This window comes from Juglans microcarpa x Juglans regia, chromosome 6S, assembly GCF_004785595.1.
Source record: "Juglans microcarpa x Juglans regia isolate MS1-56 chromosome 6S, Jm3101_v1.0, whole genome shotgun sequence".
NCBI lineage: Eukaryota > Viridiplantae > Streptophyta > Magnoliopsida > Fagales > Juglandaceae > Juglans > Juglans microcarpa x Juglans regia.
The window spans coordinates 5,229,358-5,301,446 of record NC_054605.1 but is presented as its reverse complement, the minus strand read 5'-3'; the positions used below and the strand labels follow the sequence as shown (position 1 = coordinate 5,301,446).

At 38.8% G+C, this 72,089-nt stretch overlaps 2 protein-coding genes across 3 annotated transcripts; both read right to left on the bottom strand.

Annotated features, from left to right (window-relative positions):
- Window positions 1-25,871: 25,871 nt before the first annotated feature.
- On the bottom strand, window positions 25,872-26,681 carry LOC121236552. The gene has a single exon (XM_041133003.1). It carries the CDS (start codon window positions 26,679-26,681, stop codon window positions 25,872-25,874), a length of 810 nt encoding a protein of 269 aa, XP_040988937.1.
- Window positions 26,682-38,599: 11,918 nt separating this feature from the next.
- LOC121236853 (probable sugar phosphate/phosphate translocator At3g14410) lies at window positions 38,600-50,495 on the bottom strand. Of its 2 annotated transcripts, none has more exons than XM_041133334.1 (9): window positions 50,373-50,495; window positions 50,065-50,168; window positions 48,893-49,000; window positions 48,766-48,800; window positions 46,168-46,280; window positions 40,715-40,976; window positions 40,301-40,569; window positions 39,492-39,654; window positions 38,600-39,206 (listed from the first exon to the last, which is right to left on the bottom strand). In XM_041133334.1, exons 2-8 carry the CDS (start codon window positions 50,164-50,166, stop codon window positions 39,530-39,532), a joined length of 1,014 nt encoding a protein of 337 aa, XP_040989268.1. In that variant the 5' UTR covers window positions 50,167-50,168; window positions 50,373-50,495; the 3' UTR covers window positions 38,600-39,206; window positions 39,492-39,529. The 2 variants fall into 2 exon arrangements, with proteins under 2 accessions (XP_040989268.1, XP_040989267.1); XM_041133333.1 differs by having other exon boundaries at window positions 39,523-39,654.
- Window positions 50,496-72,089: the final 21,594 nt, after the last annotated feature.

The following is a 72,089-nucleotide window of genomic DNA, read 5'->3' as shown; positions in this document are numbered from 1 at the left end:
CACTTTTACTCCCTCTTTTTTTTATCAATCTCACTTTTCAGCTCTGGCTGGTCCTCATGGACCTATGTTGGAGTTAAAGGAGCAAGTTTGATTGATTTTCCTTCCTTTTTAAAATTGTAAATGTTCCTTAACCAATCGTGGATCACTTTCCTATCATACTGCCACGGCTTCCTCAACAAAATATGGCCAGCATGCATAGGCACTACATCACAAAGTACCACATCTTGGTATTTTCCAATTGAAAAAAAAACTAGCACTTGCTTATTTACGCTAACCTCCCCACAATCCCTCAACCACTGCAACTTGTATGGTCTAGGGTGTTTCAAGGTACGTAAATTCAATTTCTCAACCAAAGTAGTGTTAGCCAAATTAATACAACTCCTCTCATCAATGATCATACTACATACCTTATTGTTGATGTGGCATCTAGTATGAAAAATGTTCTCGTTCTGTTGCTCTGTATCATCCATCTTAATTTGTGTATTGAGAGCACGCCCGACAACAAGAGACTCACCATACTCTTCATTCTTACACTTATGTTCAATACTAGGCTCACGCCTCCTCCTATCTCTTCCACCTTGTAAATTTCTAATCACTGCTTCTTGATGATCCATCCTATCCCTCACTTCACCCAACACCAAGTTCAATAGCTCAAACTATTGTTGCATGGCTACCAACACAAATGATGAGTTATCTGCCATCCCTTTGGTGATGAGTCACTCGTATGAGACATCGTAATGTGCTGCATAAAAAGAATATTAGTGGAAAACCTCACACACTCTCTTGCATGTTTACACTCGAAAAATAACACTCCACTCATGTTTCACTCTTAATTGGCTTTTTTCCGATAATAGTCTCAATCTCTCTTGCCTTTTACCTCAAGAGTTTTCTCGCTCAAATTCTTTAGAACTAGTAAAACTAAATCAAGACAATACAACTTTGTTTTAATCCAACTAATAATTAAGTTCAAGAAACAATAACAAGAAACAAGGAAGGAATAAAATGACACAAGACTTAAGGAATTTATATAAGGGAAAGAGTAATTATAAAACAAGATACCAACTATAATGATGTATTCAGCCCCTTTGAAGACAAGGCTCGATCAACAAATTTCTTTCTTTCTCTTTCTATTTTCAAATTTTCTTTTCTTTTCTTTTCTATTCTTCTCTCTAATTCAATCACAAATAGCAATATTCAATTGTGATAATCAAGTAATTGAATTCAAACACACATTTAATTGACAATGAAGTAGAAGAGAATCAATTGAACGGCACTCCAAGCAATTGACAAACTTAGAGATGCAAGGAACCCTAGAATTTTGAAACCCTATGTGATACAAATTTTAGCCAAACCAAAAACCCTAAGAATTTTGGCAGCCTACATTTTGTTTCATTTTTTTTTCCGCAACCCTAGAACAATGAAGCCCTATAATTAAATTTAAAGATGCAAGAATTGAAAGATAGAATTAGACATGATTGGAAACCTTGTTTTAAATACCAAATGATATGAACCCACAGGAATGGAATCTCTTGAACCCATAATCAATTTGAAAACTCACCCAAGAAAGCCAAAACAAGTCAATGGATGGAGAATCTAGACTCGTTGAAAACTCATTTCAAGAACCTAGATTATATAAAATCTAGACCCGTTGAAGAACCTGTCTCAAGAACCTAAATTATAAGGAAGAACACCACAAAGGTTGTGATTTGCCTTTAATAAGTTCAAAAGTTCATTCAAGAACAAGAGGAGATAAACCCAACTCACAATGAATAAATTCATCAAATTTCATAAACTTCTTAACATGAGGCTACAAAAAGTATTTAAATCAAAAACTAATTAAAACCCTAGCTAAAATGAAGCTCGTTCTTCCAAACATACCCCTGGCTGAATAGTGTCACGGCTACAGTACTTCTTTAAATCCTAGTTCCTAAAAAGTAACTTTCCAAATAAGCCCTTGGCCAAAATACAAGGCCTTCTCAAAAATCCTAGTTCATAAGAAATAAGACATGTAGGTCAAACATCCGCAAGCCCAATTATTCTAGACTAATTCCTATAACTAATAAAATAAGCCTCTTTATTGAAATAATCAAGTCCAACGCCTTCAATCACATAATCATAATAATAGGCCCTAATTTACGTTGCACTCTTCCATAGCTTGTATCATGTGGATGATCACTAGATCTCTTTCTCTCAACCTAGCACGAAGTTCGGCAAGTCAAAGGACTTAAGTTCCGATTGGCTGTTGTCCGGGTAGAGCTCGGAGCTCTGGGCCTTAACCAATGCATCGTGGCCAGCAAAGGGACTGAGCTTGTGCCCCGCGAAGGTCGGCAAGTCTTGCCATGGGACTGGGGTTGTGTTGCAACTGGCTATTGTTTAAGGTAGAGCTTAAGGGCTCTAATCCATAGCCAATGCATCACAGGCAGCAACCTGACATGAAGGTCGGCAAGTCAAGGGACTTATGTTCCGATTGGTTATTGTTTGGGTAGAGCTTGGGGCTTTGGACCTTAGCCAATGCATCGTGGCCAGCCAAGAGCTCTGGTCCTTAGCCAATGCATCGCAAGCAGCAACCTGGCACGAAGGTTGGCAAGTCAAGGGACTTGTGTTCCGATTGATTGTTGTTTGGGCAGAGCTCGGGGGTCTAGTCCTTAGGCATTGCATCGTGGCCAGCCAAGGGACTGGGCTTGTTCGATTTAAGCTTTTAGACAAGAGAATGGAACAAGTTCACAGGTCTTTTATTGACAATTTGTTATCTACATTGCTAGGCTGCATCATGGCCTCTATACAAAATATTTTCTCAAGTGCTCAGCTGGGTGGGGTAATTTGCGGCCTTCTTGGTCCTTGAGTCGATAAGAGCCAGGCCTTTTGCTCATTTTTACCACGAATGGTCCCTCCCATCGAGGCCCCAGTTTTCCTTCCTCCTGGGGGGTGACGCCCGTTAGCTTTAGGACCATGTTCCCTACTTTGGAGGTTCCAAACTGGACTCGTTTGTTAAAGTATCGTTCAACATTTCATTTGTTGGTGGTTGTTTGGCTTTCCGCTTCTTCTCGCCATTCTTGTAATAAATCCAAGTTCTCTTTTAACCTTTCATCATTGCGCTCTAGGTTGAAGTGTTGTACTGCCACCTCTGCTGGGATCACGGCTTTAGTTCCTTAGACGAGGGCGAAGGGCGTTTCTCAAGTGGGGGTTCTTGATAAGTGTTATTTTTATATGATTTTTATTCACTCTTTTATTTATGAGAATTGTCATTTTCCCTTCAATACTATTGATTTTATTTTATATACACATATTTTTATTTATTTTCTTAGATTTGAAGGAATGAGAAGATTTAGTGCAAAATGAGAGTATTTTGGTACAAAAGAAAAGACTATGGATTCAGACCGATGAGAGGTAGCGAGATTTGAAGAAAGTCGATGAGATTTGGGTGAGAAGCCTTCTCCCATGGGAAGCAAAGAGATATCTCTCGCTCAAAGGCAAGAAGACTTACCTCTCGGTAGGTAAGGAAACTTGCAACCAGAAGGCGCGAAGATTTGGCGACAAGGCTCTAGGTGGTAAGATTGGGTGACTAGTCTAAACGACCAACTTAAGAGACCAACCTAAATGACATCGTGGGCATCAACTAGGAAAGGCAAAATGAGTCTTTCATCCCGGTTGTGAGTCTTTCCACTCGGTAGGTAAGGAGAGGATCATGTGGTCTTTGTGACCTCCACGCCCATTCATTTGTGATCTCCACGCCAGTTATATTCAGTGCATATAACATCTACTCGGTGGGATAATCCCTCCCGACCAGGATCAATCTGTTGCTGACCATCAAATTCGAGTTCTACAATCAATCTGTTGATGACAAAATCCTTCTGAACCCTGCAATTCAAGCTGCATATCACTGAATCTTCCATTTTAGATAATTTCGTTATACTTGGGATAATTCCTTTTATGTTAATATTTATCTTTAGAAACTATTTTCCAGATCTTGAGACGAGATTATCCACAGTTATCTTGTTTCCAGATTTGAATTTTGACATCTATTTCATCCCATCTTGTGGGATGAATAGGGGGAGTTCTTGTAATGCCCGTCCTTGTGGTGGCACATTTTTATAAAATGATTTTAGAAAAGGACGACGGGAATTACCGTTCGATTTAAAACTTTTTACTTCGATATCCAGGGTGCAAGACTCTACATTATAAAATAAAAAGTGCTTTGAGATTAAAAGAGGTTTACAGTGGAAAACATTAATTTTAACAATAAAAAGGCCTCTCATACATTTAAACACGCATGACTAGACTTTTGTGCTCTTCCCCTTAGGCCGTGTCTGTCTTGACGCATGCTGCTCATTCAATCCCTATGGGGGAGGGGCATGCATAAAAACTAAAATGAGTCGATGGCTTGTAAACATTACTTCGTACAGTTAAAATATAATTACATAGATTTTCATTCATGCATTCATCATACCATACATACTATACATACATGTATGCTTGTGTTCATTTGAAAACATCACTGGATGGGATTTTTCTTTAAAAAAAAAAGGCTTTCTCTTTGCAAGACGTTTCTCCTGTCAGTGCCTTAATTTCTTAAAGAATGTCGTGCATTCATGCATTCATACGTTCATGCATTCATACATTCTCTCTTATCACTTTCATTGGCCGGTACACACTGTTACGCCTCGTGTATTGGGATTAGCGATCTTCCTTTGGACCCAGACTCTGCCCTAGGCCATGGGTTGGGAATCCCTTTTTAGTCAAGGGGTAGCACTGGGTGCACTACCAACACTACTTACCCGGCATTGCAATCTACCCATTCATTCCATACCGTTTTCATTCATTTATGTGGCCGTTATGTATTTTCATACATTAAACGTTTAGTCCTTTCTTTCAGTTCATTTCAGCTCTATCTTTCATTTAACAGTTCGTTTATGGAAAACGTCATTTAAAAGCATGGGCTTAAACATTAGGCATCAGTCTCGACGTTTCTTTTCATGGAAAATACATACAATAGATATAGCGTATAGTCATCCATTCACATGCGTACAATCAATACTTTTGGGTGCGTAAAAATGGGCTGCCAAGAAGAGCCATTACATACGTATACATTTAAAACTTGGCATGTTTTTCATAAAACATCGTTTCCTTTCGTTTCGTAAAGCATCGTAAAGGAAAATCATTTCGTTTTCCTTTTCATATATTTTAGAAAACTCTAGAAGAGTATGAACGCAATACTTACCTGGATTCCATGCTTCTTTCATATCATGCAATCCATACATGTGCGTGTCAGATGGCAACCTACATGCATACACATAGCTTTAACGTCATTCTCTATCTAATGCATAAGTAACTTAAACTAGAAATAGAGCTACACATCACTTGGAACACTCTCCTTCTATTCCATGCTCTTACGTGCCCTTTACTATGCTAAAACCTTTGGGATCTACTTACGATCACTACCTTTTCCAAACTCAATGTTCTACTTCGAGTGCTCATCCCCTAAGGTGAACACATAATTCACCTTAGGATTAAGACACTAAGGCCTTCGTCTTACTCTTCCTGTTAACCACATTCCGGCGCATGATTCTGACCGACAGAATCATGCATCCCAATCCTAGACAATACAACCGTCACTGCCTCCATACATCCTTGCTCACACTAAATCCTCATTTCCATCCATACACGCCACAAGGCTCTAAGCCAACTCTGAGGCTTAAGCACCGTGTAACCCTGCTTATGACAGATTACCCATTACATATGGTGAATCCATTCGGCACATGTGTCTCACCAGACCACACATGTACCTAACCCCTTCATCACCTAAGATCAACACATAACACGTTGATCACATGCTCATAGGGACAGCGCCATACTCCGATACCAACCTTCTCTTAACTCGGCTAGCATGACTCTTCACACTACCCGTCTCTTTTTGACAGTTCATCCCAACACTTAACATGACAAGACTCCATTCATAACGACGCGTTACGTCACGACATATAGCTCGAGACTACTCCCAAGCGACACTGTGACCATGTCACGTCACCTGACATCCCGTTACATCATTTCTATGCCAACTCCTAACTCATCACAAGTACAGTCCCTCACGTACTCCAGCCACATTGTGACATCTCTTCACGTTCCTGCTACGCCATTCCTACACTAACTTCTCACCTATCAGAAGCATGACTGTCAGTAACCATGTCACTTCGTGACATTCCCCAGTCATGCTTCTGCTACACACTCTTATACTTGTTCTACCATTTCACACATACTCCCAGCCATAAGTCAATCACGGAAAACACTTGTCACCTCAGACTACAGGCCACATCACAGCTACTTCGGGACACTGTTCCACAGTTCACGACACTACTCACCACGCTCTACGCCCATCAACCACACAATCATCCTTATCTTTGCCACACCCCACACAATGTATCGCTGCGCCTCATGCAGTAAGCTCCACGTGTGCTCCCTCCATACATGCTATGACCCATCACCACTACAGCATACCCACCATATGATGCATCACTCCACCACATGGAGTACACTCCATGTGTACTCCCTTCACACACACTACGCCTCACAGACTACACTCCACGTGTACTCTTCTCATTCCACGTTACCGACATGAGGGTATAGTTTACATATACTCTCCTTATACCACACTACGCCACAAGAGTACACTTTTCTCAATCCACACAACGCCACGTCACCCTTACAGCATAGTCCAGAACACTACGCAATACACTTCCCAACTAAGCCCAACACTTCACTACTCAAAACACCCAACACTTCATTACACAGCACATCACATCCCCATACTACACAGCGAACTCCACAATACTAACAGCACAGTCCACAACCACAACCTAATCAACTAATTAACATGTAACATAAATAATGAGGGATAGAGGGTTATACCTTTGACGGGATAACCCATGCGCTGCTCGCTAACCGTCACAGTCGATGATGTCAGAAGGGTCGTACGTGCCGGCTAACCCACGAACAGTGGTTGTTTAGGCATTTGGATAGCTACGTGCGGTGTTGGAATGGCTCATGGTGGCAGCGAGGGGCATAACACGGCATATCTAGCCGTGTACAGTGGCGGTTAGCCATGCATAGTGGTTGTCCACCCCGTAGAGTGGTGATGAGAATGCAAAGTGTCATATTTTTCTCCCTTAATGTTTAGTCTTTTATACTTATTTGGTGCCTAAATGTACTCATTATTCTTATATTTTTATTTAGGAAGCAAATGGAGTCGTTTAATGCAAAACAAAGTTAATTGGGCGGTTCTGGACAATTTCGACACTTCTTCGTAATCTGGGCATAACTCTCTCATCCGAGCTTCGATTGAGATTATTCAAGATACTATGGAACTCCAAGACAAATATTTAAAACTTTCATGTTTTGAGTTTTGAAAGATAATGGTTGAATAAAGGTCGAAATCGGGCTTGAAGTTGACACACCTGTTCGGCCTTATCGTGCAATTCAAATATGCGATTTAATTGCATATGTTTTAGAGATCTGGTGCACGAAAGTTACAGCTGGAAAACACCACTTTCCTAGTTATATTAGGACTCTATTTTATTTTTAATATTTTCCTTAATTAAGTCAGATTTGGATATGGTTATTTGGGAGGATAATGTTCAGGAGATTTTAGGAGATTTGGGAGGATTCTAATAAGGGGGCATGGACGTGTAAAAGGGAAAAATAATCATACTAGGGCATCTCTCTCCCCTCTTCTCTAACTCCTCCTCCCAGTTTTCATGATGGCTTTGTGTGGCTAAACTTTCATAATTGGTCGAAGGAAATGGAAACCTTGGAATCAATAAAACTGTGAGATCTGATTTGTTTTTAGTGTTCAATTTATGCTTTAAGTATCGAATGCTTTTCTATGCCTATTTTCATGATTATCTCGTTTAATTACTAGGAGGCCTACTAGTTTATTATTCGTTGCAATCTATTGCTAGATTAGATATCAAATCCGTAATTGTTTGATCCCTCTAATTTGTGAAGCAACTAAGATTTGATGATTTGCTCCGTCAGAAATTATTGGATCTTATGAAGAACGCTCGACGAAATTAAATGCAACCGCTTGTGCTTGTATTGTTTAGCTTCATCGATCTCTAATTCTTAAGGCGGGTACTAGATTAAATCTTTAGCGCTTGTCTTGGGTTGTTTAGTAGTTAGGGTTAATTAGATCGCTTATTTTCTAATTAACTGCAACTAAGGAGAGATAGGAAAATAATTCCAATGGTGAATATTCAAAGTATGAATTAATATATATTTGCATCGATGATCAGTTGTAAAATTCCAATGGTGCATGTTGACTTAGACCAAGGTTTGTTCTTTTGATTGATTTCGATACTTTAATTTGAATTGTTTCTTAGTTGTTCTTCTTAAAATTGTTTTTGTTATACTCAAACCCCCCAAATCCTTGTTCACGTAGCATAAAACTAGGCTAAATACTCTCTGTGGAAACGATCCTTACTTGCACTACTACATGTATTTTTAGGAGTATAGGTTTTATTTTTGGTTGCCTGCGACTGCACACCAAGTGGCAACTTTGGAAGGGGCTAAGCATGGAGGGGCTTGGAAGGACCTTGGTGAGTTGATGGTGGCATCGGGGTGGCGCCATGATGGCTCTACGGCGGCAGATCTAAGCCGTGCAGAAGGGAGAGTTCATGAGAGAGAGGACGTGCAAGAGGGGTGGATCGGGGCTATGGGTGGTTGGGGTAGGCCGATGGTGGCCAGAGAAAGCTCAAGATGGCGGTTGGACGCCGTGGGTGGCGGCTAACGGCGGTGGACGGGGAGAAACACGTGCATGTGAATGAGAGAACCCGTGCATGTGAGGGAGGCTATGGGCCTCGGGCCAAGGGGAGGAGGAAAGGGGAAGGCTCAGGGGGCTCGTGGTGTTGCTCGGTGGCCTGGGTAGCCGCATACGGCGGCGCTAGTGCCGTCGGTGGCATTGAAACCATGCGAAACCCATTTATGGGTTGCCTGCATGCGTGCGACGGAGGGAGAGAGGGAGGTTGCCATGGCTTGGGTTCCATGGAAGGGGTTCACCGGTGAGAGGGGAGGTTGTTAGTGGCGGTGAGGTGACCATGTACTGCGGCGCACGGAAGAGAAACAGGTTTTACCCATTTCGGTTGCTTACCGTGAGAAGAGAGAGAGGGTTGCGCTTGGGGGGGCTAGCTTTGGTGGTGGAAGCTTGTGGGTGTGAGAGGAAGCCGGTGGTGGAGGCGGTGAGGTTGGGCAGCATGCGGCGATGCTGGGCTGGAGGATGAAGAACCGGGTGAGAGGGAGAGGGAGGCGTGCGACTACGGGTGAGGGGAAGGGGAAAAGTGAGGGAGAAAGAGAGAGAGTCTAGGTTTTAATCCTGATCCCTTTATCTTGGGATCCTGAAAACGATCTAACGGTGGAGGATTAAAACACTGATTTGAAGATGCGTAAACATTAACTTAATTAAAAGTGTTGAGAGGAATTAAGGTAGAATATTATTTAAACTAAACTTTAGTTTATAAAATAATATTCCTTCATTATTAATAAATGATGAAGTCTTAGTTAATATCTTTAAAAGAATAAAACCTTTTAATTAATTAGAGTTTTCAACATAATTCAGATCGCACAATATTTTAAATAACTGAAATCATTTTAATAATTGATATTAAAAAATGATTTCTAAAAATTATAATATTTTTGGAGCTCTTCAAAAATATTATAATTGTCTTATTTAAAATCAAGCTTAGTTCAATAACTGAAAATACCTCATATAAATATTTTCAATGCATTTAAAACACTGGGTGTACTTTAAAAATCACATAATATCTCTAGAAGCACACCATCGAGGTTCGTCACATATAACGAGGCTTGCAATTGCTAGAGAGAAGGGGCAGACTGTTACATAATTTCCATCCTTCGGAACTTGCTTACGTCAGAAGGAAGGAGTGGGGTGTTACAGTTCTGAATCGGAGTCAAGAGTTTTTATGTTTTAGAGTCTGAGTCTGAGTTTAGAATTCCAGAATTTATTCTTTAACGGTTCTTTCAAGAAGGGGGAACTGGAGGGCAGGGGCGAGAGCCACATGCTTCATCAACCAACTTCAACGCAGAACACCAGTTTTATTCTTTTTCTTTTCAATTCCATTATGAACTAATTCTATTTTCTAGAGTTTTGATGTAGCCTACATTGAACACACAATTTATATTCCAAGTTATTTTATTTTCAATATTTTCATGATTGAGTGTTTAGTCCTTGTTCTTAATGCTTACAATTTTCTAGCTAATTATTGTTTGATCTTTTGGATTGCAATGAGACCGAGAGGTGATTTGTGATTAAAGCTCTAGGATTAAACATCATTAGCTAAGCGAAAGCAAAGATGCTTTACCGCGACTATTGTGACTTTCAAGAAAAATCCAAAAAACTTAATGAGTCTCCAATTAATTAAATTCACATAGAGATATGGAGTGGGAGATATTTTTGGTATTGTTCGAGAAAAAATACTGAATAGTTAAGGGATTTTTATCATCAACTTGGGATAATTGAGATTCTATAACAAGGAAAAATAAATTCTGTGGGATTTGCTGAGTGAAGTCAAATGTTCTAGGTCTATTCTTATTATTTTTAAAATCTTAATTTTAATATTCTTTTCTTCAGTTTAATTTAGATAAACCACTCTTCAAGTTTCAGTTTTTAAAATAGTAATTAATTTAGTTAATTTCAATGCTCAATAGCATATTCTATAAATAAAAAACTCAATAGCATAATTATTCCCTGTGGGTTCAATAACCGTTTTCTTTAAAACGCTTTACTCCTTGTTACGATTCTGTGAACTTTGATATATATTTTTATGTGAATAAGCTTTTGGCACCGTTGCTGGGGAATAGTTATTTGTTATTGATATTGATATTGATATCAGCTAGATTTTTACTACTTTGGATTTATTTTATTTAATGAAAAAAGAGAGAACAAGGCATACAATAAAGAGAAGAAGAAAGAGGTCACGCAAATTTAATATGGCCGACCAAGAGTACAAGACATTCAGAGATTATGCTATTACCACATTGGCAGCGCAGATGGCAAATCTATCACAACAAATAGGTAAGATGTTAATGTTATTCAAATTGATGTTATTTGTGATCATTGCACAAGAAATCATTCAAGTCAAGATTGCCAAGTGGGGAATCCTTTTGCCCAAGTGTCAGCTAGACCACCTCAATCCCGGATGGAGAAATCACCCTAATTTTTCATGGAATAATAACCAAGTGTCGGCTAGACCACCTCAACAATTTCCACAGTAAGAGAAAAAGTCGACACTTGAAAATATGATCATGCAGTACATGCAAAAGACTGATATGGTGATGCAAAATTCTGATACGGCAATGCAAAAGGCTGATATGGTGATCCAAAACAACTCGGCTTCAATTCAAAATCTTGAGGCACAAATCGATCAGCTCTCAAACATGCTTACAGAGAGGACAGCAGGGACTTTACCGAGCAACACAGTGACCAATCTGAAGGAACATATCAAAGCCAAAACATTGAGAAGTGGTCGGACATATGACCAATTGGTAAATACTGCGCAAGATGAAGAAGCTGCCAAAAATGTGGAGTCCGAGAAGAAGGAAACTGAGGACGACGTGAAAGAAACTGATCACGAGGTGATCGACCAGCAAAGCTGATAAGACTAGAGAGAATAAAGGGGCTGCAAAATCCAAGAAATCCAGGGAGTTTACTTCTGAAACTTATTCTCCTTCAATTTATGATCCACCAATTCCTTTTCCACAGAGATTAAGAAAAAATGAGATTGATAATCATTTCTCTCTACAGTAGGCGACCGAGGAGAGCAGTGCAATTCTACAAAAGAAGTTGCCGCCTAAGGAACTAGGTCTTGAGCAAGCAAAACCGACCACCATCTCTCTACAGTTGGCGATCAATGAGAGTAGTGCAATTGTACAAAAGAAGTTTTCACCTAAGGAACTAGGTCTTGGAGAAGCAAAGCATCATCTCTCTACAATTAGTAGACAGATCCATTAAATACCCGAGAGGACTCATTGAGGACATACTGGTGAAAGTTGATAAGTTCATCGTCCTGATTGAATTCATTGTACTCGATATGGAGGAGGACGAGGAGATCCCTTTGATACTGGGCCGACCTTTCCTTGCGATGGGGAGAACTTTAATTGATGTCCAGAAAGGGAGACTCATATTGAGGGTCGGCGTGGAGTAGGTCACTTATGACGTATTTAAATATATGGAATTCCCTTCTAAAGTACATTCTTGTTTTCAATATAAGCGACCGAGACGTGGTCATGGCCTACGAGACTTATGGAGCTGAATTCTCAAAGCTACCACGTAAGGAACCACCCAAGCTTGAACTCAAAGCGCTTCCATCAAATTTAAGGAACGAAGAGGCCAGGGAGATCTCCAAGTGGTGCACGGCTGCATCTTCAAGGAAAATATTCAATTGGAAGGCCAGAAAAAAAAAATTAGGGGAGCATCTCTTACCTTCTCTCATTCTTTACTTTAGTTTTTCTTCCTTTTTTTCCCATTGAGGACAATGTGATATTTAAGTTTGGGGGGAAAGGATATTATTTTCTCAAAAATAAAAATAAAAAAATAAAAAATAAAAATAATAATAATAATAATGATGATAAAAATAGTATGGTTTGATGAATAAAAAAAACCTATGATAAGAATATGATTGAAGTTGATTATAATTTCTAGGAAAAATTCTCATTGCTTAAGTCTAGTTGTTAAATTTTGTGATGGCCCAAGTTTTGTCTAGGCTTGGCCCTTAGAATTTCTTCTAGGTTGCCATGGTATTTTAGGAGCCTTAGTTACTTTGGAAGGCCTTAGAAACCTTTGATGTAGTAACTTAAGGCCAAGAGAAGAGTGGCTCTAGTTTACCCTAGAATTTCGGCCTTATTGGGAACTTAGGTCCAATGGTCTAGGCCCATGATCCAATTTTAAATTGCTAAGTGTTATGTGACCCAAGCATGTTATACTTTGAATCTAGTCTAGAAAGTGGGTTAAGGGGGAAAGAGGGATGTAGGAAAGCACCAAGATGGGCTTACACGCCCAGCCCATTGTTTTTGTCCAGAATTCAAGTTCTAATGTAGGTTTCTTGGAAAGGGGAGCTTAGAGAAGTGAAATGGTGTCTTTCTAGAAGTTTTGCATAGGAAACTGAGGAGAGGCCTTTGGGATTTCAAATCTTGCTAGCTTTTGCCATGCGTCAAGCATGCACCAAGTTTCTAGAAGATTTTTGTGATGAGACTTTTGTATCAAGGACAAGTTTGCCCTTAGGGTTTCAACTAGCATACCCCCAAGCCATCCATTTGCTTGTCACTTGTCACTTAGTACATTTTGGACCAATGAAATGTGAAGGGTCACCTAGGGAATGAATATTGGGAAGATGAAGCAACACCTTGGGAATGGAAAAGTGGAGAGGATGGCTAGGGCTATGGCACACGCCCAATGCCACTTGTCCTCCATGCCAAGAGTTTCTTGTTGGGAATAGGAAGAGACAAGCATCAGATAACGTCTCTCCAAGATAGCGTCCTGATATTTGGATAGCTTCGGTCCAAGGGTTTGTTAGTTTTTACCTGCATGGATGGTGCTGGGGGCAGCCAGGCCCCCCCAACATCGCATGCAAGGCCAAGAACTTTTGCCGAATTGGTTTTCCAAGTTCCTCAGGCCCTCCCTGAGGTATTGATTCCTTTCCGGCCACCTAAATTCGTTGAAGGTGAGTTTTTCGTGCAATTTACAAAGGAGGAGTTGGATCGTTCAGAAGTCCCTTTTCAGTTCTCTATGGTGTTAAAATTCTTAAGACAAAGACCATCTTTGGATCGCATCAGAGGATTTATTCATAGAAGATGGGGCCTTTCGAAATAGCCAGTAGTTTTAGCGATACGAAAGGCTCGGAATGTATTTGTGAGATTTTCAAATGAAGATGATTTCTTGAAGTCCTTGTCCCATGAAAGCTGCGATATTGAAAGGGTTGCTTATAAGCCCTTTCAATGGTCGACAAATTTTACATAAGAGGAGGAACCGGCATTGGTTCCAGTTTGGATCATGTTACCTAGGCTACGTCTGGATCTTTATCAAGAATTGTTCTTATGGAATATTGTTGCACCGATTGGAGTTTTCTTGAGGAGAGATAATGCGACACGTTGTGCGACTCAAATAGATGGTGCACGGGTGTGCGTTCTGATAAATATAGATCAGGAACCGATTCACTCCATTTGGATTATGACGCCGAGGCATCCAACTAGCATTTTCCAAGAAGTCGATTATGAAACGTTGCCTACATTTTGTTCTTTTTGAAAGGTGCAAGGGCATAATTCAAAGACTTGTAAGGCAAACATGAAAGAAGGAAAAGAGAGTAAGAGTTTGAAGGTTATTAAGTCTAGTAGAATCTGGGTGCCAAATGATAAAGAAGAGGACGCGAAGGTTAATAAAGGTAGTCAGAGAAAACTACAGAGTCCCCTGTTTTGGTATTGGAAGACATGGAGAATGAGGAGACAGTTTTGGATGGGAGCAAGGATGTAGGGAAGTCGACATTGCAGACTGAGGGAGATATCGAAGATATGGAAGATCTAGTGCAGAGGAAAGATTCGTTGGTTTGCAGAGAACCCAGCGGGACTATACTAGTAGAGTTGGTATCTTTATCAACATCAGATCAATTACCGATTGCTAAGAATAATCCCTTGGTGGATAATACACCAGTAGCGGAAGTTGATGTGCAGGTAGACCTGCCAGAATTGTAGATGCTGGTGTTCAATCAGGCAAATGACATGGAGTCCAAATCTGATGATGAAGGTAATATTCCTCACCCTGGTAAACAAAAAAATGACTCTTCTGATTCTGAACTAGTAGTAAAAAAGATACCAAGTAAACGTATGTTACGTAGTTCCTATAGGGTTCCTAGCAAGCCCTCTCAGTAGAATAAATGATTAATAAATTGTTGCTTTGGAACATCTGAGGTCTTGGCACCTCGAGAAAACGTTTGAGGGGGCTGTTATGAGAGCAGAACCCCATTATTCTGGTTCTTGCGGAACCTTTTAGGGATGATACTCATTTGGGTTATTGGAAGACGTCTATAGAGTTTGATGAGTGCCTGTTGAACGCTAGTCATGCAGAAAAGATTTGGTGTTTTGGAAGTCTAGTTTGAAGGTGGATGTTATGGGTGTTTCGAATCAGCATCTTACTTTGCTTATTAATTCAGGTTTATTGATCTCTGCGGTTTATGCTAAGTGCTAGTTTTTAGATCGGAGGTATTTGTGGGCCGATATGCTTGGTGTTAATAATTTGCAGTTTCCTCATGTGATTATTGGGGATTTTAATGTATTACGTAACAATAGTGAGAGAAGAGGGGGAAATCCAAGGATGCTTATTGCAAAGGAGGATTTTTGCTCCTTCATTGATGATGGCAGATTTGTTGAGTTGCCTTTCTCAGGTAATGGTTTTTCTTGGTGCAACGGACAATTAGGAATGGCGCGTTCATGGGCTAGACTGGATAGAGCTTTATGTAATTCAAAGTTCAAGGATCTTTTTCTGTTGGGTAGAATTTAGTATCTTCCTAGGAGAACTTCAGATCACTCCCCTATGGTTTTGGGTCTTTCGGATTCATCTGCTAGGTATGGTCACACCTCATTTAAATTTCATTATATGTGGACGAGTCATGAAGATTTTTGGAGATGTGTTTCTAGTTCTTCGCAGGTGGAGGTTAATGGTACGGGTTTGTGGAAGCTTGCCGCAAAATTGAAGAGGTTAAAGCTAGTTCTTAAAACTTGGAACAAGGAGGTGTTTGGTTGGACAGGAAAGCACATGAAAGAGTTAGAAGCAAAAGTCAAGGAAGGTGAATCTAGTTTACAAGAATGCTACTTAGAGGATGTATAAGCAGACGTTATAGCTAACAAGGTTGAGCTTGATGTTTGGTTAAAGAGGGAAGAGTCTCGTATTACTCAACAAGTCAAACAAAAGTGGGTATCGCATGGTGAGGTTTTGACTACTTTCTTTAAAGCTTTACAGAATCATAAACATAATGTGGTGATGGAAATGAAGCTCTCTGATAGTAGAGTGCTTACCTCGCCATAAGATATTCATGAGGCTGCCTGTCTTGTTTTGAGGATTTCCTCGAAGCAAAGTCAACAAGTTCATTGCCAGAATTGGTTGGGTTAATTTTGGAGGAAGTTTCGAAGGAGGAAAATCAATTTTTTGGTAGTAATTCGTCTGTTGGGGAAGTAAAAGATGCCCTCTTTTCTATTCCTATGGATACTAGTCTGGGGCCTGCTCGGGTTTTTATCAACATTGTTGGTTATTGGTGTACCAAGATTTAATGGAAACTGTTAGTGATTTTTTTGGCGAGGCTGCATTACCAAGGTTTTACTCTGCCTCTTATATTGTCTTAATTCCAAAAGTTCAAAATCCTACATTGTTTGGGAATTTTAGGCCCATTCGTATCTGTTAAGTGGTCTATAAAATTTGTTCCAGAATTCTAGAGAACATATTTACTTCAATCTTCAGTAGGATTATTTCCATGGAACAAGGAGCTTTTTTGCCGGGTAGAAGTATTTTTGAAAATATTAGTCTTACTCAGGAGTTTATTCACGATATTAATAAGCCAGCTCGAGGAGGAAATATTATGATGAAAATTGATTTTACAAAAGCTTACGACACAATTGACTGGGATTTTTTATTTCATATTTTGGAAGCTTTTGAGTTTTCTTCGAAGGTTTGTCATTTGTTAGTTCAATGTGTTACTACGCCTTCGTATTCTATGGTTATGAATGGCGCTGCAAAAGGGTTTTTTAAGGGTGGACATGGTCTCTGTCAAGGGGACCCTCTATCTCCTTATTTGTTCATTTTAGTAGAAGAAGTTCTCTCTAGGCTGTTAAAAAAGAAATTTGAGGTGGGAAGAATTAAATGTTTCTCTCATCCTAGACATGGTCCTGTTATTTCTCACATTTTATATGCTGATGACATGGTGATTTTCGCAAATGGAGGAAAGTCTTCAGTTTCAGAGATTGTTGAAGTTCTTCGTATTTGTGCTTAGTGGTTAGGTCAACAGGTAAATAGTGCCAAATCAACTATTTTTTTCTCTAAGAGAATTAATTCTGTTAGACGTCGACATCTCTTATCGACTACACAGTTTTTGGAAGGGGTGTTCCCGGTCAGGTACTTAGGGGTGCCAGTTGTTTCTGGCAAATCGAAGTTAATTCATTTTCAGGATGTTATTCAAAAAATTTGGAAAAAGATTGAAGGTTGGAAGTTAAGTTTCCTTTCTACAGGGGCAAGAGTCATCTTATTAAAGTATGCATTGTTGAGTATGTTGGTTCACTTGTTATCTGTGATGCAGGTTCCAAAAATGGTGTTGGTCCAGTTTAATAAGTTATTCAGCACTTTCTTTTAGGGCTCAATTAATGGGAGTCCCAAGAGAAAATGGATTAAATGGGAAAGATTATGCAAACTGGTGGATGAGGGAGGGGTTGGTTTGCGAAGTTTTGTTGATGTACAAAGATCGTTGCAGTTGAAATTTGCCTAGAATTTGTTGTGTTCAGATTCTTTATGGAAAAGATTTTTTTGTGCTAAATACATGCATGGACAGCATCCGCTAGAGATTAATCCATCCAAAGGCACCAGGTTCTGGAAAGCAATTGTAAAAGAGATTCATGTTGTACTTTCACGTTCCAAGTGGAAGATTAGGGAGGGGAATGTGTCATTCTGGAGTGACAGTTGGCTTAATTCTGGACCTTTGATGGAGCCGTATCCGATGGTGGGAGATCCAGAATTGAAGGTGAAGAATTGTATGATTAATAACAATTGGGATATGGAGCAACTTGAGCAGCTAGTTGGGCCAGAGAAAACGGAGGAGATAGTTAATGAAATTAGTAGTAGGAGGACAGGTAAGGATCAGCTTATTTGGTTAGAGAATTCGGATGGGTCTTTCACGACCAAAAGCGCCTGGTCTTTTGTTTGGATTGGGAATCCTAAATGTTAATGGTCGGATTGGACTTGGAATTCGGCTTTACCAAAGAAATTTTGTGCGCTTATGTGGAAGGCCTTAAACTCATGCCTTGCTGTGGATGATCGTATAAGGAGACTTGGTGTGCCTTTAGTCTCGAAATGTGAATGCTGTCGGGAAGGTGCCTTTGAGGATATTAATCATGTGTCATATCGTGGGAATATTGCTAAGGGCATATGGAAGTTTAGTTCAAATACTTTGGGTATCCCGTTTGTCCCATTCCGGTCTTAGAGGGCAACTATTGAGGCTTGGTTTCGAAGAGCATCGAAGTCATCTCAGTTAGGTTATCTTATTGGAGTTATACCTGTCATCATCACATGGAATTTATGGAAGTGGCGATGTACAGCTCAGATGGAAGGAAGAAAAAAGAAGGTTCAGGTTCTATGGAGATCGATGCAGTATTGGATTAATTGGGTGGGTATTAAGATTCATAAGGATTCCTGGCTAGTGGAAAAGGATGTACAAATATTGAAGTCTTTCAATCTTCCAATTAATTCAAAAAAGAAGGGGATCTTAATGGCAGTAAGATGGGAGAGACTAAAGAAAGACTGGTTTAAACTAAATGTGGATGGAAGTAGTAATAATAATCCTGGAATTTTGGGTGCCGAAGGAGTAGTAAGGAATGAGCTTGGGAATAGGATTTTTTCATTTTCTGAATCCATTGGAAGCGGTAGTAATAATCTTGTGGAAGTTATAGCCCTGCGAAGAGGGCTTGAGCATTGTAAAAGATTGGGCTTAATAATATAATTATTGAAATGGACTTGCTTTTGGTTTTTAATTGGGTTCAGAAAGGAAGTTGTAGTCTTTGGTACATAGAGGATTTTTGGGAAGACATTATGAATATGTTGGCAGAGATGAATTTTTCCATTAAGCATATCTATAGGGAAGGGAATAAGGCTGCAGCTTTTTTGGCGTGGCTGGGCAGTAATGGGGTCTCTCATGAGTGGTTTGGGCAGATGGAAGTTCCTCATCTATTAAGAGGTATACTTAAAAAAGATTCATGCGGGTTGGCTTATCTCAGGAAGTGTGGATGTCTTTAGCATGGGTAATACATTTTAGAAAGGACGGGATGCGTGTTAGTTGCATAAGTTTTTTATATTGTCTGGTTAAAACTTTTATATAGGCATGTTTAATTTGTTTGGGTTCAGGTATAGGCTTGGTTACATTGTTTGAATTGTTTTGGTGTCTGGTGCTTGGGGCTTAATTAGTCTTTCATATTATTGTAAAGCCCGAGTACATTGATTGTTACCACGGCATTCCTCAGCCACAAGTGAGGGCTTATTAATAAACTTGGGTGGGGGTCACTATTGGACAGGTGACTACTCACTCTTTAATTAAAAAACAAAAAAAAAAACGGAAGAGACATGCATGGTTTTACCATGTTACCCTTTAAGAAGATGACTTGTTAAAGGAAAGGAAGGGCATAAGAGGGAAAAGAGATTTTCGGCCAAGGAGGGAAGCCAACACGCCACCTCGAAGAATGCCCCTTCCCAATGCTATCTAAGTGGGGAACTCAAAGAGACTTTTTGGTTTTTGAGAGAGGGAGAAAAAGAAACCTTGCCACTTGTCTCACGTGCAAGAGTTTTGATTCAAACAATGAGGGAAGTGAAGGGTCTCTTATATAAAGAGACATGTGCATGCCTAGGAGGCTTTTCCCTTGCCATTTTTCTGATTTTGCATGAGTTTCCACTCTCTCCACACAAATCTCCCATGTTCCTTTGAAAACTCTCTCTCATTTTCTTGTGTTTTCTCTCCAACCAAACAAGAAGGATCCTTGCATAAGAAGGATTTCAGCACTACGCAAGGATTTGCAAGGTAAGGTTCGGTTTTTCCTAAGTCTTACTCATACACAACTCTTTTCTCAATTTGACTTTGAGAAATGATAGAACACACACTTTCTACTATTTTCTTAGAAATAACCTAGGGTTTCTAAGAGAAACCCTTGAGGCCGAATAATGAGGAGGGTTTTAACCAAAAAACCCTAGAAGCCGAATGGTATAAGACCAAGTGATGCCCTAGAAACACACACACACTCAAGAACATAAGATAGGGTTTTAGATGCTCTTTCTAATATGGTATGTTCGGATTTACAGGTTGCTAGTATTTCTTTACGAGGATTTTGTAAGTATACACTCAACTTGCCCTTGGTTAATATTTGTATATGAATGTGTAAATCTTTTCATTGCCATGTTTGTTTTGTTTGCTATTTCTTGATTGATTGTTTGGTTATGTTAATATGATATTGTATCAATCTATGGAAGGAATTATATGCTTTGAAATTGTGATGAATATGCCATGAAATACTTGTATATGTTTCAGTTTTCACATGTTTAAGAAAGATGGAATATGTATCATGATATTTCGGCCATACCATGTCTTGAATGATTCGGATCTTAGCCAAATGTTATGATTTCATGCATTGTTTTACTATGCTTTGATCCCTATGTTATTTGCTTGAAGATTGGAACATGTTTAAGTGATGAACTTCATGATTTTTACCCCTATATGTTTCGGCCTAAGCAAGTTCTTATAGTTCCATGAATGTGTTTGGATGTTTCATGTGTTTCATGTTATCATGCCATGAATTGAACATGTTATGTTTGGCTATTTCTCGCATAACATTCTATATGTCACATGTCAAGTATAAGTACGTATGTCTTAAGTTCCATCTCACATGCATTTGTGAAAAATGTTTTTAAAGAAAAGTGTTTTTCAAGGAAAAGAGTCTAAACATTTTATCATGACCCTAAGTGCTAGGGCGGGGGAATGTCCTAGTGGAACTTCTCTGTCCACTCTAGAGTGTTTAAGAATGGAGTGGTAACCCCTGGGTTGACAAAGAATAGTCGACGAGCCTCGAATGGATTCTTTTTAAAGGATGCCGAAGCGAGGAATCACCTAACGCTAATGGGTGCATAAGGCATGTAACCCGACGAAGTAAGGCCGAGTTAATATGATTCTTTGTTTATGACATATTCATCATAGTGTACGGACTGTTCATGGTGGAGTAACTAGCAAGAACACGCGGTGCAAGGAGGGGAGCTATGTTGTATCCACCCTCTGAACAAGTATAAGAGCTCATATGATAAGGATCACTCGATGTAAATCTTGTGATATGTTCTGATAAGACAAGTTCTGAATAAAATCACGTGAATAAGAAAAAGTTAAGAAGTTTTCATGAAAAGCTCAAGTCTCTGTTACAAGTTTTTTGCAAATGGTCAAGTGCATAAGTCAAGTTCTGGTTAAGGCATAAGTCTAGTACATATCCATGCATGCATATCATGATATACTTTTTGTATGCTTGTATTAACTGTGATATGTTGTGTGATTACTTGCTGAGATTTCTCAAAATCTCATTGTGGTAGTTTCCACTACCATTCCCCAATCGAAATGGTAGAAGTTGTAACAAGTACCCTAGATACCCAAGAAACATGAACCAGGATGGTTCCCTGATAGAAGACGAGTTCACTGTTCAGGCTCGTCAAGACTATATTGCTGAATTCATACGGCTAAGCTACTCAAGGAGATCTTACATAGTATTAGTGAGATAGAAATTGATGCTACGATCTACCAACCCTCTAAGAACTTGAAGTTTTGGTAGAATATGGACCAGTTGTCTACATATTTAGAGCGAGCCTCTAAGGATTTAGCTGATGCGAAGGCAATAGCAAAGGATTTAGGTCTGTTACCGCTCAAGCCTCGGCAATCCCATGGGGTCTTTTGGTGTTTATCTCCCGATGGGACGATGGTTATGAAGAGTATGAGAGTTTAAGTATTTTGTGGAAAAAGAAAAAAGAAGGCAACAACATTTATGACTAACTTTGTGGATTTATGTTCTTTTGTGGGAATCCCGTGTTTTGGGAATTTTAAAATTATACTTCATGCTTTCTTTTGGGATATTATGCCTTTATAGCTTATGTTTACATTTGGGACAATGTTTTGGGTTATGATATTAGTTTGTGGTGCCATGTGCTTTGCAATTATTTATCGCGTTGCTTAGTTTATCCGACTTTTATTAAACTTTTCCACTGCTACGTTATTGCATACTGCTAGTGTACTTAGGGACATAGCATATTATCTATCATGTACGAGGGGTGTGTAGCCTTGTGTTACATGTCCTGGCATTTCAGTCATCGTCTAATCCCAAGCAAGGACTAGGGGCACCACAATTTTTTACTTGATCTTACTTAATTTGATATTTTCTATGTTTAATGAATGCTTCTTATGATCATTAATTGTTTTGAGTACCTAGAGAAGTTTTATGTGAATTTATATGGTCTCAACTTACTCTAGAACTTGTTTGATTATACTAGAGGCGAAATCTAAGACAGAATCTTACTGGGAAGATGATTAAGGCATTCTTTGGACCAATTGAGCCTTTCAAGCTTACCTGTTTATTATCTTTATCTTTAGTCACCCCTTTGAGCTTTATTGAAATATATTTTGGCCTTATATTTTTCTTTCTTGTAAACCTCATATTTCCTACCCTTTTTGAGCTTAAACACTGAATTCCTTACCTTTCAAGAGAACTAAGTTTACACAAAGTTATAGACTCACAAGAGCATGAAAGGCAAGAAAGGTAGAAGGTCTACAAGTTAAGCATAGCAATATTATCAAAATCATAAGTTTGGAGGTGTGAAGAGTCAACTCATCTACTATGTGGCCAACAAGAAAGGTCAACGAGAGTCATCCACAAAGACAGTCAAAAAAGCATGGAATATTTCTAAAAACAAATGTCTAACCTACCAAATAGAGGGGTAAAGAGAGAGATACTTAAAAGTGCAATAAAGAGAGGTAAGTTGAGAGATTTACAAAGATTGAGAATAGATGTTTGTGATAGAAGTGAGAATGCTTTATTTATTTTGTTAGTGTTCAAACTTAAGTTCTCTTGCTTTGTTTGAATCCTACCTTTTCTTTGTAGCCCTCACGCTAGCCTTACATTACAACCTTAATAAAGACCTATTGATCTGTGATAATAGTTTTTGTTATACATTAGTGAAGAGTGATTTGAAAAGCAAGCCTATGGAGTTTTTAGATATCCATTATTTATTTACTTGTTTGTATAAAACTATCCGGAGAGCTAATGATAACGTGAGAATGATGGATATGCATGAATGTGGGGATGGATAACGCGGTGGACTTGAGTTTTGAATTAACTTTGGACTTGATTGATCTTGAATGATTCCTTTGAATTATAGACTTTAGACAATCTTTGAGGCAATAAATGTTATGAATCAAACTAATGCTTGTTTTAATTGTCTGTCTTGCTCGAGGGCGAGCAAAGTTTAATTTCGTGGGCATTTGATAAGTGTTATTTTTATTCACTCTTTTATTTATGATAAGTGTCATTCTCAATGGGATAATTCCTCCTGACCAAGATCAATCTGCTGCTGACCACCAAATCTGAGTTTCGCAACCAATCTGTTGTAGACCAAATCCTCCTAAACCCCACAGTTCAAGCCGCATATCACTGAATCTTCTTTTTTAGATTATCCCGTTATTCTTGGGATAATTTATTTTATGTTAACATTTATCTTTAGAAACTATTTTCCAGATCTTTAGGCTAGATTGTAGCCGCAGTTATCTTGTTTTCATATTTGAATTTTGGCATCTATTTAATCTCGACTTGTGGGATGAATAGAGGGGAGTTCTGATTTGGAGTCAAGAGTGTTAATGTTTTAGAGTCTAAGTTTAGAGTCCGAGAATTTATTCTTTAAGTATTCTTTCGGGAAGGCGGAACTAGAGGGCAGAGATGAGAGCCGCATGCTTCATCACCCGACTTCAACAAAGAGTTCCAGCTTTATTCTTTTTCTTTTCAATTCCATTATGAACTAATTCTATCTTATAGAGCTTTGAAGTAGACTAGCATTGAACACAATTTATATTCCAAGTTATTTTATTTTCAATATTTCTATGATTGAGTGTTTATTTCTTGTTCTTAATGCCTACAATTTTCTGACTAACTATTGTTCGATCTTTTGGATTGCAATGAGACCAAGAGGCAATTTGTGATTAAAGCTATAGGATTAAACACAATTAGTTGAGCGGAAGCATAGATGTTTTACAGTGACTAGTGTGATTTTCAAGAAAAATCCAAAGAACTTAATAAGTCACCAATTAGTTAAATTCACATAGAGATATTGAGTTATTAGTTGGAGATATTTTTGATATTGTTCGAAAGAAAATATTGAATAGTTAAGGAATTTTTATCATCAACTTGGGATAATTGAGATTCTATAACAAGAAAGAATAAATTGTGTGAGATTTGCTAGATAAAGTCAAACGCTCTAGATCTATTTTTATTATCTTTAAAATCTTAATTTTAATGCTTTTGTCTTCAGTTTAATTTAGATAATCCATTCTTCAAATTTCGGTTTTCCAAATAGTAATTAATTTATTCAATTTCAATACTCAATAGCATAATTATTCCCTATAGGTTCGATATTCATTTCCTTTAAAATATTTTACTACTTGTTACGATTCTGTACACTTGCAGATATATTTTTATGCGAACATGTAGGTTTCTTCTTGGCCTAAGGCAGCCTTTGCCAAGTGGTCTACCATATGGTTTTCTCCCGTCGAGATTTGTTGAATGTGGAAATATTGAAAGAGTTCATGCTCCTCCCCTACTTGCTGGAGATACTTCTTCATATTTTCTCCTTTAACAGCAAACTGTCCCATTACCTGACCGACCACCACCTGGGAGTCAGCTTTTACTTCAACCTCAGTAGCACCTAATGACCTGGCTACTGTCAAACCTGCAAGTAGTGCCTCGTATTCAGCCTCGTTGTTGGTGGCCTTGAAGTCGACCTTGATTGCATAGTTGAGTTCTTCCTCGAACTCTATGACTATGTGCACCCCTACTCCCCCTCCAGCCCAGCAGGGCGAGCCATCGACGTAGTGCTGCTAGGGTTTGTCTTGGGGTGCCACAATTATTTCTTCTGAAAAGTCTGAGAATTCAACCACGAAATTCACCAACACTTGCCCTTTAATCGCAGTACGAGGGAGGTATTTGATTTCGAACTCGCTTAACTTGATCACCCAGTTCGTCATTCGGCCGGACACATCGAGTTTTTGCAATATTTTTCTGAGTGGGACATCTGTGAGTACCTTCATTGGGTGGGCCTAGAAATATGGCCTTAGTCGTTTGACGGCGATGACCAAAGCAAATGCCAACATCTCCGTTCGGGGATGCCTGGCCTCTGCTCCTCGAAAGGCTCTGCTCATGTAGTAGACTGGCCACTGGACTCCCTCCTCGCTCCCTGTTAGGACAGCGTATATAGCATTTGGTGATACTGCCAGGTATACGGTCAGGTCTTCCCCCGGGTTGGTTTGACTAAGGAGTGGTGGATAGGCCAAATATTCTTTTAATTCATTGAAGGCTTGGCTGCACTCATCGTCCCACTCTCGTGCCTTCCTAAGGACCTTGAAGAAAGGAAGGCAGCGGTCTGTTGACCTTGCAATGAAACAGCTCAGGGTGGCCACTCTCCCTACCAACCTTTGGACTTCGTTTATTGTTTGTGGTGGTGGCATATCCACAATCGCCTTAACCTTCTCGGAATTGGCCCTGATTTCACGCTCTAAGACCATGAAGCCTAAGAACTTCCCCGATTCGATGCCGAAGGCACACTTTAGTGGGTTGAGCTTCATCTTGTATTTTCTGAGCACTACGAAGGCTTCTCTGAGGTTGTCAAGGTGCTACTCCGGCTTCCTACTTTTGACTAGGAGGTTGTCCACATAAACTTTCAGATTCCGTCCAATCTATCATTTTTGAGACAGAACATCATTGCCTTGTAGCAGCAGAATCCTTGGTCGGTGATGAAAGTCATCTTCTCTTCATCATATGGGTTCATCTTGATCTGGTTGTATCTAGAGTATGCATCCATGAAGTAGAGCAAGGGGTGTCCGGCCGTCGAATCCTACTATCAAATATGTACGCGGTAGGGAGAAGCTATCCTTTGGGCAGACCTTATTTAGATCAATGAAATCCATGCATATCCTCCATTTTCCACTTGCTTTCTTTACCAAGACTACATTGGAGAGCCACTCAAGATAATGGACTTCTCCGATGAACCCCGCAGCCAGGAGCCTGTTTACTTCCTCGGGGATGGCCGCATACTTCTCTGCACTGAAACTGCAGTGCTTATGCTTGGTTCTTTTCGCCTTGGTGTCCACACTGAGACGATGTTGAATGATGGACACATCAATTCCAGGCATCTCTTCGTGACTCCATGTGAACACGTCCCAATGTTCGGCGAGGAGTTGCTTCATGGACTGACTCAGCTCGATGGCCATCTTAGTCCCCATTCGGATAGTATGATCCGGTCTTCCTGGATCTACTGGTACAAGAACCAGAGGTTCGTTGGGCTCTACTTGTCGTAGGGCCTCCCTGTCTCTTACTTCTTTGTCCAGCTCTGTTAGAGACCGCAACAGCAGCAGGATGGCTTCTTCCCAGTCTTCCTCGAGAGTTTGAACTTCGATTGCCTCAGTTTTCATTTCTCGTGCATAGCACACTCTTGCTAGCTTTTGCTTGCCATGCATTTCACCTACGCCCAAAGGAGTTGGAAATTTTACCTTCAGATGGTAGGTGGAGGTTACTGCCCTCATGTGGTTCAGGGATGGGCGTCCTAGAATCGCGTTGTAGGAGGAGGGAGCCTTCATCACAAGAAAGTCCACCATTATAGTTATCATTCTTGGCGTTGTTCTGGCCAAGATGGACAAAGTGATCGCTCCGATTAGCTGGATCATGTCTCCAATGAAGCCTTTGAGCAGTGTGGGTGTCTGCTCAGTTGATCTGGTGTGATCCCCATCACACCTCCCAGAACAGAATGTCGGCAGAGCTGCCGTTGTCGATCAATTTTCTCCTTGTCAAGTAGTTGGCGATTTGCACCGTTACAACCATGGCGTCATCATGGGGGCGCAGCAAGCCTTCCTCATCCTTCTCGCTAAAAGTTATGAGATGCTCTCTTGATTGGCCCCTGAAACCTAAAGCTGGCTTATAAGTGATGAATACTTCCTTATACCTGGCTCTTCTAGCGTGGGCCCTCCTTACCGACGAGGTAGTCCCACCTCTGGCGTATCCTCCAGCTATTGTGTGAATCTTGCCTATCAGACCTCCTTTTCTGTCCTGGCTTCTCCGACAAGGGCTTATTCTATGGTGCTCTCTGGTTCTTCTCCTGGGCTTCTACTTCTCCTAGCGGGCCTTTTGCTTCTACAGGGCCGCGCACGGTCATCACATTGTTGACTACGCCTCTCGTCACCCAGTCGGTCTATTTGGGCTTCCATTTCCTCCATTGTTTGCCTCCGGGTGAAGTAATCTTTCTTTCGATGGCCACTAGTTTTGTGGTAGGTACAATATCTTAGGAATTTGGCTCTCTCTTGGTTTCTACTACCAAGCTAGACTGGATGCACAACCCAGCCCTCCCACGTGAGGGTTGCTCATCCTTGCGTTTCATTCATGCGTCCTCTTCTTATCGCTCTCCCTACTTGCCCCACTGTTCTGGCCAGCTGCCTTCTTATCTACTCTTTCCAGTTCAGTTCGTCTGGGAGCCGTTAGTGCTTGGAGTGTGTCTTCAGCACATTTATAAAACCCTTTGTGCGGTCCATGAACTCCTTCAACGAAGTTGGAGCCTTTCGTGCGATTTCTATCATGAAGGGGTTGCGAGGCTGATTCCTCCCAATAGTGCCGCCCGGGTGATTTTCTCATCCTGGTCATCTGTCATCATGTGCTCTTTGTTGTACTCAGAGAGGTATGACTTCAAGCTTTCATCATCCATTTGCTTCATAGTTAGGAGGTAGGCAACAGGTCGCCTCTTTTTTTTGCTCGCCATGATCTGCATTAAGGAGAGACGAACCATCTTGGTGAAGTTGATGATGGTCCCAGGCTGTACAGACCCAAAGCATGCTCACACCACCCCTTTTAATGTAAGGAGGAATGCCCTGCATGCGACCTTGCAAGCGAACCTGTGCAAGGTCATGTGGGCCTTGAAAGTTTCCAAATATTCTAAGGGATGCTTTGACCCGTCATACGTGTCTATCTGCAGAACCTTGAACCTTGGAGGTAGAGGTACTGCCATAACATCGGTGTTGTATGGCAGCTCGGCGCTGGTGAGCAGCTGGTCCACGATTGATGGCTGGCCTACCCATTTGACCACCTCGTCGTACTCGTTCTTGAGCTTCTGGAACTAGAGGTCAACCCTGCGTCGTTCTTCCTCAGGAGGGGGGTGGTGATGGATCTTAGAGTTATGGCTTTGTTGGTCTCCCTTTGGTTCCCCCATTGCCCCTTCGCAAGGCAACATTCTCCTAGTGAAGGGTCGCCATTTCTTCCTTGAGTTTTTGTATGGCGCTGATTCTTCCTTCCATTGATTCAGGTTGTGCTTCTTCATGTCGTGAGGCTCGAGAGTGCGTTGTTACAGGCATACAAGGACACACTACTTATAGGAAACAAAATCCCACAGACAGTGCCACTGTTGATGTCATGTTTCACGGCCTGGGCAACTCTGCATTGTTGGGGGTCGACGTCTGGTCCTGCTAAGATGAATGGTGAGCTTGGGGTCCATGGTACCTCCGACGCTTAAGTTAGTTTCAATGTTTGTAGATGAAGGGAAAATATCATAAGGAAACCTGTAGTGAGAATGTATGTGAAATGTCAACCTTTTTTATTGATCATGGCAGATGCGTATTTATACCTGATTGTCTGGCCTCCATGGTAGTGGGGTGTCGTTTTGTATGAGATCAAATGTTCATGCTGTCCACTTGTCGTGCTATAGGGCACTTAGGTCTGATAGTGCTGTTCCTGACATAGGGCTTTACGTTGAGCGTACCGAGACCCAGGTTGCATTAATGCGACGCGCCTTCTCCTCACAACTCTCTCCGTCTCATTAATGTGGTGTGGCCTCCGCCAGGTACTCATGGCACTTGCCCCTGACACGAGGCCTCACATCCTGCGTACCGAGCCCTGGGTCGCATTGAATGCAGCATGCCTTCTTCTCACAGCTTTCTTGGTCTCATTAATGCGGCGTGGCCTCACTTAGGCATTCCTACCTTCCTGTCATGTCTGGGTGCTGATGTTTAGGGTCAAGGAATGTCTCTGTATGTCGGCCAATTGGGTGTCAGAAGATTGTCCTCCCTCCCATATGTTTTCCATAGTTTCCTATCTAATCATCCCTTCTAGTTAAGCCTCTTGTGCTCAGCCCAGCCCAGACCTCACGTTTGGGCTTGGATCCGGGCCTTTCTAGTATGCTCGGTCCAGCCTAGACCTCATATCTGGGCTCAAGATTGGGCCCTTCTCCTGGTCTGGCCTAGGGGATAACACTCCTCACAATATGCCCGATGCCTTGACACACTATTGGATAGGCACAAGAAATTTGGAGCATGACACATCATTATGAGTTTATTTTTATTCTGTATAGCAATTACCTAATAATTTTGAATATCAAATTTTAGTCTTTCAGAAAAATAAAAGAAAAAAATTGTTCAGACGTTAACTTGGCATTGATCTATATGTAAATGGATCATTGTTGAAAAATCCTACCCTCATGCATCCTTAACTATCAATACAGTGCTAAAAGAAATTCGTATTCAGCAATAACTTCTTGCCGGTCTCTTCCAATAATTTCTTTACCTAGCGTGGTGTGGAGGGGATCCAGCTCCTTTGCCTGGTGTGGATCTACAATAATCAACAATAAATTGCACTAGGGGCATGTAAGGCTGCAAATCCAGGTAGGGTTTTTTTTTAAGTATTGGAACCCAGAATCTTAACTGATTATCATCCATAGTCAATCATTTCTGTGATTTTGCATTGAGGTGGACATAGATCCATCTTTTCACACCCTGGCCTAGGGGTGAAAACCGAAGGTATCGGTGCGGTTTTGGTCCAAAACTGAAACTGCACCGATACACTGAAATGGTGTAAATCACAACCGAAATTGGCCGATGAAGGGGGAGAAAACCTTCAACATCAGTCTCGGCATAACTCGAGTCGGTTCATCGACATCTTCGGTGGCAACCAAGGTGGCCATGCGTGCGATGAAGCCACGGTGAGAGAGAGAGAGAGCACTTCACTATGTGTGGCTAAGATCTTGCCAAGTGTCCAAATAAAACTTCTCTAACCTAATTTGGACATTCCACACGGTGATTTTGAAAACACTGCACTTGGTGCACTTATTGAGGTTATTATTCACTCCAAAAAAATTGCATAATAAACTTAGTACTGGAAAATCCTAAATATTCATATTAACCTATAGTGAAAATCGTTTACCGAAATTCAATTCCGATGTGCCCCTAAAAATAATTTCACAATTTCGAACAAGCGTTACGTCCGAAATTATGAAAATAGGTTATTGCGCCAAAAAATCTTAAATAACCGACTGAGTCTAGTGGCGTAGACTATAATGCATTCTGACACTTCTAATTATCGTAAATAATTAAACTCATTTTTCTAGCATCATAATGAGTGACAATGTTGACAGACTAAAACCTGTGCGTTTGGTCGATTCGTAAAAACTTATGAGGTTTTCACAAGGTTCTTAAAGTCAATAGAAATTCCACCAGTGAATTTCTAGCGGGTTGTTACACATGGTACTGTGCACTTAAGTGCACAATGCTCACCCTCTCTAACTGTGCATGGACTAGTGGGCACATACAACTGAAGTGGCCAGGATGTTAGGGTTCTCGATCCTACACACTACATGCATGGAAAGCACTTAAGTGCAACGAGCTTAACTGCTTGGGCGAGAAAACGTTTACTCACACATTCTCTCCAGGAGTGTTTCTCACAAAAATAAAAGCCGAAAGTTTGAGAACACTTATCTTGGAGAATTTTTATGTGCTCATTCGAAGAGTATTTAGTGCGCCAAAAAATCATCCTTCTGCTACGTTTGGCATAGAAAGTAACTCAGACCCCACAGACGACGCCAACTGCTAATACTGAACAAATCGCACAACAGGCCGAAAGGGAAGAAAGAGTCATTCCCGACCTGCTATGGAGATTTGGGCCTCGATAGGTGTGGTCTAGAGGCCCTAGCATTATCCGGTGTGGCTGTACGGCTACAGTGCGTGCATCCATTGCAATGAATGGAAAATAAATGGAGGAGACACATAGATTTACGTGGTTCAGCATAATCCATACGTCATGTCACGCCCCCAAATCCTGCTTGAGATTGGACAGACATTTGAAACATCGAGACATGCAACACAAGGTTATCTGCCCCCGTTCATGACATATATGATGCAATGTTCCTAACATGTATCTAGCATTATGCAATATTCGCAGCAGATAATTTTTTTCTTTAGCAATACTATGCACCAAACTGAAAATATCTCAAATACTTAAAACATACTTTATACATAATGCAATACTAAACAACTGAGATCGCAGCGCTAGTCTAAAATGGATGTGCCCAAGAGAGTACTGGAGATTCAACTCCATAAGTACAAGTAGTAATTTAAGTTAATTACTATACTATCATCGACGTCGCACCGTCGCTTAGTCAACCGTTTCCAGTTGATCAATTCTCGACTCTCCTTTAGATCCTGTAACAAGATCTACCATTCAGGGGGGAATGATAGTTGGGACTACCAAAGTGAGATTTGATTACAAATTTCAGCAAGTTAACAAAAAACTCCACACAGGTTAATGATAAATGCATCGCAATAAAAATATGAATGCATAATCAAAGTTATAAGTAATCATATTATAACTTGACATACAACATAACATAACTGACATAACTTAAACTAAAGCTTGAACTGAACTTGACTTGCTTAAACTGAACTGAACTTAGACGAAGACTTGATTTGACATGAACTTGATTTGAAACTTGACTTAACATGAACTTAATCTAAGACTTGACTTAACATGAACTTGATCTGAGACTTGACTTAATATGAACTCGAAACATATTCTTATCTCATGGAATTACCATGATTTTCTTGTCTCGTGAGGTTACCACGATAGCATAGTCTTATCTCATGAGATTACCATGATAGAGTAGTCTTATCTCATGAGGTTACCATGATTTAACAATAACCATGAACTAAACAATAACTTAACAGCACGTGGACGTACATGATCGTGAGATACATGAACAACTTGACATGACTGTTCTCGAAATACACAAACTGTATTAGAGATGAAACGTGACTGGAATGGAAAAGGACAGAAGCCCTGACGTAACACAACATATCTCGAACGTACCACAAAAGATATGACCTACTTAAGATAGAAACATTTCGTAACATGACATAACATGTAACAGACAACATACTTAACATGGCATAACATGTAATAGACAACATATTTAAAATGACATAATAGTGATTATTACATGACATGACATACATGTAACAGATGACATACTTAACAATACGTACTTGCAATGTATAGTAAAATGTGACAGAATATCTTGCATAAAAGATGAACAATTCATGACAGAATAAATTCTGTGTGACAGAGAATATGTAATGACTTGGCATGGCACATATGATAACATACATACTTGCACTGTAGTTCCTCTACTCATCACTCATATACATTAAACTAATAGTAAGTTAAAAGCTATCCTACCTCGATTTTTGCATTTCTTGACAAAACTTAAGCGCGATTACGAGGAACTAAAAGTAGTGATTTCTAAAAGTTAGAACTTAATCACTAATAATTAGAAATTTGAAAAAATATTAACTTAAAATAAAATTACCATTTTACCCTCTACATGTGAAAAAAAATGACAATTTTACTCATAACTTAAGGATTTTGCATCCTAATTCCAAAAATTACCAAAATTTACATACCTCATGTAAATTTTGTCCTAAGCTCAAATATCAATTCTGAAAAATTTAAACCTAAACACAACCATTAAAACTCTATAGGGGCCAAAACTTACATAGGCTATTTCCCTTGATTTTTGTTACAATTCTTTTAAATTTCAAAACAAATGATTAAACCAAAATTTTTCTTCTAATATACTCATAACATATTCCTAAGAATAATCATATTTTGAATCATGAACAAAAGTCATCAAAATCACTAAAACCATACTTGAACTTTTCAGTTTTTCTTCTAAGTTCAAAACAGATTTTTGTTTCTAACTTGTTTTGATCAATCTCTTGGTCCAAGACTTAAAAAGATGTGATCTTCAAAATAAACATCACATGATTTAAAAATGTGTCCTAAAACAGATCTAAGCTTTAAACTCAAGATCACATGGTTACAAAACAGCCAAAACATGAATTTAGCCAAGAACATCATCATTTTGGCCTAACCAAATATCTCCTTGCATAAAATTTCATATCTTTGAAAATAAGATCAAATATCCTCAAACCAACATTCTAACATGTATTAAGAGGCTTGGGATCCTCAAATAAAAATATCAAAGCCATTGGAATAAGATTACACCATAAAAGATTTAAAGTTCCTCAAAACAGAAACTGTTTTTTCTCTTCCAGTTTCTAAGTTTCTAGATCTAAGAAAATATTTCACCAAAACTTTTGATCATGCAAAAAATCCTCAACCAATAATCATATACACGTGTTAATAGTCCTCCATAAAAATTTTGGACTGAGATCTATTCATTAGCATGGTCAAAAACACCAAAACACACTCTCCGTTTTATCGCCTAGAATGACCTTTCTGGGGTTTAAATAGCTTTTGATAGAACAAATGATCTCTAAATGGAACAAAAAAGGTATCCTCAAAAACTAGACTCAAAACGAAACAACTTAAATGAAGGAAAATTTTTTGAGAAAATACTTACAAAAGCTTCGAATCAGGCGTGCAAAAGAGTTAAGAAAAGCTGCTCAAAAGTGTCTTTTGTGTTTTATCAAAGCAAAGTGTAAATAAGAGATGATTTCGTGGGAAGTGGGCTGGAGGGATTATTACAAAACTTATAGAAGATGATAAGGCTGCAATGAAGCTTGAGTGTTGGTCTTTTCTACCTAATACAATATACAAAAATCAGCCTAAGATATTTTCTCTAGGTTCAGTGTAAAGTTGAAAGAGTGAGGTGGCCGTTTAGCTTTTTACATCAAGAACCTTCTAGGCCCTCTTTTGGAAATATTTGGTCAGCCAAGTGGGGGTGCAAAACTTAGCCAAGAAACAATGCTAATGTGGCCAAATTCGTGGGTTTTAATGGGCCTTAATCGAATGGGCCTAAATCTTGGGGTTTTAAGAGGGTTCGGGTTTCCATTAAGCCCAAATCCAATATCTCCTGGCCCAATCAATTTTCCAAGGTTAACAACTTTGGATGATGATGTTCTAACACCAATTTGAAGGATTAATAGCATGTGGAAGTAATTTAATCAAGCGATTAAGCACAATGCTAGAAACTGATTCATTTAGGTTTTGGAGGTCAACTTTATGGTTTGGATAAAACCATTTAGGATTTCGATTTTAACCATACTTTGGGTTCTCAGTTGGATTCCAACCATATAGGATTTCACTAGGATGGAAACCCTCTTTGGTTTGGTACGATTTGATTTTTGGATGAAATAGGGTTTTTGCTTAGGTGGTATGATCTCACATCTTGATTCCTTCAAATCCATCAAACGTTCCTCATGATATCAAGTGTCTAATACCATTCACTATGTGTGGCTAAGATCTTGTCAAGTGTCCAAATAAAAATTCTCTAATCTAATTTGGACATTCTACATTGTGATTCTGAAAACACTGCACTTAGTGCACTTACCGAGGTTACTATTCTCTCCATAAAAGTGAATAATAAACTAAGCACTGAAAAATCCTAAATATTCATATTAACCTACAGTGAAAATCATTTAACGAAATTCAACCTTGAAGTGCTCTTAAAAGTAATTTCACAGTTTTGAACAGACGTTTCTTCCGAAAATATGAAAATGGACTTATTATGCCATAAAATTCTAATTAATCAACTGAGTCTAATGGTGCAGACCATAACGCATTCCGACTCTTATAACAACCTCAAATAATCAGAATTGCACTTCTGGCACCACAGCGAGTGATAATATTGACTATGTTGACATACTAAAACTTATACGATTGGTCGATTCGTGAAAACTTATGAAATTTTTACGAGGTTCTTAAAGTCAATAGAAATTCCACCTTTGGATTTCTAGCGGGCTATTACATGTCCACAGGCGTTTGGGGACGAAAAATCCACTATAATATGATTGTTTTACAGTCTCTCATAGTATATCCTTTTTTACTGTACAATGAAAGTCACAGATCTATTCCCTGGGGACGAAGCTGAAGAAGTCGAAGTCCCCATGGAGTCGTCTGGCCATTTCCTTTTATCTGACCTCTCTTTCCTCATGCTCCTCAGGGAGTGGTGAGGATTGACAGCTTTATTCCATCCCTCTTTGACGTGTCTGACCACCCCACCTTTTCTCTATTTTCTCCTTTACCTTTCTCTAGCCACATTCTTTTCCCTTGACACCTTCTTTTCCTTTGTCCCCTCTCCCTCTCCCTTCCTTTGTCTTCTAGTGAGGGCCATTTGGTGGGCTAGGCTTGTTCATTTGGGCTTGGGATATTTCATCCTCTTTACATTGTTCATGATTTCTTCATCATTTTGAATCTCAAATTATAGTGCAGTGCATAAATTGGTCGTGTTTGTTAAACAAATTATGGTGCAGTGCATAATTTGGTCCTGTTTGTTACCGAGCTTGCAATTGCTTGAAACTTACCCCAATAAAAAAAGTAAACACTTGGATGCTTGGCAGGAAAGTAGGCACAATTTTTCTGGCTGTCTTTGAGACAGATGATTGTCCTAATATTAAATAATCGGAAAGGGGATTAAGAGTAGGGGTCATGCTATCATTCCCGAATTGTTGGGCTAACAGAAATTGGAGTATGCTTAGACTTTAATAAAGCATCCTTACGCACTTCGTCAAGAAAAAAAAAATGGTAATAGAATTTTGTTTTTTGAGAGGTAGAAGCTATATTTTTCAAGGAAGGTAACAGAAAAAAGATGAAATGGTAATAGAAAAAACACTTGGTTGTATGTTGCATGCTTCAATACAGTTTTTTTCTAAAGAAAATAATTGAAGTCATTATCATTGATGGTCAAAGATTCTGCTGAAGTTTGGTTTCTTTTCTTTTCTATTCTCATAACAAAAAAAAAAAAAAAAAGTAAATTGGATTAGTTTTCACAAAAAACAAACGTAGTCTTTTAGATCAGGTGGATAACTTCTTGTTTATGAATTTCCGTCATTGATGATTTGATTTTAATATTCATAGACAATGTTTATAGTATTGCATCATCAGATTTTCCTTATATTATTCACATATATCTTTATTAAGTGGTTTTGATTCAGAGATGAGTTGAGATGGTTTATGAATAGTAGAATAAAAGTTGAATTGTTTATTATATTTTGTGTGGAAATTTGAGAAAATTGTAATGATGAGTTAAGGTGAGTTTTGAATTCAAATGAGGCCTAAAGTAGCTTCGATTTGATCTCTATCTTTCTATTTTGCCATTGATTTGATTTTTATTTTATGTCTCTCCTTATTTTTTTACTTTTAAAACATATGAAAGATAGTTTTAATGATAGTATTGGTGGTTCAACTCATATATCATTAGATATGGAGGAAATCACTAATCCCTTAGTGCCTTCCTCCATGAATACCGCAAACCCCACACCATCCATCCCTCCACTGGCAAAAAGAGTGAAAGGGATAGCAACCAGTCTCTAGTATGGGATCATTTTACAAAGGTTAAACCTATTGATCCCATTGATCCTTAGACCTGTTGCAATTATTGCTTGAGACTATGTGGATATCATTATAAAAATGGCACTTCATCATTGATAGACCACCTTTGTTGTCAATCCTCTCCCATTAGAGAGAAAAATCTTGGCAAAGATAAATCACCATCACAATCGAGAGTCAGGATGGACGATCTAGTCCTTAAGGGTTAGGAAAATATGATCCTTAAAAAATCAAGATTATGATTGCCAATTATTTCATTTAGGCTTGTGGAGCATCAGACATTTGTTAAAATCATGGGTACTTTAGAGTCTAGATACACCTTGTCATCCCAAACCACTTGCAAAAAGATTGTATAAATTTATACAATGAAGAGAAGCAAAAGTTGAAGGCTTTGTTGAGCAATCAAAGAGTTTTGACCATTGATAGATGAACATTTGGAAAAAAATACATGAATTATATGTTTGTTACATGCCATTTCATTGATCGAAATTGGGTCTTGAACAATAAAATCATTATAAATAATGATTTTTTACAATCATTGTAAATAATGCCTCCACTAATGTTGTCACTATTAATCATTTGTGGAGGAGCATAAAATATAAAGAGTTCACAATTTTAGGGGGCGAGTTTCTGTACATGCGATGTGATGCACATATTTTAAATCTCATTGTATGTGATGGTTTAATATATATATATATATATGATGTAATAAATAATATTAGAAATACAATAAGATTTGTGAAGTCTTCACCGGCAAGACTTGATACGCCTAAAAATTGTGCAAAGACGCTAAACATTGAATATGAAAAAATGGTGTGTCTGGGATGTTCCTACTAGATAGAACTCGACATACCTAATACTAAGTGTTGCCGAAAAAATATGAAAAAACTTTTGTACTTATGAATATTGAGAGCCACAGCTTTTGACGCTTGCGTTTAAGGATTGACACAATGCTCGGATATTTATTAAGTTTCTGAAAAGTTTTTTGTAAGTAACCTCAAATATACCATTTCAGCAACCTTGTACAATAGAGCACACTTTGAACAAAATGTATTAGTGTGATGATGCTAAGTTGATGAGCATGGCATCTAATATAAAGCTTAAGTTTGATAAATATTGGTGTGGTGCATGGATAGGATGAGCACGATTGTGTATGTAACTTTTGTCATTGACCCTCAATACAAGATTAAGTCAATGGCATATTGGTTGAAAATGTGCAAAAAGTGAGATTATTCTTGAATCGTTTGATTGAGCAATACATTGAACTTGATCTAAAGCAAGCTTCCACAATGAACCATCAGTAATAGATGATAATATTTTCAGGAACTTGCTATTAAAAGAATGGCTGCTGCAAAAACTAAAGCATTTATGTCAGTAATAGATGATAATATTTTCAGGAACTTGCTATTAAAAGGATGGCTGCTGCAAAAACTAAAGCATTTATGGCAGAGATGAAAGTCTTGTGCAAGGTTCATCGCACAAATCTGGTATCTCTTTTGTAGATCAAACGCATTCAGGAATAATGACTCCTAGCCTTTTAACTTTGGAATTTGTAGCTTTCAGCAATTTAGAGCTTTGAGTCTTGGCTTTGAATTAATTTTGTCAATGTAGAATTGATTGGTTATGCTGCTACTGATGATAAGCTTTTCCTTATATATGAAAATGCCCAGAAGGGTTCCCTTGGAAGCCATTTACATGATCCTCATGTAAAGGGTACGCTTACATGCTAATGCTTTGCCTAGAATATATTTTATTGTACATTTGTAACAATTTATTTGTTCTGATTATACTAATTTTAAAGGTTTATCTTTCTAAAATTTGATGAAGTTATTCCCTCTAAATATTTGGATCTTTATTAATCAGAAGGATTTTGTTTATTGTAACTACGATGTATAGCCTTCTAATGGAGATACATAAATCTCAAGAAAAAAAAATATTTGTTTTTTAACTTCCAAGGTAGTTTCTGATACAAGTACTTAGCTTCAAGTCTTTCTACCCCCTTATGTTGAGCAATTATAACAAATAAGTCAGTGTGAAAGTAATATCAACTACTTTGTCCAAATCCAAGTATCCGCCCGGGTTTTGACCGGTTATAGCCGGACAGATATCCGCCCACTTTTCCAAACCTAGATACGGATCCAAATATTCCCAGGTACCCAGATCCATATCCGGTTTTGCGACCTTGGGGCATGATCTCACAATGGCGTAGATCCAGATCCAAGCTATAAAACCATTTGAGTAGAGAAAATATTACATGCCTAGGTTTCAAATATTGACACAAATTAATACAAAGACGAGTATTAACCAATGACTAGCATTTAAGAAATTGCTTTATATGTAATTAAAAAAAAAAAAATTAACTATACAAGCAATTGCATGGGACCCTAGTTCCATTCCAGACACTGTTTCCACAGATAACCCAGTCAATGATTGATGCGACCTCAACTCCGATTTCCTTCAGAAAATGCTTCCTTCTCATATGGTACAACTGTGAGATTTCACATCTTTACACATTATTGTAGATTATGCTCCACATCATCAGAAGAATTAAAAAAAAGTGAGAACCATCATTGTTGGAGCAGCTGAAACAGGCAATAAAATTCTAACTATGATCAAGATTTTATATATTGATGCTCTATCAAACCAAAATATTGTCTCTTTCACAAATGTCAAATGAACATTCATATCACTCGTAAATAATCTCCTAAACTTGGACTACGGGAAAAAAAACAAAGAAATGACCATAAATTTCTAAAGAAAAAGAAACTAACACGAAAATGAATATTTTGCTAAAATATGCGAGTACATGCCTTGGAAAGTAGATTGATTGATTGTTATTACCATGTTTCTATTTGCTGGTTTCCAAGGGTGTGGCCCCAAGTATAGATTGAGCAAGTTCAGTGTCATTGGAGCTGCCTCGAGATGCTTCTCGTTTCAACTTGTGATTATTATATGCTGCTACACCTGCAATGGCTGCATTAAAAAGAATGATAGAAATATGTAAGTCATACTTCATCCTGTTATGGCTATCATAACCTCCAACTAGTGGTTGCTAGAAATTTCTTCATGAAAAAAGGTCAGCGTTCAAGCTACAGAGAAGAAAGATTTCAAAGTTTTTCTTTCTTTCTCAAGGCAACAAAAGATTCTGTTATCTGAGTGGATTAAAACAAATAAACTTTGTGAATTCCAATGATAAGAATATATGTTACCGAACAACCATTTCTAATTAGAAGACAAAACAAGTTTACAAGAGGATGAAAAGAAAGCAACATGGAAGAAATTTTTTGTTTTGATATCGACCTGAAGAGAAATGTAAAAGAACAACTTTATTCTCAGACACCCGGTGCCAATCAAACAAAAAATGTAAAAGAACAAAAGATTGCATATTTAAGGTATGTTTAATGATGGCAGAGCCAACTCAATACCAAGATTAACAAAAATGTTCAACTTTATGTGCATCACTAGCAAAGTGCACTTGGCAGTATCACTTTTCCATAGAGTTAGTATATTGCTATGTGAACTTACCAAAAAAGTAATAATTGAAACTAGTCATGTGCTATCTGAAAATAGCTAACCTCCTAGATGAAGAACAAAATGGTAAATATGAGTAGATACTGACCAATGCCGTAACCAAACAGATTTATTATTGTCAGCTTCGTATCCGCAAACAGAAGGGCAGATAATAAGACGACCACCCAATCCTTAACTACTCCAGCAACACGAATGGTTAAAGCACTTGTATGTGTAATCACGAGGAAAACAGATAAGTTTAGGGCAAAAGTACAGAGACAGTTGAGTGTTAGCACAAGGGTTGGAAAGTTCCAAGATCCATGTGCTTCCATCTTTGGTTTCTCCAGAAAGATCCACGGAATTAATAGGCAGAGAGCACTGCATAGAATTCAAGATTTGTTCACACAGGCATAAATAGTTTCCATCTGAACTTAGAAATACTTGCGTAAATCTTCTCTTTCTAGAGGAAGAAAGAAATTATTTCAAAAAGATGATGAATTAGAAGATATTAGAATGAGCATACCTGCAGGGACTAACATAGTACATAATAGATATTGGGTTCAGTTTGAGACCCTTCCTCTTAACCAGGATCTCCATGAAAATCAGTCTTAACGCTTCGCCAACAACGCCACCCATTTGATAAACTACTCCAATCCAATTTATATCTATTTCTCCATAAGAAGCCACAAGAACACCAAAACTTATCACTGACATAATAAATAGCATTCTGCAGCTCATTATCTCAAGTCCTGCTGCAACTCCAAGAATGAATACAGCCACTGGCACTGCAGAAATCATTTAAGAAATTAGGATGACAAAAGGAGATTGAGGACAAACTGACAAATGCAACATCTTGCTAGTAAGCAAACAGCTAGACATAAGGTTCACTAATCATATGAAACATCTGAAATTGTTCTGAATACCATAACATATTGAAGTGGACTTTGCAGAGTCTAGATAGTTAGTTCTGAGACATCTTTTTGCTAGGTGATTGTGAGGACTGCGCCAAAGCAAGGGAAGAGATCCTCTCTCGCGAACAAAGGGCTGGCAAAGAAGAGGCAACTAGAAGGACCTGGCCAAACTGAGAGTAAGGCAAGCAGCAGGTTGTAGAAAGCTTGGCTGACACAGCCCAGCAACAGGTGATAAAGGACTTTTCACCCTATGCCAGGCGGGCAAACACTGTGCCGACCATACGAGGGCTTGCGACTCTGGATAAATCCATAATGTCATCTAGGAACAGTACCAGAGTAATAGGATTTGATCCTTAGCACCATAGGTTTGAATCTTAAAGTAAGGAAGGCTTGATTTGTACTATAGTGATGAGGTGAGAGTTCAACTAGAAAGTGATAGGCTTGGGTTGTGTGGCAGCGACCAAGAGTTCAGCAAAATGAACGACCCATGGGTGACTACGAGGGAGATCAACCCATGTCGAAGAAAACAGCAAAATAGTACGAGCTATCAGCCGTATCACAGGAGTTTTTCCGGCGACGTGTGCAAATATTGCAAGTCAATCACCCACAAGTCAAGCAGCAAGGTTGTACTTACGAGCAATTCTTAGCCTATCGATATTTGGGTTTCTTCAGAAATGAAGGACCAATGAAGGCGGAAAGGTGGATTATGGATATCGAGTGAACTTTTGAGGACTAGAAAGTGTTGCATGTGAGCTATCTGCTTCAGGGAGAGGCAATGATATGGTGGAGTGCCAAGAGGCAGTTGATGGTCATGGAGTTGGGATCCATGGAAGCTATTCCATGGGAAAGGTGTAAGAGGGAATTCGATGATCAGTATTTCTCTGCCATCATGGGATAGTAGAAATCAAAGGATTTCACTAACTGGTTCAAGGCAACATGACAATCAACCAGTATGTTGCTAAGTTTATGGAGTTGGGAAGGTTTGCCCCTCATCTTCTCTCTACCAAGGATATGTGTGCGGAGCAAATTCAGGATGGATTGCAACCATGCATACGCACACAAGTGGCTTGTATAGAAATAGGGGATTTTCTGAGGTTGGTAAATGTAGCCTCGATCGTAGAGCACAAACACCGTAGTTTAGTGCCTGTTACAACTGGCCAGAAATGAAGGACATTCACGGGAGAAGCAGTTCTAGGTTGCACCATAAGTTTGTAATGGGAATAGGGGTACACCCACAAACTACTCTTGGTGTGCGTTTAGGAGGCAGAGCACCAGTGTGCGGTTACTGCCATAGGTCTCAAGAATGAGAGTGTCGTCAGGCTTCACTCTCATGTTAAAGGTTCGGTCAAGTAGGGTATTACGCCCAGGATTGCCCTCATGCAATTCCTGTACAAAGGACGGGTCCCATTGAACGACAAGCAGGCCACAGGCAAATTGCACAAGCAAGGGTGTACGCTTTGAAGCCAAGAGAAGTTGATGAGGACACTCCAGAAATGCAGGAGGAGGGCAACATCACATGTATGGAAGCCCAATGTTAGTTTAAACGAATAGTAAATTTAAGGAACGTAGTTGTAAGGGTCGACTTGGTTCGATCATTTCAAGGTGAGTTAAGATATTCGATTACTTTATTGAATTTAGGTGCATCGTAGTCATTTGTCTCGAGTACATTTGCTATGATAAGCGGCCTTGGGACTAAGCTGATGCAACAGAAAGTCATCGTAGCACTATCCACTGGGGAGACAATATCTTGCTGCCAAGATAGCTATGAATTGCCCACTAGAAATAGGCGGGGTCGTTATGGAGGCAGACTTGATATTATTTAAGTTACTTGGGTTTGATATTATCCTAAGGATGGATTGGTTGTTTCGACATTACGCATGTATAAATTGTTGACAACGGACGGTAAGGCAAAACATTCCAGGACAGTAAGTTACGATCAATGCCAGGAATAATCACCTCATTGTAAGCCAAAAATGACTTGGCAGGGGAGCTGAGGCTTACCTAGTTCACATAGTACTTAAACCGAGGGAACCTAAGGAAGTACTTAAACCGTTGGCAAAGGAATTCATTAGGCCAAGTACATTACCTTGGGGAGTGCCGGTGTTATTCATTAAGAAGAAAGATGGAGCCTTTAAGATGTGCATTGATTACAGAGATTGAACAAGGTGACAACAAAGGATAGATATCCCTTGCCTAGGATAGACAACTTATTTGACCAGTTACAAGGAGCTTCAATATTCTTTAAGATTGATCTTAGGTTTGGTTATCATGAATTGAGGATTACAGAAGGCCATATATCCAAAACTGTGTTAGAACAAGATATGGGCATTTCGAATTTACAGTGGTGCCATTTGGTTTAGCCAACGCCCCAACCGCATTAATGGATATCATGAATAAGGTGTTCAGACCATTTTTTGACATGCTTGTGGTCGTGTTCATAGATGATATCTATTGTATTCCAAGGATGTTGAGGATTATGAGAGCTACCTGAGGTTATTGTTGGGAAAACTGAGGGAACACCAACTGTATGCCAAACCAAACAAGTGTGAGTTCTAGTTAGAGGGGTAGTTGTAGTGGATTCTTGTAAGATTGAGGCAGTCCTAGATTGGTAGAGTCCCACACGGTACACGAGATGAGCAGTTTCTTGAGATTAGCTGGCTATTTATCAGAGATTCGTGGTAGGATTCTCCAAATTATCGAATCCACTCACAGCGTTAACAAGGAACACCAATTTCATTTGGACCGAGTTGAGCGAGCAAAGCTTTGAGGAGCTAAAGATAAGGCTAACCACAACCCCAGTATTTAGGGTTGTAATTGAGCCGAGCCGAGTCAAGCCAGACTTTGGATTGACAAGCTCAGCTCGACTCAAAACACTCGAACTCGAACTTCGGCTAGGACTATTCATTCGGGCCAGATTTTTTCCCGGCCTAGCCTGGAACACAAATAACTGGGTTCTGGTTACGGTTTTTGGCCTAGGTCAGACCCAGGCTGAAACCCACATTTCAAAACCCAGACTTACCCGGTTCGGGCCAAGTATGAAATAAGGGTTCCGAGTTTATATAAAATAAAAAACCTTCAGCCTTAAGTAAAATATATATTGGATTTTTTTTTTATATGCATTTAGTTAAAAAGGTAATTAGTTGTTTCTAGCTTTACTTGTTTTTGACATAAAATTTAGTTTTCCATTTTAAAAATGTTAGAGTAGAGAGATATAAATAATGAAATATTTTTAGATCGGTGATAGAATAATCTAAAAGTGGGGAATTACGATATATAACAAATTAAAATGTACATAAAATGATTTTGTTTATGTAATCCAATAGAGATATTAATTTTATGCCAGAATGTTGACTATATAAATACAAAAAAAGGCCAATCCATTAATTTACTGATGCAGTGCTCTTTTGGATTTCTTTATGAACAAATTAACCCATTAAAAGGGTGATTTCGATTGGGTAAGTACTATTAAACCAGCAATATTTGAATAAAAATAAAAGAACTGATTTGGTTTGGCCCCAACTCTGCATCATGCAATCAAACATGAAACTAAGCTCATATGGAAAGAATGACGACGACTCAAACCAGACATAAGTGTTATGCTGATGCAAGGAGAGAATTAGCCTTTGAAGAAGGAGATTGGGTGTATCTCAAGGTATCGATCACTTATGAAAGAGGTAAAAAGGTTCAGGCTAAGAGGAAAGCTAAGCCCAAAGTACATTTGACCTTATCATATATTGGAAAAAGTAGGCCCAGTAGCATACAAAGTGGCATCACCAGAGGAATACAAAGGGGCCTTAATGTGTTTCAAGTGTCCCCATTGAGGAAAAGTTTTGGGAACCAACAACCCCGCATAATTAGTTCGAATCTGGTGCTATTGCAACAAATCTCACTTATGAGGAAACACCAATACAAATTGAGACTGGAAAGATCAGAAGCTACACTCCAAAACCGTACCTTTGATAAAGGTGCAATGGGGAAGCTCGGAAAACAAGGAGTTTACATGGGAAAACAAGGAGTTTACCTATTTATTCGAGCTGCAGTAGCTGACCTAAAAGGTAATAAGGGTAGTTTGGTCAAACCTAAGGCAGGAGCGCAATTATAAATAGCCTTCGAGCTGCCCCTTTTGGTCAAAACATTTAGAATTCCAAAATTGTTATCATGGTGCGAGAAAAGAGGACTACATGAAAGGCAGCTATACCGCTGGAAGTAATCTATCATTTCATGGAAGGGTGACGCGAAGCAGCAAGGTTGGAAGAGGAACACCGTCGAGATGAAGAGGATCACCGTCGAGATGAAGAGGATCATCGGAGGGCTAGGGCCCTGATCTTAGAGATGTTGGATCATGCTGATGAAGCCGTAAGGCAAAGTGGAGAGAAGCAGACAATCCAAGAACATGATGAAGGAGAGAAGGACAAACGTGAGGTCTTGCCAATGTCTTATAACACCGAATCTATAGCGGAGGAGCTAGGACGTGAGAGTAATAGAGATGGTTGCAACCAGAGCAGCCAACGAAGGATGCAAAAGGAGGAAACTCGTCCCAGCCACAGATTATGAAGGTTAGTGGGTGGACCAAGGAAAGAATTGGTCTTCACCCGGACCGGTGCTAACAAAGAACGACGAAGGACACCCTACCTCAAGCACATCCCTCGAAGTTCCATCTTGAGGGATAATCCTCATGAAATTTCAACGATGAAATTTCCTGTTAAGGAGGAGAGAGGATGTGAGGACTACACTGAAACAAGGGAAGAGATCCCCTCCATAGGACAAAAGGCTGGCGAAGAAGAGGCAACTGGGCAGACAACGTGCGGCCAAACTAAGCCAGCCGAGCAACACGTTGTAGAAAGCATTGTTGGCACAGTCCAACACCAGGTGATAAAGGACTTTTTACCCTGTGCCAGGCAAACAAACACTGTGCCGATCGTACGAGGCCGCCATAGTGATTCTCATGTATCTGCCCTATAAACTAAGGCAACACTTTTTGTTCACTAATGAAGTTTTAGCTTATTAAAAAAAAAAAAAGATACTTAGCTAAAATGGGATAATTCAAAGGATACTTGGAACTTACTAATTGCCTTCAACATTTGTGCAAATGCAACAGAAATATACATGTATGCAGTGTTTCCCAGCCAAAGAGTCATTGCAAACATTGCACCAATTGGCACAACAGAAGTAACATATCTGAGAAAAAAGGAACTTTATTAGATTTACAAGGGAAATTGTAGAACATGTAGATAAGCATAGATGCAATTTATGCAAACGATATCAGATTTGCTTATAGCCTTTTCTAGTTCCTAGCTTGTATTTAGGTGTTTTCTCGTCTTTCTATGTATTTGGGCCATGCCAATTTACTTATTAATAAAATCTCTTATTACTTATAATAAAAATAAATAAAAAAGATATCAGATAAGTTATGAGAGACTTCCTGAACAAAATTTTAGGAACTTTGAAGAAGTTTTAATATGAATTCATCATTTTCTAGCATAGCACAGAGCATACCAGGATTCACAGAAACTAGGTCTAAAATTCATCAAGGTTTTGATTGAGCAAACGAGATTGGTAAAGTAATTCTAGATTTTATGGTTTCAAATTTGAGTTAACAAAGCTTTAGGACTGATTTTTCATGATTTGGAGTTATAATGATTTAGATATAAATTTCAAAAGCAGCAAAATCAGACTACAAAATTCTCCATAAAGTTCGAGATAGCAATTTTTAGCTTGTGACGGATGTTTCGTGTATCAAATGATTTCCATAAGCTGCAATTTTTAAATATGTGGTAGCCCTAGATGTCAGGGGTAATTTGATTAAGTTTTTATTGAAGTCTAATGAAAATAAAGGGGTGAAACTCAAGAGAGGTGAATTTGGACAGCAAGTGTATTTCAGTACCAGGTTCTAATATGATGAATGAATGAATACATGAAAGGCTCTAATATTTAGTCAAAGGGCACAAAATGGCACTAGAGCTAGATGTTTGATGTGCAAGCCACCGGGAAGTGGTCCACTAGAATGCTTTACATCCAACGTGAGAGTCAGTCACCCCTTGTGGCTAAAGGACGTGAAACTGGTGCCCAACCTAGGCACATAAGGGTTAATGTGTGAAGGTCATTAAAAGAGGGTACAGAAGAATGTTTTTGTAACGATGTAGATGCAAATTTACAGGTATCTACGTTTAAAAGGAAAATCTACTTAGAAAAGATTTTAGAATTTGATGTATTATTACCTAAGTATTCAACCTATTGTTATGGAAAATGATACTTTGGACACCCAAGATACTGAAATTTGGCCAAACTTTTTACTTCTAATTTTTTTTAACTTTTATTTTAATAGAAAAGTATTTTCATAACTGATTTTAAACTTTTCAAGTGATGATGAGGACGAGTCTTCAGGCTAGAACCAGTAGAGGAGACTTTGACTGAGGACGAAAATAAGTTTTTATCACAAAGGCTTAGGATGTTCATTAGACATTTTATGACATTGTGGTTTCTCTTAAAGTTTGGGTATTTTGGATATAATTGCATTTTATTACATTTATTGTTTTAAAATTTAATAAAGTTGATGCTCATTTATAATGTTTATGGACTTTTATGACCTAGTGCTATGGGAAGTGTGAAGCAACATTCTCAACCTTTCTGGATAAAGGGTGTTACAAATGAAATCTCTCTCTCCCTCAACTTCACCTACAAAGGAGACCCCTCCCCAACCCACAAACAAAAGCATCTTCTCTCTTTGTGATATTAGCTAGTTTATTGCAGGGAATGAGAGACAATAATAACTAGGACAAATATAGGCAGGCATATAGCACAAACAATCAATGTCAATTCAACCATAGAGTCGATTTAAGTAAAGACTGTTAACAATCTTGCTTAGATTGTTTGGCCTTGTATACAAAAAACAGTAACAAAAAGAAATCAAAACTACTAAAAAAAAGATGTTAAAAAATCATAATATACACAAATGCTGACCTTAAGATTAAGTAAATCCCAACAAAATGTATCAAACCCCAGTTGATACAAGACTTGTTCCAATAACTAGTAAGATGTAGCAACTACTGGAAACTTAACCTCGTACCAAAAGGATTTCAACTGGCAGGGGCCTCTTAATGACACAAGACAAAAGCCTTGGTCATGTAAACAAGATGTTTCTGTCAGATCACATGGCTTTGATCACAACAACTATCATACCGATAACAATGTTTAACCACCTTTGCTTGGGAGGGGATTTTGTTAAGTACTACATAAATGTAGAGCCATTGAAAAAGTATCAACAGCTAATCATGATTACAACTAATATGCATCACGCCACTAGGACCTTTAGCCTAAAAAGTAAAAAAATCTATTAGCAATTATCCATGCCAAAATTTAAAACTGTGACGTAATTCAAATCCATCAGAACTTGGATTCTCTTTTAACAAACACAAATATTAGTTAAGTACTACAAGCCTCGAAGCGCTCTTAAAATCTCATTAGGAAAATAAATAAACAGATGAATGAAGCCTGAAGAGTGGATCTTTCACTTCAAGCCAAAGTTGAGGAAACTAAATCTCTTTTCAGTGTCTTATCTCCTCTATTCACCAATGGCATTCGAAATTTTTTTAAGATATTAACAAACCAATAACTTTGAAATTCAAAGATCATATAAAAGGATTTTATCCCTTTCTTTGCTTACATTTCTGCAGTCATTCCTTCCTCAACCTTCATAATCTGTAAGAAAAAAAAATAAAGTTAAAAAATTGAAGTTGGCAATATGATTGCTCAATTAAAGCACCTTTCATAATATTTATTAAACTAGATACCTTGATAACTTTGGTGACAATAAAACATAAGAAAGATGAGAAGACCATGTGGAGGAGAGTCAATCCAAGAGGATAAGGGAAGTTTATTTCCTTAGACGACAAAACCCACTGCATTTAACATATATACAAAATTCATGTCAGCCATGCAAGCAACCTTAGTGAAAGAGTTTGGTATAGCAACAAAGTTTATATGCACGTCCCTGTGTAATTATGAACAACGGTACTCCTATAACAATAATCCAAGTACTTGCAAAAATTCCACACAAGAATGGGTTGGTTAAGCAATAAAATTAGTAACAGAACAAGAATAATTAAAGAAAGTTATTTCATATACTTCCATTCAATTTTAAAATGTTTTCATACCTAAAAAGAAGCATACAATAAATCTGTATTCATCAGTTCTTTACACAAAGAAACTAATAGTTCGTACTCATAGTATTGAAAACTACCTAGGCTGCAGGACCACCAAGCAAGTTTATCAACTACATTTAGTGACTGAATTTAAAAACAAAAATGGCACGACAAGAAAGGACACCTTGTATGCATCACATTTACAATCACGATGTACTACAAAAACCCTTAATGTAACAGCATCATACACTAATTTTTATTTCATATATGTCATGCGATGATAGGTCATGGAGGCACCCTTTATATATGTTTTGAATACATATGGAACTAATGTTAATCTTTATAAATAAGATGGGTCAACAGTTTGGAAAAACACCTCTAATATAATAGGTCAACATTTTGAAGCTCCATTTGCAAAATAATCCCCTTAGGCCAACCCCAGGGTCTGGCATATTCAGTTTGTGTGGAACAGGGGACTGCATGTTGCTAAGGGATTAATCAGTACAAATAGCCTTGGATAACCGTGCCAATATATATATATATATATATATATATATATATATATATTTGCAAAAGCAAGGTTACGAGTGCTGTAACTAGTATCCTTAGACGATATGGATCTAACCCACGTCAAATCAAACATCATTTTCTCTAATGTTTGGATCATTCAATCACCAATCTTAGTTAGCAATAATAAAAATAATGACTGGGTGAATAATAAAAGTGATATTGCTCCTAAAACAAGGGATTCTTCAAAAGCAAATGCGAGATACACCAGACTGTGTAGATAAATAAGTAATAGAATAAGAAGATGGACTGACCTTGTTGAAGAAGATTTGGCCGCTGGAGAGGGTGATGTAGAGGAGAAGGTAAGCATAGGTTATGAATTCCTGTCTGCGGAAGGTCCCCAACCGATCCGCCATTGCTGAATATTCCCAAAACAGATAAAAATTAAAATAAACAATGAGCTTAGTCAACTTGGCTTTCTCTAGGCGAAAGAAACCCAAAAGTCAAAGCGTAAAGCGCTGGAGTGTTGAAGCAACAAATTTCAATGGCAATGGCAAAAGGGTAAGCTCGCAAGTGTTGCGCCGACAAAAGCAGGAAGAATAAAACTTCAACAAACACTTACTAGTATGAGCGGAGCAAAGGCTGAGGTCTGCTTCTGCGTTGAAAGTTGAAACTCCAAATTGGATCGGGATCGTTTTGCTGTACAAAGGATTTGTGCCAAGCAAAATTCCTAACCAAAATAAATAAGAAATATTTCAACGTCAAACTTATATTATAAAATAGAGAGGAGCGCACATGCAAGTCACGTGCCTAGTTCCCATTTTCGAGATAATTTGGAAATATGGCAAGAAATAAAAGAAAGTAATTCTACGAACTAATGTAATTTCATTTTATCCGTTAGATCTATTTTATAATCTGACGAATCATATCAAACTACATTAATTTGTAGAATTGTTTTGTGTAATCTCTTTTATGACTAGAGTATTCTTTTTAAAAAAATATATTATCTATAATATGCAAATGATGATGTAAAACCAATAAGAAAAAGCAAAACATATTGTTTAAATAACATGCATAAGTTATCAAGTCATATACTGTTTTAATATTAAACAAATCCATAAATATCAAATCATAATTTTCTCAATATAACATACATCAGCATAGGTTCTGAAAATTTGAATAACTATCTATAAGTACTCTCATTGGATTAGTTAAAAACTAAATCCATTGAGTATTTAGCTATTAAAGTACAAAATATACTTACAATGGATTAGCTAAATTTCAAATATTTAGAATTTAGCTACAGTGGCTTTCAAAAATTTTTCTAAATTTGAAGGTTACTATACATACATCAAATACATATTTTATTAATTATTTCTCTCTCCCTTTCTTTTTATCACATATTTTATCATAATTAGTATATTAATTTGAGTTAGTGATATATTAATTTAATAAGAATATGATTATTAATTAATATATAATATGTAGAATAGTAAAATATGATAAAATAAATTAAATTAATAATTGAAAAAATTAAATACTTTTGAAATTAGTAGTTATTCATTACTATATAATGAATAAATGTATAATCTAATGTGGAGATTTGATGTGAATAACCAAAATCAAATTCATCTTATATTATTTTATTGTTATATAATGAAAAAATAGTTATTCCAATGTGAAAATTTATGTGAATGGAATAGTCAAAAGTCAAATTTCTCTTACATTCATAAAAAAATGTCATTTAATTTTGGTTAATCCAATGAGAGTGCTTTTAAGGACGTGTTTCACACTACCAATTACACGAATGACACTTGCAGCAATGAAGAGACGGCGCTGGTAGCCCTGTGTAAACTCCGATACTTAAGTGAGTAACAATATGAGAAAAAGTATATAAAAATAAAGATGATAGATGTTGTTACCTCTATCGAGTTATTTGTAGAAGGATGTGGCATGATGTCGATTAACTCTAATCACCAATCCTGTGTGGTTTTTTTTTTTTTTTTAAAAGAAAAAAATTAAGAGTCAAGGTCACATATCCAAGAGTGACCCCTCCTCGCATTTATTAATAAATCCTTGCTTATAGTGGAGGGAAACTGTGATTACAAATCCAATCAAACTCAACTTTATGACCAAGGAATAACAAACCAACAAATAGACCAATACACCAGGACACCAACAATAACCCATAAACGACTACAAACTACTCACAGCCTAAGACTAGGCAAACCCAGAAAATCCAACCGAAGCAAACCTCGAGCACGACGAGGCAATTCAACAGAATCCATATAAATACAATCCAACCCCTCCTCGCCCTGCCTAGCGAGGAAATTAGCAACTTTATTCCCCTCCCTAAATTGGCGCGTCACCATGTATTGAATACCATTCAGCCCTTGCATAACATCATCCCAAAAATCCCATAAATACCACATTGTACACTCCTTTTTCCTAAGCCAATTAGCCACCAACGCTGAATCACTTTCAATCACAATATTCTGGAATCCCAATTCCTTACAAAGCACTAAACCACAATTGAGCGCCCTTAACTCCGCTTCGTTATTTGATCCAAAGCCAAATTTAGTAGAGAAGGCGGCTAAAAATCTTCCTCTATCATCCCTTATAACCCCACCCCTTCCACAACTACCTAGATTTCCCCTATACGATCCATCCACATTTAATTTCACCCACCCTTCCCGTGGTTTACACCACGAAACTATTTTCGGCCTCTTTACTATCACCTCCCTCACTGGAATTCTCAACTTAGAAAGAATACTACGATCTATATTAGATAAAGCTCTTACCTTCAGCAGCCTGGACGAAAAGACCTACAACCAAATTTGATTGAACACCAAATCATCTCCAAAGAATCATGTCGTCCCCGCATACGCGCATTACACCTCCACTTCCAGAGTCTCCAAGAAATTAGCGTCGGCATGATCCCAATTAAAACACCACGCTGCATCGACTTCTTTGCACAACAGAACCAGCATCTGCATTTCGACCACTAGTTTTTGAAAGCCATGCACGGAATGCCCAACAAGCAAGCCGCACGACACCACACTTCAGACGCCACAGTCCCCTTACATAAAAAGTGTTCTCAATCCTCCACCCATCAGCTGGAACAACAAACACACCTTGAGGCCAACGAAACACCCATCGATTGTACCCTCTCCTCAACAGGTAGACAATTAAATCTTGCCTTCCACATACACACAGACATCTTCTGTGAAATAAGATTACACTATATCCACTCCAAGCCTTCCACATGTGACTGCTTAATCCTCGTAACCACCCAAGCCGTTTTTGTTGAGAAACTCCCATCCACACAAGGGTGCCAAACCAGAATATCATTCCCCGATCTTCTCCTTGGAATTTCTCTCGTAATGTTGTCTACCACACTGGAGGCTACCAGTGAATCTAGCAGCTCCCGATCCCACTGACCATCCACCCAACACTCTTTCACCTCCAACCTTGGCTGAGTAATATCTGGCATCACCCTACAAATGGATTTCCAAAACATCGAATCTGAATTCCTCATGTTTGTTCTAGAAAATGCTTCCCCTTTAAATACTTAGCTTTAAAAAACCGAGTCCACAAATTATCTAATGATAGTAATCACCAAGCAAACTTCATATGCAACACCCTTTGAACCTCCATAAAATCTCTCACTCCAATCACCCCTTCCACTGTTGGCTTGCACAATTTCGACCACGACCTCCATTTCCTCCTTTTCTTGCCATGTTCTTCCCCCCAAAAAAGGGAAGCTAAAATCGAATTCAATTTCTTCAAGACAAGCTTCGGCATATGTACCACCGCAAGCAAATTAGTAGGCAAGCTTGCTAAAACATGTTTAATAAGGACCAACCTCCCACCCTGAGAGAGCAACCTGAATTTTTAACCGGGAACTTTGTGCTGAAACTTCATGACTAATGGCTCGACCATCATCACATTCAATCTCCCAACAACCAAAGGCGCACAAAGATAACAAGCTAGAAATTTTCCTTCAACAAAACCTGAGAGTCGAAGAAGGGATAGCCTTCTAGATACTGAATTTTTTTTTGAAAAAAATAATGCCGACTTCTCTTTGCTTATTTTTTGCCCTGACCATGACTCGTATTTGTTTAATGTTTCCAAGTGCACCTTCAAAGACTTTTTCTCACCATTAGTGAAAATCAATAAATCATCAACATATAATAAATGTGAAATTAATGGAGCCCCCCGAGATGGGCGAAGCTCCCAATTCTGCCCTGCTCAAACTCCTTCTTCAATAAACAAGAAAGCGCCTCCTCCATAATAATAAACAAATATAGCGATAAGGGGTCCCCTTACCTCAAACCTCGCACGGGCTGAAAAAAACCCTTATACGTCCCATTCATCATAATAGAAAACCACAGAGACTGAATGCAAACCTTAATCAAACCATAAAATTTTTTTGAGAATCCAAAGCTCGTCAAAACAGCTAATAAAAAATTTCGGTCCACCCAATCATAGGCTGTAGTCATATTAATCTTCAACAAGACATTTCCACCCATAGCCTTCTTATTGATCGATTTCACCATCTCCTGAGCCAGAGTAATATTTTCGAATATACTCCTTCCCGAAACGAAAGCACCTTATTCATGAGAGATAAGCCGATGGAGAAGTGACATCATCTACCTAAGTAAAATTTTAGAAAAAATCTTATAAGCCACGAACAATAAACTGATAGGTCAAAATTTATCAAAGGTTGTCAGCTCCTACACTTTAGGGATTAGCACAATAAAAGATGAAGAATAAAATCTGGGTAACTCCTTTCCAGAAAAGAATTCCCCCGCAGCCGCCACCGCATCCTCCTTTACAATCTCACAGCAAGACAAATAAAAAGCTAACCCAAACCCATCTGGACCCTGACTACTCAACCACGGTATAGAAACAAGAGCCTCCCTAACCTCCTCTTCTGAAGGCATCCAACAAAGAGACTCATTCTCTTCCGCCGAGACCTCCTTATTAATTAGTGCCGACAGATCAATCTGCTCTGACTCGCACACCTCGCCCAGAAAATTCTGAAAATGCCAAACAACTCCCAAGTGAACCTCCTTCTATGAGCGCAACACCATCCCATCCATTAGCGTCATCAAAGATATCACCGCCTTGCGTTTTCTGATGTTTGCAACCACATGAAAAAACTTTGAATTTTGGTCACCTTCATCTAGCCACTTTTTCTTTGCCAGTTGCACCAACCGAGCCTCCTCATTTTGCTCCCAACAAGACAATTCAGCCTTTGAGACCAGCAACTCCATCTCCACTTCTGGTTGATAACCATCTTGAAGTTGAACCTCTATCTTCTCAATTCTTTCCTCCAGTTCTGAGATAGTGCTACCAACATGACCAAAAACATTTTTGTTCCATGTTCGAAACACCACCTTTAATTTTTTAAGCTTTGTCGCAAGCCTCAATAAACCACTTCCCACCACAGGCTCCCTCCAAACTGGAGCAACACAAGCCTGAAAAAGAAGAATGGTTAATCCACATGTTTTGAAATCTGAAGGGAGCTGGACCATATTTATCATCTGTCATCAAACCCCTGATAAGCATAGGACTATGATCTGAAGTCTTCCGACTAAAATATTCCATGGACACTGAAGGACAACAGCACATAAATTTGTCATTCATCACCGCACTGTCCAAACAAGCCCAGCTACGTGCACAATCCAATTGGCCATTGCACCAAGATAGCCTACGCCCCTTTACCGGTAGTTCAAGAAACCCACATGAATTCAAGCATCTATTAAAATCCTCCATGGCCACCAGAGGTCGCGGGTTACACCCTACCCTTTTGCCATCTTCACATATAATATTAAAATCACCTACCACTAGCCATAGAACATTTCTATCATGATCCTCCAGTGCTTGCCAAAGGTCCCTCCTCTCTTGATAAGTACATTTTGCATAGATAAATTTTAAAACTAGCTTCTGATTCGCAGCCTGAAAGCATCCAATCAAAATTGGTCCGACATATCAATAATATTAACATCAAACTCATCCTGCCATAGAAGCCACCCTTTACCTTCTACCACCTCATTTGAACAATAAAGCTGAAAACCAAGATAACTTGCAAGACTTGGCAATTTATCCTCCCCTGCAAATGGTTCCATAATAGCAACAATAGAGACATTCCATTTGTTCACTAATCCCTTCAGTCTCTTTCATGACTTGTGTAAACCACGTACATTCCACTCTAGTACCGAACCAGTCATTTGTTAAATTTGGAGGAACGAGATAAAACACGTTGAGACTGTCTCAACCCCGCAGGATTTTTATTTCCCACTCCACTATAAGAAAACCTTCCCCGCCAACTTTGACATTGGACTCGTACCCCCTTTCAACAGCAATTTGTGTTAGAGACTCATCTTCCTCACAATCTGAAAGGTGATCATCTCGAATATCAACCTCATGTACCACACCCCTACCTTTGATTTCCAGCACATCCTCAATAAATCGTGAGGAACCTCCACCATCCCAGGCCATGCGGTTTTCCTCGTCCACCAGAAGAAAATCTACCATAGGAGAAGCCTGCCCATTAAGCCTTCCCAGTCTTTGTGTCCCCTCCACCATTGCTTTGCTTTTGTTGTTCCCCACTGTACTAACCAAACATGTATGTTTCACCACACTTTCATCCAAACCTTCCTCCTCATCCCCTTGCAACTCCAACAACAAAGTTTCTAGGACCACCAGGACCAACTCCGTCACTTCACGTGCCTCCACTCGATCATCACCCGCAGGCTGGCCACCACCTCATTTGGTTCCCTATGTGACTCTTGCTTGCCCATCACCCTCAATTGTCCCACCACCACACTTGACTTCACCTGAATATCCCCTACTTGAACGTCACCAACGGAGTATCCCCACGTCACCAACTAGCATATCCTTTATTTGAACATCACCATCAGGCTGGACCACCACTGTTGCCAACCCCTCAATAACCTGAGTATCTTGAGTCATACCAGACTTCGCACCAATCTTTCATGCTACACTTCCTTGCTTGTAGCTTGCTTAGCCCCCTCCTTTTTTTCCGGAGCAGGTCAAACCCTTGGCCGCCCCATTCTACACACCACTTCGGTATGCCCTTGATGTCGACATTTAGAACAATAGAAGCCCAACTTCTCAAACCGGACAGGCTGCCAACGTTTCTTGTTTGCTACCACAATTGGGAATCCTTGAACCAACTCTGCAGCTAAATCAACCTCCACGCAGATCCAAGCACCAGTCACACGAGTCTTGTTCAACATTGCATTTTCAATGCCCAGATATATACCAAACAGGCAAGAAAATCCATTGAGCCACCATGGAAGGCTCATCAACCAAGGACAAATCTTTTGTCCAACGAAAAGTCCTGAAACTGAACCCCATAATCACACGCCCCTCCCGTGCCCACCAATGAACAAAATCCCTCTCACTTGCCATCTGCACCAGAACGTGATAATCATCCATGAAGCTTATGTTAGGAATCTCTGAAAGCCCCTATGTCTTGACAATTGCCAAACAAACCTCATCAATGTGTGGCCTCACACGTAAAAATTTCAAAACCAAGGAACACTGAAATTCCTCTGCCGTTTTAGACATCTCCACCTCTGTAAAAAAAACCCCAACTCACCGTCCACATCAACTGGATACCTCATAGGTATCTTGAACCCCGAAGGATTGGTTGTCCAAGACAATGCCTGCACATAGATCCTGTGAACAGCCCCACCATCCTTACCACCAATCTCACCCCAAAACCACTAGTAACACCATCTGACCGAGACCCTTCTGGTGCCGACAACACTAGAGGGCCTAGGGGAGCCGCCATTCGTGAAGCCCTAGGGAGAAAACCTAATCACATTCTAAACTGAGAGCTCAGAGATATACAAAAACATTTTAATTCCTCATTCCCCTTTTGCAGCTGTTCAACAACCACCATCACTTGTTTCAGTCTTTCTTCTACTTTTGCTAACCTTCCTTCTGCCTCCATCATGCTCGGTCCCAGAACTCGGTCGACTTGTGATCTCATGACGGTTGGCATGTAATAATCACGTTGAAGTCTATAAGGATCCCAAAGACGGCGCCACTATTAAAGACGTGTTTCACACTACCAATCGCACAGATGACACTTGCATCAATGAAGAGATGGCACTGGTCGCCCTGTGTAAATTCTGATGCTTAAGTCAGTAACAATATGAGAATAAGTATATAAAAATAAAGACGATAGATCTTGTTACCTCTATCGATTTATTTCTAGAAGGATGTGGCGTGATGACGATTAACTCTAATCACCAGTCCTTGTGTGCTTATCCTTTGTGATCCCTTATTTAACTACAAAAGATGTCTCCTATTTTGTAGGAGTTATCTCGCTTAGGATATTTATATCTAGTCCTGGGCCTCATCCCAGTTCTTCGAGGTTATCTTATCCGTAACTATGGTTACGAGTCCTTTATCTGTAGGGCCCTTAGCCTTAAGCCATCAACAAGTCTTCCTAAACTTACGGATGGGCTGAGCCTTAGAGATGGGCTCGAAGTCTTGGGGTCTAAATGTCCTCTACAGTTACCCTACTAATTTCCTTTGTGCTGGCACATGGAAAATTAAACAATCATGCTTTTCTTTCTTTCTTTTATTGGTTGCTTAGCTCGCTAGTATGTTCGTATTGATTCACTCTTTTCCTTCTTTTGACAATAACCCAAGCTAAGTGGTGTGCACCAGCTTCCACCCTTTCTATTTTAGGAAAGACGTGGCTTACGTTAGCTATAACTGTTCCCACTCATTTAATGAGTTTCAAAAAGAACTATAACTTCCGGCACGGCCAAACCTTTCGGATTCACAAGGATCCTCATGATTACCTTTCTTGGGTGTGCTTCACACGCTGCTTCACCTCCCTTTACCACTTTCTTTACCCTTCTTTGATCTTTGATCTTCCTCATCTTCCTTTGTATTCCCCTTTGCTCTTTTCTTCGGATTCCCTCACACTCCTCTCTGTTTTCCTTGCATCTTCTTTCTTCAAGGCTAGTCGCAGCCCTACCAAGAAATCCTCCAGACAAAAACCCGAATCTTCTCTCGCCCATCAACCCACTTCCTTTGATAGGTATTCGTGGTGCTCAGTTCTAGATGTGGAAGACCTCGTCGAATTGAGGGAGTCCTTCTGCATTCCTGAGTCTATGGACATGAATGTCTTGGAAAGGGGTGTGTCGACGAGGGGGAGCCGTAGCCCTCACGGTTTGCGCCCTTCCAAACTGGCTTTGTCTTCCTTTCATTCTCCCAGTGCGTGATGTTCTGCATTTTTTGAAGCTTGCTCCTGCCCGGCTTCACAGTAAAGCATGACGCATGTTGATGTGCGCTTGTGTCTTCTTCCACCTTATTTTGGAGCCTCTTAGGGAGAGGTACCCCAACCTTACGGCAAGGAGTTCCTTTCTTTCTACCGGGTGGTGTCCCTGTCGGGGAATGTTTGTAGCTTTCACGTGCATGGACAACGCCTGGCAGCTATTGAAGGGCGTTACTCCAACGCCAAGCAATGATCCAGTAAGTTTTTCTTGATTTCTGGAGACGGTTGGGAGTATCTCACCTATGAGATGCTCATCAAGGATTACCCTATTGCTGCCAACTGGGTGTGTGGATGTTATTGTTTTTGGGCAGGTCATGCTGGAGGCATCCCCCGCCAAAGCCTCCAGGTTTGTGAGCCTAGGTCTTGATGACCTGGGTGCTTTGATAAAACAAGCTCTCAAGGACCTCTCATTAGCCTACGATCTTGGGCTCCCTTCGAGGAATGATTCTGTGGATGCCCCTTTCAAATTACCCACAATTCCAATAGCGGATTCCACATCTGGTGGCGGGAGTGATTTGAATGACATATACGCTGCCTTCACCTTGGGTGTGTCTGAGGAAGGGGTGCTTGATATTCTAGCCCCTACGGTTTGTGACACCGTAACTAAAGCTGAAGGTGGTGACGCGGTCTCATGTGCGGGGTTAGATTCTTCTCCCTCATTCCTTGCCCACAACCAACTTAGGATGCGAGACTCAACCTACAGATCAAGATAGGGTATCCATCCCTTCGTCGGCACCATCGTCATTTGGCGAGGATGGGGACACCACTCCTCATGAAGGAAGGCGGGTCCTTGAAGATCAAGTGGGCGTAGAGGCAGGGGCCCAGGGCGGTGGTTGGGTTGGTGGGCTAGTAGACCTTCACCAAGATGAGTTTGTTAGTGAGTCGTTTGGCGCCCATGCTTGAGGTTGCGGCAACCTTGAACCTTACTTTGGGGCAGCCAGCACATGCTAAAACTAGTTCGATAGGAGACGCCATCTGGGAGGTGGACGTGGGCTCTCATTGTGATGACTCGAGTTTGTCTAAACATGGCCCATAAAATTCATTCTTGGTTGCCATGGCATTTTAAGAGCCTTAGTTACTTTGGAAGGCCTTAGAGTCTTTGATTTAGTGATTTGAGCCCAAGAGGGGAGTGACCCTAGATTGCCTTGTAATTTTTGGCCCTATTTAGAAACCCAGGCCCAATGGCTTTAGGTCCATGGCCCAAACCTTAGTCACTAGTGCCATGTGTCATGCATGTGTTGCACTATGAATCTGGTCTTGTTAGTGGGCTAAGGGAGAGAGAGAAGTGTTGGGAAACACCAAAAGGTGGCTTGCATGTGATATGAACCCGCAGGAATGTAATCCCTTAAACCTATAATCAATTTGAAAACTCTCCAAGAAAGTCAAAATCAAGTCAATAGATGGAAAATCTAGATCCGATGAGAACTCGTTTCAAGAACCTAGATTATATTAAAATCTAGACCCGTTGAAGAACCCGTCTCAAGAACCTTGATTACAAGGACAAACGCCACAAATGTTGTGATTTACCTTTGATAAGTTCAAAAGTTCAATTAAGAACAAGAGGAGTAAAACTCAACTCACAATGAATAAATTCATTAAATTTCATAAACTTCTTAACATGAGGCTATAAAGAGTATTTAAAGCAAAACCTAATTAAACCCTAGCCAAAATAAAGACCCTTTTACCCAAAATGCCCCTGGATGAACAATGTCGCGGGAATAGTAACGCACTATAGTAAAACCCTAACCCAATTATTCTAAACCAATAAAATAAATGAATTAAATGAATTAAACAAGTTGAAAGCCTTCAAGTGCCCAAAGCCTTTTAGTCATGTTGTTGCCTTCTTCCATAGCTTATCAAATGAATCAAAACTAGATTTTCATCCTTCAAGCAAATCTTGAATGTTGGGCTCTTGCTAAACTCGTCCCAAGTGGATTGCATCAATCTTTACATTCCCTCATTGATCTTCTTGGCTCTTGACCTTGTAATTGACCCACCTGGAACTTGCAAAGAATCTTTAAGACTAGGTCCATCTTGGTGCCCATCAGTCCCCCTCTGCTCAAAAGGATTCGACCTCGAATCTCCACCTGAATCAAAGGGAAAAAAGGTTAGTAACATTTAAAATAACAGAAACATAATACTTACTTGGAAGATCCACTTGATATGCATTATCATTAATTTGTTCAAGAATTTGGAAAGGTCCATCAAAGCTACTCCTATCATCAACTGGTAAAGACATTAAGTTTAAATGAGTAAATGGATTAATTCTATAAACAATTCTGAAAGGTGAAAATTGAGTAGTAGCATGAACACTCGAATTATATGTAAACTCAATGAATGACAAACAATACTCCCACAAATGTTTATGGAACATGTCTAAAGTCTTCCTCATACCAAAATGACCACTCCAATTATACACAAACTCAATGAAACGCAAATGATACTCCCGCAAATGTTCATGCAACAAGTCAATGTATGGCAAATAATACTCCCACAAACGTTCACGAAACACACCTAAAGTTTTTCTTATACCAAACTGAAAACTTCAATTATATGCAAACTCAATGAATGGCAAGCAATACTCCCACAAACGTTCATGCAACATGTTAATGCATGACAAATGATATTTCCAGAAACGTTCATGCAACACGCCATTGAATGGCAAATGATACTCCCACAAACACTCATGCAACACATCAAAAATCTTTCTTACACCAAGGTTACCCAACAAACGACCATTTCTATCACACACAAGCAACTTACACATAAAACTAGTAGGCATACAAAATCCATTCTCTCTAAACAAGTACCAATCTAGTTTATAGAACTTACCAAACGATGTTTTCTCACATGTTCCATACACACTAGCAAAGTCATCATCATTAGCATGCAATTCCTAATCATATTCAAGTCTCAACAATTTTACATCTAAAATGAAGACAAGGACATACCTTCTTGCTAAAGTATCAACCACAAAATTTTTCATACCTTGTGTGTATTTGAATACATGAGGAAATGTCTCAATAAATTGCACCCACTTGACATGCACTCTATTCAAGTTACCTTGTCCCTTCAAGTGCGTTAAGGACTCATGTTCTTCAAAGAAAGGTCGGTTAGGAATTGTCGCACCTAGCACAAAATCAATGTGGTGCTCTATCTCCCTAATAGGTGGCAATCTACTAAACACACCTCTAGGAAACACGACCTTATATCCCTGCAACAAAAAGACAACAACACTAGGCAGAGATACGTCAAGTTCGTTAGTATTAAGACTCGCCTTAGTATAAAAACTCACTTTTCTCTTTGTTTTTCTCTCACTTTCTTCACTCTCTCTTTTCTTTCCACACACTTTTTCTTTTTCACTCTCTTTTTTCCTTTCACTCTCTTTTTGCTTTTCACTTTCTTTTTTCTATCATTCTCTTTTCCTTCATCTTTTTTTGAACTCTCGACCTGACAATTATTTTTCAACTCATTCTCTCTTTTTCCTGAGATTTCATCCTCACCCTTATCTTTTTCCTTAGGTGGTTTGGTCTTCCTCTTTGTTACAGTTTGATCATTTTTGTTCCACTTTGGTTTTCAAGGAGTATTAGAAACCAAAGTATACCTTGATGTACCCTTTCTTTTCAACTCTCTCCACCTTCATAGCCATATGTATCATGTCCTCTACCTCCACATAATGTTGCAAATCAACTACATTGGCTATCTCCCTATTCAACCCACTAAAAAATCTAGCCATCGTGGCCTCCCGATCCTCCACTACATTAGCCCGAATCATAGCCACCTCTATCTCCTTATAGTAATTCTCTACACTCTTAGACCCCTGTGTAAGATTTGGTAGTTTTTGGTAGAGGTCTCTATAGTAGTGGCTAGGTACAAATCTCCGCCTCATGATAGCTTTCAACTCTCTCCAAGTTTCTACAGGCCTCTCAAGATTCCTCCTCCAATTGGTCACTAACTGGTCCCACCAAATACTAGCGTAATCAGTGAACTCAATTATCGCCAACTTCACCTTCTTCTCCTCCGAGTAATTATGACAATCAAACACCAACTCTATTCTTTTCTTCCACTCTAAATAAACTTCAGGGTCAGTTCTACCTTGGAAAGATGGTATTTTCATTTTGATACTCCCAAGGTTCTTATCTACTCCATCTCGACCCCCTGGCTTTACCTTAAGTCCTCTTCCACGCCTAACTCCTCTATGTCTACCCAATCCAACTTCAGATGTTAGGTCTTCATCATCCTCACCATACTCTCCATTCTCATACCCATTTTCAATACTAGGCTCACGTTGCCGCCTATCTCTCCCACCTTGCATATTTATAATCATTGCTTCTTGATGATCCATACTATCCCTCACTTCACCCAACACCAAGTTTAACCGCTCAAACTGTTGTCGCATGGATTGTAACACAAATGATGAATTATCTGCCATCCCCTTTGGTGAAGAGCCACTCCGGTGAGACATTGTAAAGTGCACAAAAGAATGGTAGTGGAAAATCTCACACACTCCCTTATGTGTTTACACTCGAATAATGGCACTCCACTCGCGTTTCACTCTTAATTGGTTTTTTCCTGATAATAGTCTCACACTCTCTTACCTTTTACCTCAATAGTTTTCCCGCTCAAGTTCTTTAAGAACTAGTTGAACTAAATCAAGACAATACAATTTTGTATTATTCCAACCAGTAATATAGATCCAAGAAACAAGAAACAATGAATGAATAAAATGATACGAGACTCATGGAATTTATACGAGGAAAATAGTAATTATAGGACAAGATACCAACTAGAGATGTATTCAGCCCCTTTGATGATAAAATTCAATCAATAAAAGTAATTTTCTTTCTCTTTTTTTTTTTTCAAATTTTCTGTTCTGTTCTTTTCTTTTCTTTTCTTTTCTAATTCATTCACAAACAGCACTACTCAATTGTGAACATCAAGCAATTGAATTTAAACACACAAGAATTGACAATGAAAGAGAAGAGAATCAATGGAACGGCACTCCAAGCAATTGACAAACTTAGAGATGCATTAAACTCTAGAATTTTGAAACCCTAGGTGATGCAAATTTCAGCAAAACCCAAAACCATAAGAATTTCGGCAGCCTAGTTTTTGTTTCTGCATTTTTTTTTTGGAACCCTACAACAATGCAGCTCTAGAATTAAATTTAAGGATACAAGAAATTAAAAGATAGAATCAGACCTGATTGGAAACCTTGCTCTGAATACCAAATAATATGGACCCGCAGGAATGAAATCCCTAGAACCCACAATTAAATTGAAAACTCACCCAAGAAAATCAAAATCAAGTCAATGGATGGAGAATCTAGACCCGATGAGAACTCATTTCAAGAACCTAGATTATATTAAAATCTAGACCCGTTGAAGAACCTATCGCAAGAACCCAGATTACAAGGAGGAATGCCACAAAGGTTGTGATTTACCTTTGATAAGTTCAAAAGTTTAATTAAGAACAAGAGGAGTAAAACTCAACTCACAATGAATAAATTTATCAAATTTCATAAATTTCTTAACATGAGGCTATAAAGAGTATTTAAAGCAAAACCTAATTAAAACCTAGCCAAAATAAAGCCCATTTTACCCAAAATGCCCCTGGATGAACAATGTCGCAGGAGCAGTAACGCGGCTACAGTACTTGCTACAGCAAAACCCTAACCAAATTATTCTAAACCAATAAAATAAATTCTTTAAATGAATTGAACAAGTTGAAAGCCTTCAAGTGCCTAAAACCTTTTAGTCATGTTGTTGCCTTCTTCCATAGCTTATCAAATGAATCAAAACTAGATCTTCATCCTTCAAGCCCATCTTGAATGTTGGGCTATAGCTAAACTCGTCCCAAGTGGATTGCATCATTCCTTACATTCCCTCCTTGATCTTCTTGGTTCTTGACCTTGTAATTGACCTACCTGGAACTTGCAAAGAATCTTTAAGACTAGGTCCATCTTGGTGCCCATCAGCATGCCTACCTTAGAGGATTTGCCACTTGTAAACATGCTAGAAACATTCTAGAAGAATGTTAGGGCAAAGGAACTAGGAAGACTAAAGGATTTTCGGCCAACTCCTTTTCCCACAAGCCTAGAACCTTGTTTTGGCCTTATTTCAAGTTCCAAGGTAAATTTGTTGAAAAGGGAAGCCTAAAGAAGAGGAAGGAAGTTTCTCTAGAAAGATGCATGGGAAACTGAAAGGGGCACATGGGATTTCAGATTTTTGTTAGAATTTATTAAGTGTTAAGCATGCGTTAAGCTTCTAGAAAAGTAGATGAAGGGACTCTTGTATCAAAGGACAAATATGCTCTTAGGATTTTGGCTACCACATTTCCAATGCACCTCTTCACTTTCCACTTGTCACTTAGGTTATTTTTAGACCAATGATGGCACATGAGGAATCATCTTGGGAAGGAACAATAGAAGATGAAGCATCAACTTGGGAAGTGGAAGAGAGACTGGACGGCTAGGTGATATGAACCCGCAGGAATGGAATCCCTTGAACCCACAATCAATTTGAAAACTCACCTAAGAAGACCAAAATGAAGTCAATGGATGGAAAATCTAGATCCGTTGGGAACTCGTTTCAAGAACATAAATTATATTAAAATCTAGACCCGTTGAAGAACCTGTCTCAAGAACCCAGATTGCAAGAAGGAAGGCCACAAAGGTTGTAATTTACCTTTGATAAGTTAAAAGTTCAATCAAGAACAAGAGGAATAAACTCAACTCACAATAAAAATTCAATATTGTCTAAAAGGAACTTGTGTTGGATGGCTACAAGGTATTTAAATACCTAAACCCCAATTAACCCTAGGCCAAAATGATTGTCAGGATATTTTGTTGGTATATCTGTTTAAAGTAAGGCAAATAAGGTTGATTGGTCATACAAATACGATTAAATGTTATACTTTTATGAAGTGGACCTTTTACAATGGGTTGTGAACTTTATGAGTTATCTTTCTAAAAAAAAAGTTGCTTATTCTTTGTCATGGGCTAAATGATAGTCTAAACGATGCAAGTATGGAGGCCTAAAAGCTTGAGGCCCATTCACCCTTCGAGCCCAAGTCTATCGAAGCATTAAGCTTCTCCGTCACGCACCCTTTGCATTTTTGCTGCTAAAGCAAATCGAGCTCTTCCGAAAGGGTAGAATGGAGAAAAGTGAAGGCGGCGGTTAGAAGAGAGAGAAGGAGAAATGGTGAAGAAAAAGTGATAAAAGGGGATGAGGAGCAAGGATAAGGGGAGTTTTTGCTATTGTTGTGTGGTTTTCTGTTTTACTTTTGCTTTCTATTACGCGAGTTGCTCTATTAGGGTTTTTGTAAAGCCTCAAAATCATCTTTTTCAAGATGATTTTAGGCTAACCTCTGCAACTAGGGTTGCAGGGATTGGTTTTTTTCTTCCTTCCGAGTATTGTTGGTTGTTGTGGTATTTAGCAAGACTCTGACTCTATATTTTCACTTCCGATTTATTGTGGGTTTTTGTGGAATCTCTTGCTCTTGACCTGTTGTAGACTCAGTGCACATCAGAACCTTGAAATAATCAAGGATTCCTTAGCCCTAGGGTCTTAGAATGAAAAGGATAATTAATATAGTGAGGGTTTTATTTTTATTGGTGCTTTTAATCTGAGGTTGCATGTGTTCTTGAGTTTATGTGTTAATATCGTGATTGATTTGGCACTAACAGATGCACCCCGTGACCAACATCTCGATGGTTGAGAAAACCCTAACCCTGTGTCCCTAGTCATTACTCTCCTACGAATACATCTTTTAATTTTCCCAAAGATTCTAAACTGCTTTCATTCCGAATACATCTTTTGATTTCTCAAAGTTTCTAAACTATTTACATTCCGACTTAAACTCATGTTTAATTCCTTTTAGAGTAATTGTATTCCCTCATCCTTAATATCTAAATACAGATTCATCCTACATATTGTACAAATTTCAAGTGCATAGTTCATCACATTTTCACAGTGAATAGCCTTAAACCCATCCAATTACAAATGTCTTCATACTCCCATCTTTACTTTTCCATTTCCATTTAACTTTTTGCTTGATAGATTGTGTTGACAAAGTTGTCCCTGTGGAGATGACCTTGGAAGCTCCTTGTGTTTTTAAATATGCTTTAATACTTGGAAACAATATTTGGTGAGTATCACAAAACAAGGTCTCTTTTATCCAAAATGCCCCTGGATGAATAGTGTCGTAGCTACAGTAACTTCTTGAAACCCTAGTTGAACAAAATAAAACATATGTGGGCCAAACATCCTCAAGTCCTATTATTTTAAACTAATTCCTATAACTAATAAAATAAATCTTTTAAATGATTTAAACAAATTGAAAGCCTTCAACAATAATAGGCCCAAACATTAACTCTAAGTCATGTCTTCCATAGCTTGTATCAAGTGAATCAAAACTGATTCTCCTTCTTTCAAGCCCATTTTGAGTGTTGGGCTCTTGCTAGCTTCGTCCCAAGTGGATTGCACCAATTCTTGTATTGCTTCCTTGATCTTCTTGGCTCTTGATCTTGTAGTTGGCCCATCTGGAACTTACATATGATCTTTAAGAGTAGGCCCACCTTGGTTCCCATCATTCTCCCTCTTCTTAAAAGGATTCGACCTCGAATCTTCACCTACATCAAAAGGAGAAATATCAGAAATATTGAAGGTAGCAGAAATATTATACTCACCTGGAAGGTCCACTTTATATGCATTGTCATTAATTTTCTCAAGAATTTGAAAAGGTCCATCTCCTTAAGGATCCAACTTAGTCCTTCTATGGGCTGGGAATCTTTCTTTGTGCATGTGAACCCAAACCCAATCTCCTGGCTCAAAGATGACAAGCCTTCGCCCTTTATTGGCTTGGGAAGAAACCCTTTCATTCTTTTAGGCAATTTGAAGTCGTACCCTCACATGAAGTGACTTTACCAACTCCGCCTTCTTTTGTCCATCCAAGCTACTCCTGCCATCAACAGATAAATGCATCAAATTTAAAGGAGAAAGTGGATTAAAACCATAAACAATTTCAAAATGAGAATATGAAGTAGTAGTATGCATGGTCTTATTATATGTAGACTCTATAAATGGCAAACAATCATTCCAAGTTTTTAAATTCTTATGAACAACAGTGCGTAAAAGCTGAGTTAAAGTCTTATTAACTACTTCAGTCTGACTATCAGTCTGTGGATGACAAGTAGTGAAAAATAAGAACTTAGTACCCAATTTCCCCCACAATACCTTTGAAAAGTAGCTAAGGAATTTAACATCCCTATCAGAAATAATATTCCTAGGTACACCATAGAGTCACACTATCTCCCTGAAAAACAAGCTAGTTATGTTTGACATGGAATGAAATGTGCCATCTTACTAAATCTATCCACAACCACAAAAATAGAATCTCTACCCCTTTTTATCCTAGGCAACCCCAAAACAAAGTCTATAGATTTGTCTACCCATGTCTCACTAGGAATGGATAAAGGTGTATACAACCCATGTGGCAAAACCTTAGATTTGGCCTTTCTACCTGTAATGCACCTGCCACAAATGTGACGCCCCCAAATTCCGCTTGTGATCGGACGGACATTTGAAGTCTCGAGACATGCAACACAAGGTTACCTGCCCCCGTTCATGACATATAAGATGCAATGTTCCTAACATGCATCTAGCATTATGCAAAATTCGCAACAGATAATTTTTTTTCTTTAGCAATACTATGCACCAAACTGAAATATCTCAAATACTTAAAACATACTTCATACATAATGACATACTAAACAACTGAAATCACAATATTAGTCCAAAATGGTTGCGATCAAAAGAGTGTTGGAGATTGAACTCCACAAATACAAGTAGTAATCTAAGATAACTACTTTACTATCATTTATGTCGCACCGTCGCTCAGTCGACCATTTCCAGTTGGTCAATTCTCAATTCTTCTTCAGATCCTGTAACAAGATCTACCATTCGGGAGGAATGGTAGTTGAGATTACCACAGTGAGATTTGATTACAAATCTTAGCAAGTTAAGAAAAAACCTTCACACAGGTTAATGAAGTATGCATGACAGTAAAAGCATGAATGCATAATCAAATCATAAGTAATCATAGCATTACTTGATATATAACATAACATAACTGACATAACTTAAACTGAAGCGTGAACTGAACTTGACTTGCTTAAACTGAACTGGACTTAAACTGAGACTTGACTTGACATGAACTTGATTTGAGACTTAACTTGAACTTGAAATATATTGAAACTTAACTTTACATGAACTTGAAATATCTTCTTATCTCATGGAATTACCATGATTCTCTTGTCTCGTGGGTTTACCACAATAGTGTTGTCTTATCTCATGAGATTACCATGATAGAGTAGTCTTATCTCATGGGGTTACCATGATTCAACAATAAACATGAACTGATCAATAACTTAACTGCACGGGGACGTACATGAACGTGAGGTACATGAACAACTGGACAAGACTATTCTCGAAATACACAAACTGTATTCAAGACGAAACATGATTGGAATTTGAAAAGACAGAAGCCCTGACATAACACAACATGACTCGAACGTGACTCGAAAGATATGACTTATTTGAGATATAAACATTTCGTAACATGGCATAACATGTAACAGACAACATACTTAACATGACATACTTGCAACAGTGAATACTACATGACATGACATACATGTAACAAATGGCATACTTAACTTAGCATGACATACTTGCAATGTATAGCAATGCATAGTAATACGTGACAGAATATCTTGTCTAATAGATGAATAATTTGTGACAGAATAAATTCTGTGTAATAGATAAATATGTAATGACTTGGCATGGCACATATGATAACATGCATACATACACTTTAGTTCCCTTACATATCACTCATACACATTAAACTAATAGTAAGTTAAAAGCTAACTTACCTTGGTCTTCGCGCTTCTAGACGAAACTCAAGTGCGATCATGGGAAACTGAAAGTAGTGATTTTTAAAAGTTAGAACTTAATCACTAACAATTAGGAATATGGAAAAATATCAACTTAGAGTAAAATTACCATTTTACCCTCTACATGTGGGAAAATGATTATTTTACTCCTAACTTAAGGATTTTGCATCCTAACTCCAAAAGTCACCAAAATTTACATACCTTATGTAAATTTTGTCTTAAAATCAAATATCAATTCAGAAGAATTCAAAACTAAATGTAACCATTAAAACTCTATAGGCCGAAACTTACATGGGCTGTTTCCCTTGATTTTTGTTTCAATTCTTTCAAATTCATGACTCAGGATTAATCCAAAATTTTTCTTCTAATATACTCATAACATATTCCTAAGAATAATCAAGTTTTGAATCATGAACAAAAGTCATCAAAATCACTAAAACCATACTTGAACTTTTTGGTTTTTCTTCTAAGTTCAAAACAGATTTTTGTTTCTAACTTAATTTGATCAACCTCTTGATCCATGACTTATAAAGATGTGATCTTCAAACCAAAGCATCAAATGGTTTAAAATGTTTCCTAAAACATATCCAAGCTTCAAACTCAAGATCACAGGGTTAAACACAACCAAAACATAAATTTAGCCAAGAACACCATCACTTTGGCCTAACCGAATATCTCCTTACATAAAATTCCATATCTTCAAAACTAACATCAAATATCTTCAAAATAAAATTCTAACATGTATATAAGAGGCTTAGTATCCTCCAATAAAAATATCAAAGCCATTGGAATAAGATTAAACCATAAAAGATTTAAACTTTCTCAAGACGGAAACTGTTTTTCCTCTTCCAGTTTCAAAGTTTCTAGTTCTAAGAAAATCTTTCACCAAAAATTTTAATCATGCAACAAATACTCAACCAATAATCATATACACATGTTAACAGTACTCCATAAAAATTTCGGACCAAGATCTATTCACTAGCTTGGTCAAAACTCCAAAATATAATACACACTCTAGTTTATAGCCCAAAATGACCTTTCTGTGATTTAGATAACTTTTTACCAACCAAATGATCTCCAAATGGAACAAATAAGATATCCACGTAAACTATACTAAAAAAGGAACAACGTTTATGAAGGAAACTTTGTAATAAAATACTTATAAAAGCTTAGAATCAAGCGTGTAAAAGAGATAAGAAAAACTGCCCGAAAGTGTATTTTGTGTTCTATCAAAAAAACGTGTAAAGAAGGGTTGCTTTTCGTGGGCAGTGGACTAGAGAGCCTCTTACACAAATTATGGAAAGTGATAGGACTGAAAGAAAGCTTGAGTGTTGGCCTTTTCTTCCCATTACAATAAACAAAAATTAGTCCAAGATCTTTTCTCAAGGTGGAGTGTAAAAGTAAACGAGTGAGGTGGCCCTTTAGCTATGTACTTCAAGAACCTTCTAGGTCCTCTTTTGGAAAGATCTGGTCAGCCAAGTGGGGTGCAAAACTTATCCAAATAGCAATCCTATGCTGACCAAATTTGTGGGCCTTAAAGGGCCTAAACCGAATGGGCCTAAATTTTGGGGTTTTAAGAGGGTTTGGGTTGCTATCTAATCCAAATCCAATATCTCTTGGATTAATTCTCCAAGGTTAACAAGGTTGGATAATGATGTTGATGGGAACCAAGGTGGGCCTAGTCTTAAAGATCATTTGTAAATTCTAGATGGGCCAATTACAAGATCAAGGACCAAGAAGATCAAGGAAGCAATGCACGGATTGGTGCAATCCACTTGGGATGAAGCTAGCAAGAGCCCAACACTCAAGATGGGCTTGAAAGAAGGAGAACCCGCTTTGATCCACTTGATTCAAGCTGTGGAAGACATGGCTTAGAGATAGGGCCTATTGTTATTTGAGACTTCAAATTTGGTTAAATGATTTATTTTATTAGTTTAGAATAAGTGGGCTTGAAGATGTCTGGCCCACACGTCTTATTTTCAATGAACTAGAGTTTTCAAGAAGGCCTTGTATTTTGGCCAAGGGCTTACTTGGAAAGTTACTTTTAGGAA

What these genes read in the sequence shown, in the direction of transcription:
- LOC121236552 (XM_041133003.1), bottom strand. Translation starts at nt 26,681, where the DNA reads ATGGTGGACTTTCTTGTGATGAAGGCTCCCTCCTCCTACAACGCGATT.
- LOC121236853 (XM_041133334.1), bottom strand. Translation starts at nt 50,166, where the DNA reads ATGGCGGATCGGTTGGGGACCTTCCGCAGACAGGAATTCATAACCTAT. An exon ending in GAAGGAATGACTGCAGAAAT is followed by an intron (nt 46,281 to 48,765) that starts GTAAGCAAAGAA and finishes CTTTTTTCTCAG; the next exon opens with ATATGTTACTTCTGTTGTGC. An exon ending in ACAAATGTTGAAGGCAATTA is followed by an intron (nt 40,977 to 46,167) that starts GTAAGTTCCAAG and finishes TGATTTCTGCAG; the next exon opens with TGCCAGTGGCTGTATTCATT.